Here is a 71,147-nt window from a genome sequence, read left to right as displayed (position 1 = left end):
GGAGAGGCTCTGATTGGCCCGCAGGAGTCAGACGTTTGCCCTGCTCCAACCAGCCCTGGCCAACGAGGGTCAGGTCACATCACATAACCTCAGAGATCCACCTTCAAAGGAGGGGGTGCTGAGCAGACACCCCAAACACCAGTGACGGCAGAATTGGGTGCCAGTTCTCTGAAGACCACCAGGTGGGAGAAGCGAGCACTGCAGGGGCTTCTTAGGGAGGAAGGACCCTGTGTCCCGTGGCTCCTGCCTGGTGCCTGGTGTGCTCCCCCAGCTGAAGCTCAGACGTGCCCAGAGCCGGGGCTGGGAGGAGAGCGGCTTTCTGGAGGCCAAGCCCTGCGGCAGCCCATCTCCGCCCGGGCACCCGGGCGCTGCTCACCGCCTGGCCTGTCGCAGCTCACCGGCAAGGTGTCCATGGGCTTCCGAGTCAGGCCCAGCCCGGACTCTTCCTAGGGAGGCCAGGCCGGAGCCAGGGTACAGCCCCCCCGCCGCCCCGGGCCGATCCGAGGGAGGGCTCCCAGGAGCCTCAGCTGGCCTCTCCCACCCCCACAGGTCAGTCACCTCCACCGCGAGGGCAGAGGGCACGGGTCCTGTCCCTGGTGCTGCCCGGGGCCCAGCGCAGAGTGGAACTTGGAAAACACTGACGAATGGGTGGGCAGAGACTCCCCGCCCCCTAAGCCCCTCTTTGGCCACATTAAGTCCGTTCATCTTCTTGAGGTCACGCCCAGGCCCCTGACTTCCAGTTAAATATAGACGGGGAGCAGCCCCAACCCCAATCCCATCCAGCTAGGTACCCAGTCGGCCCAGCTTCCCAGGCTGGAGGCAGGAAGGGTAGGAATGACCCCCAGGGTCCCTGAACGTTGGCCTCTCTCACTTTCCCGCCCACCCAGCCACTCCTGCTCCTTGTGACTCTCCCCAGGCTCCACTCGAAGGAAACCTGCCAACGCCAAGCTGACCGCAGGGCGCTGGCAGCCCCGGGTACCCCTCGGCATCCCCTCAGTGGGGCCTGGGGGAAAGAACATACCCGAGGGGAGGAGAGGTGTAGCTTTTGGCTCCTTCTAGATAGGAAGGGGATTGGGGGTGACTTATAGGCCAGTCCTTACCAATATGCCTTGGAGGGTGAGGTTGGCCCTTAGCCCAGACACCCGTGGGAGCCAGTGCAGATTGCGAGTGGGGGAGGCTCTGCGTCACTAGGCCCCTGGCCGCCTCAGTGGCCCGTTTCCCAGCAGGCCCCTCGGGGGGGGGGGGATGAAATACAGCCTTGTTAATAATTCCCGGTCACGGGCAGGTGCAGGAGCGTGGGACGCTCCTGTTAAGAGCGGTTCATAGGCACCTGCAGACACTCACATGGGGGTAAAACATGGTTGAAAATCAATGCATCCCCCCAACTGATGGGTTTCATGAGGCCCCGACAGCAAAAAGAAGCCACAGTTGGGCAGGCACGGGAGCCCCCATGTGAATTCGAGGTGGGGCAAGTGAGCTTGTCCTCAAAAACTAAATCGGGGTTACGTCAGGCTCAGCCCTGCATGATCGGTTACTTCCAGCGAAACCTCACAGCGCTGGGTGGAGAGGACTCAGCACACCCGGGCCCAGGTCTGGCACTTGCTGTGTGACTGTGGGCAGCTCAGTTGCCTGGGACCCCACCTTGGAGGCCTCACCTGGGGAAAAAGGTGGGAGGATGAGCTCACTGGGACATTGTCAATTCGGGCCCCGTCTCATGATCCCAGTGTTGGCTCTGGGGTCGGGGCACCCCTCTCTCAGCAGGCTGCTGAAATCACATCGAGGTGCCCGCCCTCGGGACATTGATGACGAATGAATGGCATTAGTAGGTTCTCAGAAAGGGCACTTAATGTAAATCATTCTCCCCATCCTGCGGCAGCTCTTCTACCTCTTTTGCTGCCTACCCCCTTCTCGCCTTCCAGGGAGCCTTCCGGGACCATCCAGGGAGCCTTCCAGGATCCTCCAGGGAGACTGGAAAGGCCCCTCAGGGCTCCCTGGTGCCCTGTGCATCTCTTCTGTCTGAGGGTGTATCTGCTGGTACACTTTATAGAAGAAAACCTGACCCAAACTGGCTAAAACAAAAAAGGGAACTTGCTGACTAACGTCACCCAAGAGTCCAGCAGCACTGCCTTCAGGCAAGGCTTGAACCAGGTGTACAGGCTATAAGAGGACCTGGTTTCCTCTCTCCATTCCGGCTCTGCTTTCCTAGGAAGGCTCCCCAACCCGACCGCAGGCAGCAGCTCAGGGCTTCCCACTTGGTGCTCACATCACGCTGAGACAGACCCACTTGCTCCCCACTCCCACCTTACCAACCAATACCCTAAGATCATGTCTCATTGGCCCCGAGAGCCGGAAGGGGTCAAATGTCTGTTCTTGAACCGGTCGATGTAGGGGGGTGAGGAGACAAGGGATAGGCTGATCAGCTTACGCCAATCAAGGCTCAAGCTGAGAGCTAGGAGTGTGGCGTCCATCCCACCAAGCCACAGGCTGAGAAGTCCGAGGTCCAGTGGGGTGGCGAAGCTGGGATGGAAGTCAGAGAGGCCCTGCCCTTCTCTCCGGCCTCGCTCCCTTGGGCCATAATTACCAGTGTGCTGAGCGGGTGCCGACCAGCCCTACGACTTCCCTGTTGAACCTTGCCGCTGCCTTCCTGCTCCCCTCACGGTCAAGGCCAGACTTCCTGGCAGAGGGCCTCCCAACACAGCCCACGCCTGCTTTTCTAGTTTCATCTCTTTTCTCCTCACTTAGGACTCATGATTCCAGCTCTACAGCGTTCGTCCAAATGGGCCAGGCTCTCCCTCATCCCGGCCTTAGCACATGCTGTTCCCCCTGCCCGAACACCTTTCCACCAGCACGCATATCATCGCGTTAATACAGCCTATACAGGATGGTACCTCCTCCATGAAGCCCTCCTTGACCTCACCGGGGTTGGTGCACAGACACCTCAGCTTGGATCACTATATATTTTTAACAGCTTTAGTGAGGTATAATCTTCATCATGATGGGCACTGGGGTTATTTCCAGTTTTTGGCTGCTGGGAGTAATGCTGCTATGGACATTCGTGTGCAAGTTTTCGTGTAGACGTACATTTCATTTCTCTTGGGTACCCAGGAGTGGCATTTCTGGGGCATGTGATCACTCTGCGCTTAATCTTCTGAGAAACTGCCCGGCTTTTGCAAAGCAGCCGCAGCACTGCACATCCCACCAGCCGCGCAGGAGGTCCGGGCTTACCCCCGTCCTCGCCAACACTTGTTATGACACCTTCTTTATTCTAGGCGCCCTAGTGGGGGGGCAGGAGCATCGCACTACCTCTGATTTGCATTTCCCTGATGGCTAACGGTGTGGAGCATCTTTGCAGGCGCTTGTCGGCCACCTGGGTATCTTCTCTGCAGAAATGCCTATTCAGATGCCAAGACCATTCAGTGGGGAAAGACGGTCTTTTCCAAAACTGGACACCCATGTGCAAAAGAGGGAAGTTACCCTTACCTGAGGCTATAGAGAATAATAAACTCAAAATGGATCAAAGACCTAATCTAAGAGCTAAAATGCTTAGGAAAAAAGAAAGAAAAGAAAAAAAAAACAGAGAAAAAGTTTATTGACATTGGATTTGGCACGACAAGCAGAGGCAGGCAACAAAATAAAAAATAAATTGGACTTTATCAAAATTAAAAACTGCTATGCATCGAAGGACACTACCAAGAGTGAAAAGGCAACCCACGGAGTGGGAGACAGTATTTGTAAACCGTACATCTGGTGAGGGAGCAAGAGCCAGAATATATAAAAAACTACGACCCAACAACAAAAAGCCCCGTGCAAAAAGGGGAAGGTTGCGTGCAAGAGGCCAGTTGCATAAAGACTGATCCTGTAATGTTCCATTTCTATGAGGCACCTACACTGGTCAGATTCACAGACACAGACAGGCAAGGGATTGGGGCCCAGGGCTGGAGGTGGGAGAGGATGGGGAGTTAGTGTTGAATGGGGACAGCGTTTCAATTTTGCGAGATAAGAGAGCTCCGTGTTCCTGGCTGGGGTGGCTCAGTGCACTGAGCACCAGCCTGCAAAGCAAAGGGTCTCCGGTTCAATTCCCAGTCAGGGCACATGCCTGGGTTTCGGGTCAGGTCCCCAGTTGGGGGTGTGCGAGAGGCAACCGATGGATGTTTCTCGTGCACATGAGTGTTTCTCCCCCTCACCTCCTCTCTAAACAACAAAATCTTTGTTAAAGAAAGAGCTCTCTGCACAGAGGGTCGTTGTACACCACTGTGAATACTTAACACGGCTGAGCTGTCTCCTTAAAAATGGTCAGGAGGGTCAGCTTTACGTTCTACATATTTTACCATAATTAAAACTAAACTAAAACAAAACAAAAGTGGGTCAAGGACTTGGACAGTCCTCTGAAGAAGAAACACAAATAGCCAGTAAGCACACAAAAGATGCTCAAGATCACTAATCATCAGAGAAATGGAAACCAAGATCAGTATCTACCAAATCACAGCCACAGCGTGGGTATGGGTACCACTTTTTTTACAAAGCAAAAAAATAAACAAACAAAATGACATGTTGGTAAAAACACTTGTAGGGAATGCGGAACCCTTGTGCTGCGCTGGCAGAAATGTAAAACGGTGCAGCAGCCACCGCAGGAAAGAGTAGTGGGGACGATTCTTCAAAAACTTAAACACGAGACTATCTGAACGCTCCCACAAATCCACTCCGGGGTATATACAGAAAAGAACCGGCAGCAGAAGCTTGAACAGAATCTGCACACCCGTGTTTACAGCTGCGTCACTCACAACAGCCAAAAGGGAGGAGCAACCCGAGTCCATTGATGGATGATGGATAAGCCAGATGTGGCCCATCCACACCGTGGAACGTCCCGCAGCCTTCAAAGGGGATGAAATTCTGAGACGTTACAACCTGGATTGACCTTGAAATGATTACGCTAAGTGACATGTCTGTTCATACCTTTTGCCCCTGTTATAAATGGGTATTCTTTTCATTGTGTTGCAAGACTTCTTTATGTCTTCTGGAAATGAGAACCTTATCACATATACGATTTGCAAATATTTGGGTGGTTTTTTCACTTGGTGGATGACGTCCCTTGAAGCCCGAGTTTTAAGTTTGATCAAGGGCAGCTTATCTGTTCTTTCTTTTGTGGCTTGTGTTTCGGCGTCATTCCTAAGAGACCACCGCCTAACACGAGGTCTTTAAGATTTACCCCAGTTCTCTTTTAAGAGTTTTATAGTCTGAGGTGTATGAGCCACTCTGAGGTCATTTTGGCACATGGTGTGAGGCAGGGTGACAAATTTATGTTTTGCATGTGGAGGTCCAGTTGTCCCGGAGCCACTGGTTGAAAACCAAGAGGACTCTCTGCCCATTGATTTGTTTTGGCAACCTTGCTGGAAAGTCAGCTGACTGTAATGTATGGGTTTATTTTGGGACTTCCAATTCTATTTCACCGGTATCTGTGTCTAGGCTGACGCCAGCACCACACTCTCTTGATTACTACGTCTTTGCAGTAAGTTTTGAAGCGAAGTCTGACTCCATAGCTTTGTTCCTCTTTTTCAAGATTGTTTTGGCTCTTCTGGACCCCCTGCATTTGTGTAGGAACCTCAGAATCAGCTAGTGAACTTCTGCAGAGGCCAGCCAACATGTGGGTGGGGACTGCACTGAATGTGGAGATCTATTTGGGGAGTACTGCCACCTTAACAATACTGTCTTCTGGTCCATAAGTACGGGATGATTTCCATTTATTTAGATCTTTTTTCTTTCTTTCTAAAAAGATTTTATTTATTTTTAGAGAGGGGAAGGGAGGGAGGGAAAGAAACATCCGTGTGTGGTTGCCTCTCACACACCCCCAGCTGGGGACCCAGCCCCCAACCCAGGCGTGTGTGCTGACTGCCAATGGCAGGCCAGCGGTAGTCAACCCACTGAGCCACACCAGCCAGAGCGAGATCGTTTTTCAACGTTTTAGTTTTCAGAGTATAAGTTTTGCGCTTTTTCACTTAAATTGATTCTTAAGACTTTGATGTTATTGTAAATAGAATTGTTTTAATTTCATTTTTGGATTGTTCACTGCCAAGCGTATAGAAATAGGTTGATTTTTGCATACTGATCTTACCTTCGCCTTGCTCCATTTCGTGTCCCTATGCTTGACACAGTAGGCAGGCACTTTAAAAAGGTCACTTTACTTCTGAAGCAGAAGGCTGGGAGGGAGGCAAGACGGAAGGCCGGCCACCCGCCGGCAGGGAGCAGCGACAGGACCCGTTGCAGTCCAGGTGAGCGGCTGGAACCATGGGGACGGGATGCGGGAAAGAAAAACCACTGAGGTCTGGTCTGGCTGGGATGGAGGGGGGCACCCTATCAGCGGAGCCCAGGGTGGGGGGCATCTAGACAGAAGAGCCCCCCGGAGTCAGAGGCTGCTGGTCACGGCACAGAATAAGCAAGCCCCAGGAGGTGGCCGGTGACGCTGGCCAGCGGAAGCCAGATTGCAGTGAGCTGGGGGGACTGGAAAGTGAAAACGCCGACCCGAGGGGTGTGGCCTGTCAGTGCAGGGAGGGGGCTGCCACTGGGCCTGCGGAGATTTGGGCCTTTTAATAGGAAAAACTTGAATATGCTTTACTGCTGATGGGAAGCGGCCAGATAAAATGGGGAGGGTGAGCGGGGAGGAGAGGAAGTGGAAGCAATGCTCCATTCTTCTGCACGGCTGAGCCTTCACCCCCACGGGGCACCCCGGCATCGTTCTCCCACCGTGGAGCGTGAGCCAGACTCACCACCGGGCACGGCCCCGCAAACCCCCGTGTGCTCAGAGCCACCTCCCGCCCTGGGGACGTGCACTCCAGGCTGACAGAGGGACGCCGTTCTAAGGACATAAGCCAGTGTTTCGTTTGATGAGGAGCCTCGAGCTCGGTTCCTGCGGGTGTTTTAACGATCAGATTCCTCGCTGGGATGAAGGCCCAGCATCGCCTGGCAACGTGGGCGTGAGGAGTGGTATGAAGCATGGGGAGCGGGTCCCACCGGCCCCCCAAAGTGTGGAGGCAGCTTCTCTTTGTGTGGGGGGACGGCCAGTGCTGAGGGGCTCCCGAGAATTCTCCACAACGCCTCAGTGGGCCTGCGGCTTCGCGGGGCAAAGAACCAGGCCTGACAGCAGACAGTGCAGCCGGCGAGGAAGTCGGCAGCTATCAGCCTGCTGACCTGACAGGTTCCTGGGGCGGGCAGGACACCCAGAGGCAGCTGCCACCGTGGAGGAGCCCAGTGGGTGCTGAGGGTGGGGGGCTGGGCTCAGGAGGCGGCTGGCTGCCCTCAGCAGGGCATATTTGGGTCAGATGCCCGCTCCTGACTTTGCCGGCTCCGTCGTTTCATTCCAGAAACCAAAGGCACAGGAGCGGTCCTTGAACTCACAGCCAGGGCCTTCCTACGGCCGTGAGCTCCTGCGCTTGGCCAGGATGGCTGCGTCTCTGACTGGGGAAGCTCTAGCCCCACTGTGGGGAGGAGGAAGCCAGTGCCGATCACGGGGTGCAGTTCAGGCAGGCCCCCCGCGAGCCCCTGCCGCCACGCCCTCACCCCCTGATCCATCACCACGGCCACCACCGCCAGCCCCTCCCCACGCCGCCCCGGCAGGTCAGGGGCCAGGGCGCAGTCTTGCTGAACGGCTGAGCCACGTCCAGAGGGAAGCCGGGTCCCACCGGTGAACCTCAGTGTGACCCTGGGCCAGACGGGCCAGCGGCCCCTGGGAGCTCGGTGGCACAGCACCTTCTCAGGCCTCACGGGAGGCCGCCCGGGCGCGAAGGCCAGGCCCTCCAGCCACTGCCTGGGGTCTGCTCAGGATTGAGGCGCACTGAGTTAGAGGGTCCCCTTCCCGAGCTGCTGAGGACCCTCACGCTTCAGCCCAGACAGGCACAGGCTGGGGTGAGGCATGCCCCCGACTGGGAGACCAGGCCCCTTCTGTTCTGAGCCTCGGGCAGGGCGAGCTGAGAGGGTCGGCCTAACGTAACAGACACAGTAGCCGTGCCCGAGGGCCCTTACTGTGCCGGGCTCGGGGCCAGGCCCGACTCGATCCGTGACCAGATCGGAGTGCGGAGACCTGGATTCTCCCCTGGCCCTGACACCCACCCGCTGGCTGACCTGGGTGAGTGTCTCACAGGCCTCTCTCTAGATCCCAGCACGTGCAGCTCACGGCCAGCGCTCTGGATGGACACACCACAGACAGCACGCTGTGCGTACGAGGCGAGACACACAGGACCCGATGGGCGGCCCCAGTCCGCGAGGCTCTGGAGCACACACGCCTGCGGGGCTTGTGGGAGGGGGTGGGACTGACGGGGAAGGGGCGCAAGGGGACTCACGGGGTGATGACAACGTGCCACGTCTATTACGGTGGAGGCTACAGACTGTCTGTCAGAGCTCATCCAACGGCACATTTACAAAGGGGGAACTGCACTGCTTGTTTTACCTCCACTAAAAACATTCCTAATCAAGGAAGAGCTCTGGGATCAAGCGATTTCTAAAAATGCTGAGTCTAAAACCTTGGATTTCTGAGTCTACATGGGGTATCTCACAGGGCCCTGACGACGGACTGCTGGCCAAGGGGTGCACGTCAGCCTGTCCCAGTGCAGGCTTGGCCCCAAATCTCCACTGTCACTTCCCCTCGACGGGCCCCGCACCCCACTCCCGATTCCTAAGGAATTCCATGCCCCCGCTGCAGGCAGGACGTCCGTGAACTACCAGTGACGTTCTGTGGGTTCCAAAACTCAGCCTCCGGGGCGGAAGTCACGTCTGAGTTTCCACAGCAGCTGCCACAGATCTGAGATCCACGAATTCCTCTAGTAGGTGTCACTATTGTCAGTGGGAACGGGTGGGAGGCAGTTAACTAATTTAATGAACAAAAATCACAAAGAAAAAAATTAGAAGCCGGCGGCGGTGGAGAGACGGAGCCGGAAGTCAGTGACTCCCAAGATAACAGACGTTTCCTTCACAGAATCTTTATTTTACAGTTTGCATCACAGCGAGAGAACCCATCCCAAACATCACCGTTATGTTTACATAAATGCTCTTCAATGATCATTAGTATAAAAAAATACTGCAAACTCCTTCTGCACCCCAAGCTAACCTGGAAAGCAAATTATATGTACAGACATGTTCTCCCCCAAATGTTAACTTGTCTCTGGATTAGATGTGTCTGGCTTCTTTTGTGGGCATATGACTAGTCAAATCCAATTTATGATTGTAAACGCCCCAAGGCATCAAGAACCACCTTGTGTGGACAGGACTTCTGGATCCTTCAGTTCCTAAGTATCTTAAATGCTAAAAAGCGGCCCCTCTGGCCCCGCGTCTGATTCTGCTGCCCACTACAAAACCTTAAGCCTTGCCTCAAAAAGCAGCTTAGTGCCTTGGGAGAGGGTCAGCTTCTCTGTTTCACTTTGACATTTGCTGAATGTGACCAGGACGCCCCCTTCCCAAAGGGCCTGGCTGCAGACTTCCTGCCACCAGAATCCCAACAGGTCCCCAATGCAGCGCGACCCCGTCCCTGCCCCAGCACCTCCTGTCCCTGCCCCAGGGCGCTTCCTCGGTGTCTCAGGGGCTATGCGCATCCCACGAGCCAGCAGTGAGCCATTGAAAACATACCTACGTTTCAAGCGTAATCCGCGCAGAGGGCACAGATGCATCGTCAGCCTACGAGAGGACCCGGGGGGTTTGGAGGGTGCTCAGCTCACCAATCAAGAACTACATTCCAGATGGTGACAAGCATCAGCCTCAACGCAGGTGGCTCTCTTTTAAAGACTTCCTGCCAGACACCTGAGAGGAACCGGAGTACAGAGCGGGTGTTTGAGAACATTCGCTGTGCTCCAGATGAACGCCTTTCTGATACACCAAGAGGTATCGGGTCAAAGTCTAACTTCTTTAGTGGGAAGCCACTCATTCAGGGGGTCCTAGCGGGGGAAGCAGCGGGCCACAGGCGCCCTGGCCTCTGCCTAGTCTGAACTGTTGGAAGGCCAGGGCTGGGTCAGAGAACACAAGGGGGAGACGTGGATGGAAGGGGGAGAGGTGGGCTACAATCTGCTGCCTTGGGACCTCGGCGGCTGGGCAGCACAAGGGCTCGGCTGCTCTATAGGGGGTGTGGGGCAGGGCCAACAACCCCACCAGACAGTCTGACGGCCTCCAGCCTTCCCAAACAACAAGCGTGGGGACGGGGGGGTGGCCAGGTGCCGCCCGCCATTAAAGTCAGGCTCTCTAACACTCTTCCTTGGCCTGGAAGGACTGGCTCCTGTAGTAAACCCTTCACCAAAACAAGACACACATTTTAATGCAGGAAAGAACATCATATATGGTCCCAAGCAGTGACAGGCACACTAGCACGCGCCCTCTTGGTAAAGGCCTCCGTAGCTCAGAAAACGCGTCCTCCACGGAGCTGCTGGGAGAAAGTGCTGCAGGGCCCCGAAGCCTTCAGCCGGCGTCCCCAGGACTGAGCCTCTGTGGGATCACCAGATGACGGGGGCGGGGTGGGGGGAGTGGAGGAGGAGGGGTGGAGGAGGGAGAGGAGGGCCGCTTGTGGAACGAGAGAGCAGAGATCCCGTGACGAGAGGTGGGCTTCCTGGCGTGACAGTCACATGAAGTGCACTTAGGATGAGACCGAGTGCTGCCCTGGCTACTGTACATGTCCAGGGGGGCAGGGAAACCCCGAAAACTTTACTCTAAAGTGGTTTCTTAAAAGACAAGTGAACTGACTCAGGCTATGACCTGAGAAACCACCCCTGCACCAGAGCGAGTGTCTCCTCCCAGCAGGACAGGCCACCAGCTCACAGCGTCACCTTCAGCAGTGTGAAATGCACGCACTAAAATGAACTGAAATTTTATAGCCGGGGGGGCGGGGCAAGAAGAAGGCTGATGGAGTCTTTGGCCACTGCTAAGAGTCAGGATTAAGAGATCAATGACTGTTCTTGTGGTCCAAGAAGTAACTGTCTACAAAAGACACACGCTTTATTAAAGGAAAAGAGCCTTCACTTGCTGAAACCTCACAGCCAGCAGCGCTTCCAGTCCACGGCGGAGTTCTCTACGGAAGCCTGGTATTCTGTGGGGGCAGAGTCGGCGCACAGAGTGAAGCTATAAATACCGAGGGCTCTATGATGTGCATGCGCCCGTCCTCCTGCCCAACCTGAGATGCTAGAGGAGCTTAACCACTTGAACACCGCGGCACCGGAGCCCCGGGCCGCAGGAGAGGCCATGCGCTGGCAGGGCCGCTGTGCTTGGGACCAGTCCGTCACCTAGACTCAAGAGCAGAGCTCAGCGCTGGTCCCAACTATGAAGCGATGAAGGGAGTCCCACAGAGCCGGACAGAGAGCTGACTTACTGTTGTAAAGCCCCGCACGGCCCCGGCTCCCCAGCCCCGAGCTGGGTTCTGACTGCTCCCAACAGCGGCCCGAGTTCAGGCCTCCCGCGCTGCACACCGGGGATGGTGGCTGCGCTGCCGGGCAGGCGGGCTGGGGCCGGCCCGTTTCCAAACACCGCCATCCCCTCTGCGCCTTCCTGGCTTGGGGGGCCGCACTGTGAGGGCGCAGCCACTCAGGCATCCCGTCCCATGAGAGCCCGGAGGCTCCTGGAGGCGGGCGGCCGCGGGTTTAAGGAGTGCCCATCCCAGGGAGCAGGGGCGCCGGCGGCCCAGAGCGCACGCTCGCCGCTCACCACGTTTCGCACCCCTCGCTCCCCCACACACTGGATTCCTTGCTCCCTCGTGTGCAATGAGGACACCTCAGCAGAGACCCTTTCTAGGAGGGAGGTCTCATCACACTCTGGTTCTTGCCAAGAAATCTATGGCCGGGTCCAGAACACATGCTTGCTCGAAAAACAGCGAAGTACCCCCGAGGGAAGCGCCCTGGGGGGCAGGGAGTGGGTGGTGGGGTCTGGCCACAGCCTGGGACACACTCCTGCAGCCCTGGCGTTGTTCCGACGTTGGAAAACCAAACTTTAAAAAGATTCCTGTCTTCCCTGCAACTTCCATCCCCCATCACATAGCTCCAAGTGAAAAAAGAGGGGAAAAGGGCCCTTAAATTAATACTTAGGGTGCATGTCCCTGGTCCCTAAGATGGGAAGACACGCGACCCCTCCCTGGAACCCCCGCAGAAGCGGCAGCCATGGCCAGGAAGACGCTGCGGGGACCAGGCTCTGAGCGGGGCTGGGCAGGCCACAGCGGGCCGGTCCGAGTGCTCAGAAAGCACCTTGCTTCCTCGCCCGTCGGTCTGGAGGTGAAAATGGCACAGAGAGACTGCAGGTTCCCGAGTGTGGGATACTGAATGGCACCCCCAAACCCTGTGGCTCCTGACTGACCCTTCCAAGCTGGAGGCAAGACCACCCCCCCACCCCGAGGTGGTCACTGTCCACCCAGGAGGCCGACACACCTGGGCACTGGCAGCCACCCGACCAGCCGGCCTTCTGTCTCAGGCCCGGGCGGCCAAAGGCACGTGGGAAACGAGCTGGAAGCCCTCTGTGTGCTCAGCCGCCGCGGGCCTCCTAAGCCTGCCCCACGATTCCGCTGTCTTCGCGCACGGCAGTGCTGTTCACGCCGAGTCAGTCGCTGCCCGTGCTCAGCCGCAGGCTCAGAGAGTGTGGGAGACCCTCCTGAGTCCCTGTGGGAGACCTCACCCGTCCCCGAGAGGAAAGCTGCCTCACACCCACATTTGCACGTCCACATCCCTGGGGTACAGACAGGGACAGCCCTGCCTAATCTCTGGTCGGAAACCCGCTCTGGCGACGGGACAAGCTGTATGAGGCGGCGGCGTTGCTTCCACGCTGCGTTTCTAACCCCGCTGCTCCAGAAGGAAAACGCCTCCCCATCCCCCACTCTGACCACATGAAGTCGATACAGGCCCCGGGGAGAGGGAAACGGGAGACGGCGCTGCGCTGGGACGTGCAAGGAGGCCTACAGGATGCTTTGAGCTAAAAATATATTTCTGTCCACCCTTTAAGCAACACAGAGTACCCTTCAGTCAAGACCGCCACCTGCCACCGGCGGGGCGGGGCTGTGTCCCAGGGCTGGGACCCTGGCAGGGACAGTGCAGCCCTCAGACACGAAGCCCTTTTTCGAAAAAAGACCACTGGGCTCCTAGGGCTGTTGGTTCCTGTCGCTTTCAGAATCCAGAACAAAGGTCTGAGGCCACGTTTAGGGACAGGAGACCTGGGGCAGGCTCGACAAACTAAATCAGGTTTTGAATTTGCTCTCTAAAAGAACCTAACTTCGTCCACTCTTGTCCCCCAGAGCTGCGGTTCTCTCCGCCCTGCTGCTGTGAGGCCGCGCTGTGACAGGCAGACGAGGACCTCGCCCTGCTCCCCACCCACCGACATCCTCGTCCACGTGCTACGCACTGGGGGGTGCGTGGGGGGGTCACACTGCGTATACCCTAAGAGCTCCCAATTTAAAAATATATATATATATATATATAAAAATCAAACCGAAGTCCTCCTTTTATTCTCCTCCTGGCTGTCCTCCCCCGCACCGTCCCCCCCGAAGAATCCCAGCTGCCTATGACCAGCCGCAGGACCAGTTTCCGCAAAAGAGTCAAAAATCAGGCTTCCCGGCACTTCGCTCCCAGCCGTGTGCTCTGTGGTGTCACTGTCCGGAGCGGCCGACTGCCCGTGCTCGCCAACAGCTCTATGAATGAATTAAGTGTCGTCTCTGACGGGCCAGCCTCGCAGGTGCTCCGTCACGCGCTGGCCTCCCAGTCGCCCTGGGGCTCCACCGAGCCGTTGGTCACCTTCTTGACTTTCTTCATGTTCTCCATCACCCCTGATGTCGTCACGCTGAACAAGAAAACACCGTGAGAAACGTGCCGGACAGCGAGCCGCCTTCACCCCAGCGCAGTCCTGGAGGTGGTGAAGGGCGCGGCTCTGGAACCAGACAGAACTGGGCTCGAATTCCGACTCCCTGCCGGCTGGCCGGCCATGTCACCTCGGCCACGTCACCTGAGCTCTCTGTGCTGCAGCACCGTACACACTTCCCACTTCCCAGAACCCTCACGAGGGGAAAGCGAGACTCTCCAAAGCGCCAATCAACACAGCCCACCTGTTACTATGACAGCCACCCCAATCTGTCGTGACCTCCGTGAATTTTCATGTTGGGTGTATACACTCTAGTTACGGTTATGAAACCAATACGTTACTGTAATCAACGTTCTGTAAAGAAAGCTAATCCGCTAGACATTTACAATCACCAACCACAGTGGGGCATCTCTGAGTCACGGGGCAGAACACACGTGTGGAGGAACCTTCTGGGCCCGGACTCTGACCACTAGAGACGCTTTCTGCAAATCCGGGCCCCGGTCCCTGGAGGCTGGGCCAGGCCACGCGGCTGTCAGTGAGCACTTGTCTCTGCCTCCCCAGGGCAGGGGCCTTATTCTGTCTGTCCCTGGCACTGTCTACACTTGTCCCATTGTCCTCGCAGCAGACTGGGGGCTCCCGGAAGGCAGGGCTTCTGCTCCAGCTGGCACTTCACAGCTGCCCAGGGGGCACACGGCCGGCCCAGCGCCTGCTCCGGGGAGCACCTGTCTGAGCCGGGGCAGCCACTCCTGACTTCTAGAGGACACCAGCCTCAAGCGCCAGCAGCCCGGGAGCTGGGCTGAGGCCAGGGACACAGAGCTCCGCCGGGCAGATGCACTCGCCGTGGGGTCAGCACGGGAGTCTTCGGACGGCAGAAAGGAGAGTGGAGCAGAGAGGTGCCAGGGAGGAGCAGGGAGCTCGGACAGAGAAGGAGAGAGCACACGGACCCGAGCACACCTTCCTCCTGCATCTCCACAGTGAGCCCTCTTTTCCTGGCAGAGTCCCAAATCCTGTGCCTGCACCCCAAGGGGCCTAGTGAGCACAGGCAAGGGGGGAACGGGGCTTCAGACACCTATCGCTCCCGTTGCCACACCCGCCACAATCACACGTGGCTTGGGCCTAGGTGGCCCATGGGCACAACTATTTCTTCAAACTAAAAATTGTTTCCTGGACTGGAAATGCAGAGCGGCCTGGTTAAGAGACAATGTCACGAGCCTCCGATTGTCCCGTGCCCACTGCTGGTGCCGACCCCCTCGGATGGGCCAGGGAGGAGTCCGAGGTGGCCCGCAACCCTGAGGATGGCACTCTGGAAGTGAAAACCCCAGTGACAAGTCCCTGTCCCAGATCCCACAGCAAACCTTCCTCCCCGCTCTCACTTTCCAAGACGACAGAAACAACTCAGACCATCCAGGCTGCACACAGCGTACGAGGCAGCTGCGGAGTCTGAGCAATGAAATCGCAGCCAATACTTAACACACTGAATTTTTTTTTTTTTTTATGACAAATTTTGTTACCAAAATTGGTCCAGAGAGAAGTGTTGAAAGAAAGAAGGAGAAAAAGGCAGCAAGTCAGTGTGACCTCCGCATGTGCCCTCTCCCCGCAGGCTGCCCTGCCCCCCGCCGGACTCCCTCCCGGCGACCTCGGATAGAGGAGGCAGAGGCAGGTGCAAGAGAAGAGACACTGCCCAGGACCCCCCCAGTCTGAGCCCGTGCTCCAGTGGGCAGACTGAGACATCAGAGAGCGGGTGCTTGTTCCGCGACAGGGGACAGATCAGCTCCCTTCTTCAGGAACCGCCCTCCAAGGTGGATAGCAGAGAGCTCAGAGCCTTCTTGGACACCCAGGCAAGGGCTCTGCTTGCCTCTGGTGGGGTTCTTGTGGAGGATTTAAGGGGTGCCATCCAGGAACAGCCTTCCCAGAGGAGGAGGGAGGTGGCAGCCCGGGGCAGGACGTGGCCCTGAGAAGCTGCCGTCAGCCTTTGCGCTCGCCTGCTGGTGAACGTGCCGGCAGGCTGACGGCTGGCGTCTCCATCTCAGGCCTGTCCTGCTCTGTCACGTCTTTTGAAGTCATAGAACTTTCTCAACAGTAGAGTTCTTAGGCAAAGAGAAACACCCAAACAATCTCCCTGCCAATTTAAAGGCACGACACCTCCATCAGCTCCTAAACGTCTCTGCACAGACTGACCTGGGACGGCGCTCGCCGGGAGCACCACCAACCCCGACACCACCTCCACTTGGCTGCGCCTCTCCCCAGCAGCCAGACATGCAGCCTTTCTGCCACCTCACTATCCCAGGGTGGCTCCCACGAAGCCACTGAAGACATTGTAATCAGAGTACTTGTGCCCTGTAACAGGGGTGTAAACTGAGGCAGCCCAAGCACAGTGCAGAATAACGAACACCCTCTCTAGTTCCCCCCAGGCTGGTGGTCGGTCTGTCTGCTCCCTCTCTTTTTCCCCTCTAACACCCACAGACCCTCCTGCTAACATGGTTATCACTATCACCAAATACTGTGAGAGAGAAACAAAAACCAAAACAAAATATTACCAAGGGACAATACCTTCACAACGCATCCGCACTTCCAGAAGCATGAGCTGACAGGCAGGATGTGGGGACAGGCACTCCCACATGACCGGGGAGAACGCCCCCTAGTACAGCCACTGTGGAGCCCCATTCAGCCAGTGGACGATGCCGTGACGCAGCCACGCGGCCCCGGGCTGCCTGCCCCAGAGAAACCCCGCCGCCACGTGTACGGGACAAGCTGGAGGCCCCAGCAGGGACGGACAAAGACACCAGACCTTAGGTTCCTTCCTGACACAGCTGCTCACCAGGCTGACGCTCATCTGTGCCTCTTCAACCCACGGTCACTTGCTCAGACTCTGCATCTTCCAGAAAAGGCACACCTGACAATTCCCCGCTTTCCCCTCCTCGAGCTATAAAAAGGCACCTCTTCCTCTGCCCGGGGAGGTGCTGTTTGGGGCCCAACAGCAGGAGGTGCCTTCCTTACTGTTCTCAGAGTGGAGCTGCCCCCCTTGCCTGACAGCCCAGTGGAGCCCAGCGTGGGCGGCTCCGCCTCTCAATTGGGAAAATCAAAAGGCCGCCTGGCTGGAGGCAGCGCACCTGAAACCCAGCCTCAGGCTAATCACCCAACAACAGCTGGCTGGGCCCATCACAGTCCATCAGTTAACAAGCAGAACAGCCTTGATCACTATTCACTTCTCTGAACAACGATTGCCCTTTCCCAGAAAGCAGGACCCCAGAGGCACGCACCCTGGGACTCAGAGAAGCCCAATTTAATGCTCAGATTTAGGTCAAGTCACTGTGCTGGCTGTGAAGAGCCACTTGATTATCTGATGATAAAGGACCTGTGACCCTAACTAGTGGACGTACATGCAGATCGGATGACCGCACAGCAGACACAGGATCCCAGTGGCAAGGGCCCAGTGGGAAGAGGGCTTGTCTGTCCTCGCTGGGTCTGAACAGGCCTGGTATATCCCCAGGTTCTTGCCACCAAGGTGTCGGGAGCAGTGTTCATTTCCTTCTGCCAAAGACAGAGGTCCCCCGCTGGAGCACCGAAGTGGGGTCCGGGGGCAGCTCCATTCCAACCATGCTGCTCTTAGGTAAGTAAGGGGCGAAGGAGGAGAGAAGAGAAAGGGGATTTCTTACACAGATTCCATTTCTAAGTCGTCTTCTTCCTGAGAAAGCTGTAGGTAGGGGTTATCTGAAGCCGGGCGGAACTTATACCCGGTGAGAACAAAGAACACCAGCGTGGCCGTTTCATCCAGGAGCTGCAAATGAAAAACACCCCGAGCAAAGGGATGAGCAACACTGTTTTTCCGAGCGCAGTGGAACCAAGAAGAGGAATACCCGCCCCCCGCCCCCCGCCCCCCCCCCCACCGGCCATCCCCACTCCGTGGTCACTCCTCCAACGTCAGAGCTGACCGCTAGAGCACTGTGCACAGAGGCTGTGCTGGGGCCCCGGCTAGGTGTCTCCTCCCAGAGACCTCTGAGCCGGACCCCTGCTTTAACCGGAGCCTCCACTGCTATCTCGTAAGGGTCACGATACACCCCAGCTTCCTACGGCGCCTGGTGCAGCAAGTGCGCAGTGGAAGGAAAAAAGTCTCCCACCCCACTGAAGGCTCACCCCGGCAGCCAAACCAGTTCTAGTATGCACACTGCAAAGCAGCTTTGTTCCTGCAGTTCTAATGATGGGCAAAGAAGAAGGGCGGTCTGGGGTCTAAGCTACTCTCAGCCCTATAACGGACAGATAAGACCCGTCCCATCTGGGTTTTCATTATACAGAGTCGACCTTCTCTCTGCCCGAGACTTTCCTCTTCAAAGGCTCTCCAAACTGAACACTAAAATCAATAATGCCGTTACTTCCAGATTTCTCATGCCATCCAGCAGCTTTCCTGGGCAGAGAATGTTAACTGCAGACCTGGAGAGACACCGGCCTCGCTGGCCGCTGCCAGACGAAGTGCGACGCCCGTAAGTTATGGTCGCAGCACAGCGCCCTGGCCCTGGCCGGGCCCTGGCGAGCAGCGTACCTGGTAGAGCCACTTCCACTGGAACGGCACTGCGAATTTGAGGAAAAACGCAATGATCCTGGTGAAGTATATGTAACACACAATCTACACAAAGAGGGAAGGAACAAGAAACAAAATCAACAGAAATTAACTACAAAACAGAAAACAGAATTACCTGAAGAAAATTACTTGACACTTACAGTGCCAATAACAAATCTGGCAGAGAGATAACAACTCTGCTGGTTATACTTAGGATTTCTTCTTGCTTTCAGGGTGCCCAAAGTGTCGGTGACAGCCACGCCCATGACAAGGACGAAACATCTGGCACAGCTGCCCTTGGCTCCCGAGGAGCCGCTCCCTTGCCCTATCCACATACAGAACCCACTGACTTCAATCCCCAAAGGGCAGTATTTTTATTCCCAGGCTTAGAGGGATGTTTCCCAGTAGTAGGAGCAAAATAAAGCCACACAGGGAAAATGCTGACTTTTAGTCTCTTTGGCAGATGCGGGGACATTCCAGGTCCACACAGAGAAGTACCAATGACACTAAGTACACCAACAAGGACACTGGCCATTCGAGCATGGCCGGCTCACTGGGACAATGCCCCGGTGGCCAGACTGGCAGGAAAAAATGTCAAAGTGACAGTCAATGCCAAAAGCACAGATGGAAGATGACTCAAACTGTTTTAGGAGCCAGGAAGCAAGCTCTAGAAGACCAATACCTTAAATATTCCAAGACATTATGTTCCTAATAATTTATAAGAGTCCCACCTTTGGTGCTAATGCTTGTATGAATTTTTGATTACCAGTCCTGTTTTTAGGTGTGACCCCGTTTTGTAAATTAATTAAAAAAAAAAAAAAAGGGGGCGAGTCAAAGGAGCCTCTAGGCCTACAAGAGATTAGAGAAATCACCCCTGAACTGCTGACAGTGATGCCCGAGTGCAGGAGGAGGAAGACTGGGGTCATAAATGGCTCTGTGTTTCTACAACTCTGCTTTTAAAATTACCAAGCAGGTATTGCTTTTCTGAGGATAGAAAGCCAACTTTAAAATTGAACTTTACAAGGAAGCAAACCTCACACCAAACCCCCCACATCCAAGGACACAATCTGGTTCGGGGGGAGGGGGGCCCACGCAGCCCACAGGACACCCATCGTGTGTGCCCCCGACCCCCCCACAACCCTTCAGAAGCCCGTTGGCTCCACTCCCTATTTACACATCCAGGGTTGTTTTACTCACCAAGACGTAATAGTGTCTGAAAAGCTTCAGCTTCGCTAAGTTAATAGCAGCTGCAGGGGGAAGAAAGAACACAATTAGGGCTCGTTAACTTCTCTCGTGTGAAAGCGTGTGGCCTTCAGGTGCCCTCCGGTCAAGGGGCCAGTCTAAGGCGGGAGCACCACGGGGACACACCTGCATTCCTGGAAATGCAGCCCCCAGCCCTGCCCCCACCCCCCACCCATCACCAGGAAGTCAGGGAGTTGTGGGCGCAGCAGGCCAGGTTCCAGCCCCAGCTCACAGGCAAGCCCACATATCTCCCCAGTCCTGGGTTCAGACTGGCCGAGCTCAGAGTATACTGACACCACAGAAACCAGCAGGACTCCCCTGTCCCCAAAAGCCATCGCTGAACATTTCAGCTCTGCCCCTGGCTGCCAGAGCTGCGCGCCCCACTAGGACCAGTCTCAGGTGGGTCTCTGAGTCCCATCTGGGGGACCCTCCCACTAGTTCAGGGTATAAATTCAATGAAAACAGTGCATCTTGCAAATTTAAATTTCACTTAGATTTTCACTGCCAGCGCTTTAAATACAACCTCCCTGGCTCTGTCCCACCTTCGTGACCGCTCAAGGTCAGGGCACCAGGACAGCTGACTTCCTGCCACCGCCTGCAGCCATGAAATATTGATGACTACAGAGGGCGGCCTGGCTCCCTCCCCAATGAGCAATCCTTTCATTCATCATAAACCTTCCTGCAGGAGGCAAATTAATTTTACTGAATAGCATTCAATTACTGATTCCATTTAAGAATGGGCCTATGGGTGGTGGAGGTTCAGATTTCCTCTTCCTCCTGCTGCCTCATGGTTAGTGGGGGACAAGCAAGCTTAGGTTCCAAGAGAAATTCCTTGAATCCTAAATAATCTTCAAGGTGATTATCAATGAACAGTATCGGCATGAATCTCTTTTGAGAAACCAAACACATCGGTGAGAAGATCAGAAAACCTTCCTGGCATGGACAACGGGGAGGGATATGATTGTGGGAGAGGGGGTGGGTTGGGTGGGGGAGAGAAATTGGGGGAAAAGGGGACAACTGTAATTGAAAAACCAAAATAAAAAAATTAAAAAAAAAAAAAAAAGAAAAGAAAACCTTCCTGGGAGACTCCCGGCTCCTCACACTGAGAGGCCAGCACATCCCCGTGCAGGCAGCACTGGGCACGTGTGTGCACACAACATCTGAGAACGCTCACCTGACATACATAGACCAGCAAAGGCTGTCTAATCTAGCAGTGTTTCCTATAAATGTGTGGTTTTAAAATTAAATCTTCTCTGGTTCTCGGCCAGGCCCCGGGATCAGCAGGGACCATGGCCACGTGGCCTTTGCCGCAGGGTGGCTGCTGTCGCTCAGGGAAGTCACCCAACCCAGAGCTGTACACTCACTCACTGCAATGCCAAGTGCACGCAGAGTACCTGGTGAGCACACGGCACGGACAGGCACTCCTCCTCGTCTGGGGGACGGGACAGGGTTTGCTAAGGACCAGGTATTGAAGCTGGAAGTGTGGGGTAACCAAGTGTCCAAGGACTTAAAGCCCCCTCATCTGCTGGTGTGCGCGGCTCCCGCTCCCACAGGCAGTGGCCTATGGCCTACGAAACAACCGCTCACGCCACACTCTGCCCACGCAAGCAGCCAGCCTTGGGGACCACACCCACCCCAACATGCAAAATGGTTCCTCAACAAAAACACTCAATTCTCCTCTGTGAGAAACCGAGAAATAAATAACAGCACCAACAACTAGACCATTTAAATAACAAAAATGCTTTAAAAGTCTCCTCTGAATTTTGCTCGTTCAAATAAATCCTCACTAATGAAACCCTTGCCCTTGAAGGTTCACCAGGACCCAGCAGCCTGACAGAAACAGGGGTCCCATTCTGACTCCCTGATTTCAAGGCGCCAAGGGGGCATGAGCACAGCTGCGTGGCCACGCGCAGACGGCGCTCCGCACCCAGGCCTGGGGCACAGGGCTGAGGGCAGGTTCCCAAAGGCGGTGGGGTCTGAGCCCAGGCCTGAGCAGGGCTCGGGACGGAGCCGGCGCTGAGACCAAGCTGAGAGGATGCTCGAGGGGAGCAGGTGCAAAGGCTCAGCCGCGCGGCGGGAGCGCGGAGAGGCCCGGGGAGGTCGGAAGCCGAGTCGCTGGCCTCCTGGCTGACACCATGGGCCCCAGCGAGCCCCGGGCTCCCGTGGATGCAGGCGGCCACACACGCACGACGGGGGAGTCCGCCTGTGGCACCCGGCTGAACCTCCAGGACGGGAAACCTCAGCAGCAGAACACAGCGGGCAGTGACGCAGAAGGAAGCAGCCTGGAAGCCCCAGCCCCCCCCCATTTTCTTCCAGAAAAGCTCTCCCTGGAGTTCAGAACACCGACAGCTTGCTGTCCCCCGGCCACGGCGCGGCGAGCCCCGGGGAGTAAGAGGCTCACCGAGCCTGGGCGGGCTACTTCTGACCCTACCACGGGGAACAGCAAATATGGTAAAAGAATGAGCACGGTGAGAGGGAAGTGCCTCAGGCGGGAGCCGGGAGAGCTTGGTTCCAGTCCTGCCCCGTCGCCACTCGGGCGCTGGTGCCTGGCCGGGCACCCCCTTCTCCGGCAGCGGCTCTTCCCCGGGGAGAGCTTCATTTAGCACAGCGCCCGGCCGCCCCAGTCCTGAGGGTTCCGGAAAGCCTCCCGGGGCCCGCGGAAGGAGAGCCGGGGGCGGGGCGGGGAGCGGGAACACCTGCTCAGGGGCCCCTCCGCCTCCCCCCACGCGCTCTCAGAATGACAGCCAGGACTCCGGATTTTGGCACGTGCCTTACGCTGGCGACAACGGAACTCAGTGCCCTCTGAGAGGAAGTGTAATTGAGCCTCACGCAGTCGCTCACAGAGGCGGAAAGCGCCCAGCCCTCTCAAATGCCTACCAAGCCAGTCCTCTCTCTGGCCCCACAGCAAAGAGCAAATGCATCCCACCCAGAGAAGGTCCCTGCCCTTTTCTAGACTTCCGCCGTTCCTCTAAGCCGAGGAGCAGCTAAGCAGGCTGGCCAGAGGACAGGCCATCCGTCACCCCCCCTCCCAGCACGCTTCCCTGGTGGTCCTGGCACCACGACAAAGAACGAGAGCGCTGAGCACGGGCCAGGCACCGGGCTGGGCACGGTCCACGTCCACGCTTCCCTGGGTAAGCCTCACAGCGGCCTTTCTGAGGGCGGGCGTCATCGCCTCTGCCTCGCAGGCGACGGACTCAGGCCTCAGAAGCTCAGGAAACTACCAAGGTCACACAGCTTGTAGCGGGGAAGGCAGTACCCAAACCCAGTCCAAATCCCTCCAAGGACCAAGCTCTCAACGCCCACACTTGGCGCTAAGAGAAAGGCAATTCACAGCTTTGTAATCCTCTGGCCACTCGGGGAGACGCGATTGTGGCTCCAAGTGCCCGGCAATGCCCAGGAGCTGCCAGCAATCCATCTTGAGGAGTTAATCCTAAATGACTTATGGGGCACACGGAACAGAGGCCCCCAGCAGCCACTTAGAGGGTAAAAAATTTCCACAACAATCCTTCCCCAGTGGAAGGAGAGCCTCAAGGCTTAAAAAAGCCCCAGCCTGCCCGCCCTCCTCCTTTTCCCCGGCCTTCTCCGGGCCCTGCTGCGGAGGGCCTGCCGCGGCAAACACAAGATGGAAGGAACAGGACGGCCTCGGCCTCAGCCTTGGGGGGGTCCAGTCTGCGGAAGCTCCGGCTCAAGCACGTGCCCTTCAGAGCCCTGTGCGTCTCACTGTAAGGAACACACCTTAAATACATAGTAAGAAGCACCAGAGAAAGAGGCCTAGTCTTTCTAGTTCATCCAGGCCACCCCTGAAACAAGCCCTGCCCACCCCGCAGGACGCGATGGCCGCGAACGCACTGGGGTGCCGCTGCCCCGCGCCAGGCTCCGGGCCGGCAGTGTTGCTCACTCCCCTTCTGCACCGTCGGCACAGACGTCAGCAGCGCAGCAGGCTGGCATGGTCTCATCAGAACAGCTCCGGGCAGCCGCTGGGCTGGCAAACGCCGGGGGCCGCGGCTGCTCAGAGCGAGGCCATTCTTCCCGGGGCCCGCCACCAGCCAGTCGCCGTGTGCCCCCGCGCTTCTGAGGGTCGCTCACGTGAAGGCTCAAAGTCCTCAGGACACAGCCCTCCCGTCTCCCTCTGAAACACGGGGGGAAAGACCAGCAGGTGCAGACACAGTGAATTCCATGTACAGCGCCCCGTCAGCCGGGCCCTGGAGGCAATGACCCCGGAGGAAGAGCAGCAGCCAGGGCTGCAGGCCCAGGGGCAGCGCCAGGCAGGCCACCTTGACAAGCAAGCACAGTGGCCCCGCGGCTGGCTGTGCCTGTGCAAGACTCGATTACGCTTCCTCTCAGCGGACACAGCGCAGCGGTGACTCTAAATGACAGGGCCTGACGGAGGCCAGCGCGTGGCAGAAGAGACAGACACAGCTTAGGGACGGGGGGGGGGGGGGGGGCAGCAGCATCCTTAATGTTCCCCTCAGGTTCAGTCAAAAGGACCCAGACACACAGAAGTAAACAAAACCCAAACAAACAGCCCCTGAAAGCCGCGGGCAGCCTCGGACATGGGAGGACAAATACACGCAGTGTCCCATCCCCCCAAGCCCCCCGCAATTAGTTGGCCTGGACGGCACTTACGCCGAGTCCTAAGCCCGGGCCAGGGTCAAGGCCATGCACTGAGTGAGGGGAATAATGACCCTAAGAACAGGCTCCATGCAGCGAACTGCTTCTGACTCCAGGAGGAGACACCACTGCCCACGGTCCCCACTTTGCCAGCTGCCTGCAGGACGGGCCAGACCTCGGAAGGGGCGAGCTGAGCAGCAGAGGGCCAGCGGCAGTGTCCCGGAACCAGCGCCTGTCGGCCATGGGCTCCCTCCAGCCGTGCCGTGCGGCCCGGCTTCCGTCCTGCAGCGGACTCTGCAGACACACTTGAGGCCGGGATGGGGGGTGTGCTGTCCCTGGAAGTTCTCTGCCGGGCAGGCTCCAGCCTTGGGCGCAGGCTGTCCTGACTCTGGCAGTGTCCCAAGCATAACCATTTTTCAAAGTATGGACTGAAACATGCCTTTGCAGATTAGCCTGAATGCCTTCCACGGCCTCAATCAACTCAGAGGAAGCCCGTGAATCAGGAAGACACCCCTGTTCTAACCCATCTGTCTGCCTCTCAGAGGGCCCGAGGCTGATGAAGGAGAGCCCCGGCATGCTTCTGTGACTTCCTGCTTCCAGGCTCGCTCTCTGCTGAGAGGTCCCATGCTGTCACCTGGTGGAACAAACGAGGAACTGCCTCATGTGCCCCGTGTGATGACCAAAGCACCCCTGTTCCACGGAGTTTCTCTTCACTGCAGACGCTGGGGGCCAGAGAAGGGGCCAGAGAAGGCCCCACGTCGGGCTTCGCCTGCTGTGCCCTCCAGCTGCCAGAGCCTTACTGAGCCCTCAGCTGATGACCAGCCTCTCGTGGAGCAGATGGCCACAGAGACAGCTGTCCCCGAGCCCTCTGAAAGCACGGCGGGGAAGGCAGACACGTTCAGGGGCTAGAAGGAGGGAGGTGAGGAGAACGGGAAGCGTTCATGAAGGGGAAGGATGAAGCCAAGAAGAAAAGTACAGATAAAACTGATCAACCAGAAAAAGCTGCCGTTGGGATTCCCAAACATTTTCAGCCAGGCGGTCAGAAAACAAATCTAAATATACTGAAACAATATTGAAATGTATAAAGATGAAAAAGTAAAAGCCTCATGTCAATATAATAAGAGACCTACTCATTACGTTACAAAAATAATAAAAGATCTTATAATGTGCATTGAAGAAGACAAAAAAAAGACAAGCATATCCCCAAACTACAACTATTCCCAGAAGGTGGGTTTTTCCCTTCTTCGTATTCTTCTACGTGTGGCAAGCTGCTTTATTAAAATTCTAATCTGCGTTTATTTTCTGCCATTTTCCTCTCCCCGTCCCCGCAGGCAGGAGGGCTCTCTGAGCGCCATGGCTGGGAGGAGGGCGACGGAGCCAGGCTGTGAGCAGATCCCGAGTGGGCCCTGGGAGGCAGGCTCGGGACGCGGCCGGGGGCTCCCAGCCTGCGCAGGACCCTCACACCCCAGGCTGCCCCGACCGCGCAGGAGTATCCAGGGGCCTGACAGCGAGCACCGCGGCCCAAACCAGGGGTGCTCTCCATGCTGCGCTCAGGGAACCCCGGGACCTGAGCCTCGGAGTCGGGTTTAACTCCCTTTGAAGAAAATGACGGGATGTTAATTGCACAGCAAGTGTGCCATGCGATTGGGGCCTCACTGCCCGTTTCCCGAATTTTATCCACGTTACTTTCATAACCAGGAAACAGATCAGCGACAAAACTCACGCTCAACAACAACAAACACATGATGTGCCTCAAAGAACACTGCTGCCCGCGGTGAGTGTACGAGCCCCTGGGCCGCAGGCCCCTCTGCCCCTGGAGCGCTGCCCGCCCGCCGTGGTCTGACACCCCTGGACACCAGGGCAGCCTGCAGTCGTGGACTTGACTCAAACAAGCCCAGAAACACACGGAGCATTCCTCTGGCTTCTCTTCTGACTTGGGAGGCGTGGTTGGAAAATCAAGGAGGTTCAAAAGGGTTTTAATGGCACCAACACTTAAGACTCGGAGTTTTAAAGGTTCTTTCTGGTGGCAGGCTCACTTTAAATGAACACCCACACATCTACTTCGAAAGTGTGTTAAACCAGCAGGGAGGGATGCTTTACACAGAGCCTGGTACCTCCTGTTCTCACAGAGAAGTGCTACCCGGTCCTTCTAAGACGAGAGTTTCTCTTCCTGACTCAGGCCTCAGAAGGTGAAAGTCACGCTCACAGGAGGAAAGGACAGGAGTCACTTTCTAACAAGCAGCAATCGCCCCAAGCCTCCTACACAGCAGGTCTCTGTGCTCCCCACCTGCCTCCTGACCACACAAGCCCGCTGCTCTAACAGAGCCCCCCGGCTCCCGCCCCTCCCCCGCGGGCTCCTGGAGGCACACCCTTCCTCCTCTGTGGCTGCAAGGCAGAGCAGAGCACGAGGGAACTTGCCTTTTCCATCTGTTGCGGATGCTTCTTGTAAATGCCTGATTGACCTAAAAATAAAATTTGGAGAACAAAAGGTTAGCTAACACATTTGCACTCCTCCCCATTTCCAGGGCTAGTCACTTGAGGCCTTGAATTCCTTCATTATCAACGCAAAGGGTTAAGCTGGGTGACTTCAGAGACTCTCCCGGACCTCATGACCTCTGATAATTCACACTCCTGCGTGGACCGTGCGCAGGCCTGAGAGTCAGAGGAGCCCTCTGCTGACCAGAGCAGGTCTGGCAGGGTCTGGGCACAAGGAGAAAACAAAGCAGACCACTCCTGACCTCCCTAACCTCTCACTCCTGCAGCTCCCCCTTCAGCCCCCACCCAATACTAAGACAGTGGCCTGACTGAGCCCACCTGCTCCCCGGAGAGAAGGGACCTCTGAGGCGGCCATAGGCCGACTTCTGAAGTCCGGGTCTAGGAGCTGTGAGCACGTGGCCTCATGCAAACTCCATCTTTCCTTGAGTAGGGATTTATAACTGCTGCAAAATGAAGGCCTCCAGGGAGTCTCTTTTCTGGCTGGGATGTGCTGGTAACTAATGACCATCATTACAGTTTAGGCAGGAGAGCATTAATATTACTAAAGAAGCCACAGATCCGAGTTCTCGGTGGAGTTCAAAGGCACCAAGGGGAAAACCGCCTGCAAGGACGAGCACTGCCCTGGCAGCCATGGGACAGGGGGAGAGGGCCCGACCCAGGCCGGAGTCCTAACACATACACCACTCTACCCGACAAGTCACTTCTCCTAACCCCGCCACGGTCTGCCACCAGGAGACCTGAACGCAGCAGCGCGGGAAAGCTGACACTGAGCCAACGCTGCCTGAGTCGGAATGTCTTTTTTTTTTTTTCAAGATATAATAGGAGTTTTTAATCAGGGTGCTCAAAAATGACTGATTTCAGGCTCAGCATTTAAAAATAAATGTTTTGCCCTGGCAGGTGTGGCTCAGTGGATTGCGCGCAGGCCTGCAAACCAAAGGGTCGCAGGTTCAGTTCCCAGTCAGGGCACGTGCCTGGGGCAAGTTGGAGGCATGCAAGAAGCAACCACACATGGTTATATTACATTATATTAATAATAATATAAGTAAATGTTTAAAAATAAATAAAATAAAAATAAATCTTTTTATGTAACAAAAATTAAACAGAAGGCTTTTTAAAAAAATTAAACAAACGCACTGGATACCAGGTAACGCCTGGGCGTACGAGCTCCTCGGTTCCCCATGGCGCTGCCCCCCCAGAAGGCCTGAGCGGGAAATAATAAGCAGGACGGTGGAACCTCTGGCAGTCACGACTGGAGAAACCACAACAGGTGTGTGCTCCCTACAGGGTCTGCCAAGTATCTGTCTGCGTCTGTGACAGCTCTGAGCACATGGGTTGGCATGAATACTTATATCCTTAACACGCACGTCCCTAGCAGGCTGACACGTCTCCTCAGCTGACACTTCTCTGAGTCACCGGGAGTCTCCAGACCATCTATCGCCTTTCCAGACATCGTGCGCGTCATGTCCAAATGTGGCTGCTTCATAAATCACCTCTCTAGTACTGGATTTTCTCATTTCACAGCAACTTTCAGAACGTTTACCTTAAGGAATCTTGCCATTTGGCATCTGCTTGTTACTGCTGTCATTAACAAGCGACAGGAAGTGGCCATTTGTAGCCCTATAGTGTGTGGGGGTCTCCGCAGTCACCCCGGGCCCTTCTATTTCACTGAGTGGCAGGTGTGAGAAGAGTCAGACTGTTCCCTAACGACAGGATGCTCTTTCCTTCTTTCTTCTTCTAAACATTTTCATGTGTTTATTTGAGCCAAATTAATGATATAAGCTGGGAAACACAATCTCGAATGCTGCCAGGATGCTCTTTCTACGTGAAGACAATGCTGGTCATCTCGTCACAGATGCCTGGGCAGGATGCGAGGAGGTTGTAGTTTAAAAATCTCATTCGGCCCTGGCTGGAGAGGCTCAGAGGACTAAGCACCAGCCTGAGAACCAAAGGGTCACCGGTTCAATTCCCAGTCGGGGCACATGCCTGGGTTGCGGGCCAAGTCCCCCCGGTTTAGGGCGTGTTGATACATCTCTCACACAGAGATGTTTCTCTCCCTCTCTCCTTCCCTTTCCCTCTCTCTACAAATATATTTTTAAAATCTTTTAAAAAAGAAATCGCATTCATACTCTCTTCTCTGCTGAGCTGATACATGTACCCTTGTGATGGACGGTGGAATGAGGGTTAAGAGTGAATCTAACCGGCGGGGTTGAGCACCACACCCCACTCAAAGCATGTTCTAAATAATCAGAATAAGTAAATGACCAACGAAGCCAGGATTCTCAAACAACAAACTTAAGTGCCCGGGCACTGCAATGGGGAGCACCTCACTTCTCACAGGAAGCCGGTAAATCTATTTTTTTTAAGTTTATTCCAAATGAATTAATGGCTTTCAAGTAGCCATGGGTCTAGATGATTAATAAAGGTGTGTTTTATTTTCGCTAGCCTTTTTCCCTCTATGTACTTGCACCGAACCAAGAGCCTCCTTCCCTCTGCACGAGATTTCACGGGGACATTCTCTCTCATCAACCACTCCCTTGGCACTAACACTCCTTTACAATCTATGCATCTAAAGTTTGCCGTTGCCAGGAATAAAGCAAACCCTTCTGAAGATAGCAAACATGTTTATGTGCTGGGAATTATCACTAGCTTTATGTTAACACATGTCCTCATTTTCCAACTTTGAGGAGAAAAGCCTACTTGTGGGATTTCTCCAACTCCCCACACCCCTCCACACGTGCTATTTTAGGTCAATGCTCAGTTCTCCTTTCCAGACTCCTCTCTATCATCTAAACGGTGCTAAAGGCCAGCCATGGCGCCAGACCAGCTCTGTCCAAATCCACTGGGGACCTCGATTCAGGTCAGTCTGGGACCCAGAAAGCTGTGTTTTTGACATAGATGCCCCGTGTGATTCCCAGGTTGGGAACAGCTGGCTCACACGGGCTTGACAGACAAGCCTCATGCGCGCGCAGCCCCATCCCCCTCACCCCCCAACCCCCACCCCGCCCCCGGCCCCGGGTGGGCGCTCACCACACCACTGGGAAGAGGATGGCCCCGCAGCACAGCAGGTCGACCAGAAACAGAGAGTCCTTCCACAAGCCGTACTCAGTGGTCCCCTCCTCGGTGGACTCGATGATGATGTAGGCCACGTTTGCCAGGACCTGCGGGACACAAGCAGCCGGTGAGGCCCCAGAGCATGGCAGACTCCCACAGCAGCGGCTCCAACAGGGGTGGCCGCCGGGGCCCATAGGCCCCCCACCTATGGCCGCAGCAGTACCCCCATCTCTCTCCCGCCAAGATGTGGTCTCTGAGCCCTGCTCCTGAGCGTGCGGCTGCTCTGACCAGGAGAGCAAGGAGGGAGTGACGCCACGGGGCTCCCCAGGTAGGTCAGACAAAGGACACAGCTTCTGTCTGGCTCTCGAGAAACGCCTTTGGAGTGCTGGGCCTCCTCCTAAGAAGTGTGGCTGCCCCAAAGCGGCCACGCTGGAGAGACCAGGCGGGGGGGGACGGGGAGAGAGAGGGGTACCCGGCAGACGGTGCCTGAGGAGCCACGGCTGCGCCCGCGCCCTCTGACCCAGCCCCCCAGCCCAGAGAAAGAGCAAGTGGCGGCTCCCAGACGCCCCGGCCACGGCCTCGCTGTAACCGCGCAGACAGCATGTCAGACCTACCCAGCCGAGCTTCTCCCAAATCCCGACCCCAGAAGCCAGAAGAGAAGAGCACACGGCCGCTGCCCGAGTCACGGAGCCTACGGTGGCCCGCTGCACAGCTACGGCAACAGGACATGCTCTTTGGGCGCCCCAGGCCTCAGCGGCGTCACGGCCTCGGCAGCCGCAATGTCCAGGTTCCTCGGGTCCGAGGTCTCTCCACGTGGGCACCTGGGCTGCTCAGGGACAGTGACTCTTCCCAGTGCCAGACAATGTCATCAGAGAGCAGGGCGGCAGGAACGGCCGATCCAGCGCAGGGCCGAGGAGCCGCAGCGCTCCCCTGGGACTGACTGCAGTCCAGGTCCTCTCTGCACAGCGCCCAGCTCGGTCCCTCCCGAAGTTCAGCTCCGCCCTGTGTGCTCAGCCCTGTTACCGGGCTCTCAGTGGGTCACGGGAGGCCTGCTGCTGCCTAAGCTGAGGCGGCAGCGTCTGCACAGCCGTGACACTGCCCAGCGGGAGGGACACAGCTCTGGGGCACTCCGGGCGCGACCACGGGGTGTGGGTGCCGAGACTGTAACACGCTGCCTGACTCGCTGTCTGCAGGGGTCGTTTCCCACACGGAACAAGGCACGTGAAGCGCATCGTGCTGTGACTGTGAACACCCCAAGTGCGGTCTCCCTGTCCGTCCGCAACGCCCCAGCGGCAGCGCCGCCCCCGGGCCCCCCCACCCAAAGTGCCTGCACCTGCGGCTCTGCCTGCGCAGACACGGCGGGAAACAAAGGTTCTCACAGCTTGGCTTCGGAACTGCGCCTTGTCCTCAGCTTACACTCGACACGAGAGACGCAACGCCCCGAGGTGCCGGTGAGGACAACATGCAGTCACGTTCCTGCCGCTCCGTTCTGCACAGCTTCTCACTCAGACACGGGCAGAGGCTCGCTGCGCCCGAACCTCCCCGGCCGACGAGAAGGCCTTCCCAGGCCGGGCCCTATGCTAGGGCACATGTGACTTCCTTGCGTTTCATTTTGAGAGGCCCTGTTTCCTTAGAGAGACTTGCCACGTAAGCCTGGGTGTCACCCCTCTCGAGGTACGAAAGCAGGGAGCTGGGAAGGCTGTGGCCGTCACGACATAGTTCAGGCCAGGGAGGAAGTGCACGCTGAAGGGGCGGCAACAGCTACTGCGGGGACAGGGACCCAGGGAGCCGTGCGCCACAATGGGAAGAGGACCAGGCCCATCACTCACGGGCTCTGGCCCTGGCGGCCAAACTGGCCCTGGCGGCTCAACACCAAGACCTGGACAGCTCCTCGGGGTCTCTGCTCACTGGGCAGCAGGGTCGCGGGCTTCCGGGCTCCTCTCTGCCTCTATCCCCTCTGTCCTGAAGCCCCCAGCCGCGGCCCACCTACACAGAGCCCATGGGGTGATCAGACTCTCCTGGCCCGCACCCTCCGTCTGGGGGTAACCGCCCCCCCCCACCCCCCCGCCCACTGCACGCGAAGGTGACCTGCAGCAAACACTGCCCAGGAGCGGTCCTCCCCCGGGCCTCGCCTCCTGCGTACGCTGTGCTCCCACATGAGCTCGGCGGCGGAGAGCGCCCATCGGGCAGACACCCCACGGCCGAGCGGAGCCCAGCAGCTGTGCACACCCGCCGGCCTCCGGTGAGACTGCTGTGTGGGACAGGACAGGGGTCCTCTCCCGAGGGGTCGCAACCTGGTAAGGCTGGCCGCAGCCCGGGCCTCCCCACAGGGAGGGTTTAATAAAGGCCCCGGAGGTCTGCTTAATATTCTACCGTGTGGAAAATCACTGATGTCATTCAGTTTCAAAATAATGTATGAACAAAATCTCTGTGAACGTGAGCTTCTTTGCTAAGAGGACCGCTTGGCCACAGGGCACACTGTTTCCGTGCAGGGCAGGCGTCCCCTGCCAGCCTCAAGATGACTGGGGGTCAAGCACCTCCCAGCACGATGACCGGAGGCCTCAGGCTGCCAGAACTCGGCAGCAGGACCCCAGTGGCAGCCGCTGGGGTCTCTGGGTGAGCTGACCCACTCTTCCAAACAGGCCCGGGCTGCTAAGTGCTGAGCCAGAACCAGGACAAGCGGGATGCGCGTCCCTTTACCTGGAGCGGGATGACAATCATGAAGATCTTTTTGTCTTTATCGGAAAGGATGTGCTTAATGAAAGCCCAGCCAGTGCCGATGAGCGCGATGGTGATGAACAGCAGCGCCCCTTTCAAACTGGAAAACAGAAGACGGAACACACACACGGGTCTCTCCAGACTCACCCTGCGAGTCAGGCTGGAGAGCTCATTCTGTGACCTCACGTGCTCGCAGAAGGTAGTGGGCAACTGCAGGAAGTTGATCGGAAGTGAGCGACACTGCCCTCCAGGCACACGGGACAGTCAGCTGTGCCCCTCCCTACCTGGGCGGCCAGTCCCCACAGGAGGCAGCCCCCACCCAGGGCATGTCACCAGTCCCGAGTTCTCAGGTCTGGACAGCGACCTGGATGCCACCCACCTCTGGCATGGCAGGAACCCAGACCCGCTGCTACAGGAGGGTGGGGCCCGTGAACTTGGGGCAGGGCTCCTCCTGCCGCAGCTTCCCCACCACCACCCACATGTCACGTCCCCCATGAGCACGTCACAAGTCACCCTTCATACTCACAGGTGAGTGATGTAGTACACCACGGCCCAGCCTTCGATGGGAAAGCCCTGGGAGGAGATGTAGTGGTAGTCGATCTGCAATCAAACAGCTGCATTTCAGAAAGGCCGGTGCCCGGCCACCCCCACGGTGCCATCAAACAGGAAATGACCCCGTGGTGGCGGTGGCTCATGACTCACTTGTCAGTTCACAATGAAGCACGTGAGTGCGCTAACAATGTCAGCTAGCTTGAAGAACCTGACACCGGTTTCAGTGTCCCTAACACCCGGCCCAGGTCCCTCCCCTGAGGCAGGTGATTCATCCTGGCAAATGGCTGCTCAATCTTCTCTTTCAAATTGCCAAGCTCTCAAGGCTGCTGGTTTTTCAGTATCCAACCAAGAAGTTTATCTTTCACACGCCAGCTTACATAAGTTAATCACTCAGTTAAAAAAATTATGTGGAATTAACCAGCTTAGAAAACTACGTTTTCTTTTTTTTAGATTTTATTATTTATTTTTAGAGTGAGGAAAAGGGAGGGAGAAAAAGAGGGAGAGAAACACCAGTGTGTGAGAGATACATCTTGCATATACCCCCAGCTGGGGTCCTGGCCCACAACCCAGGCCCGTGCCCTGACTGGGAATCGAACTGGCAACTTTTCAGTTTGCAGGCTGGCGCTCAATCCACTGAGCCACACCAGTCAGGGCAAAAACTGTTTTCTTTGGGGGGCAAAAAAAAAAAATCTGTAAAGTTAGAGCTACTTGAAGCCACCAACTGATTTTAATTAAAGGGGTGAGTTTCAGTAGTGCCCCTAAAATGCTTCCTGGCCGAACTCACACAGGCGATACAAAGTTCTCATGTATTTTTCATGCTGTCACAAACAGCTACCTAGAGAGTAAAGTGATTCAAGGATCCTATCATTCATTATCTATATGTTTCCAGAAAAGATCTTTAACTCCAATACAAATAAGAAGTTATTTGAGCCCTGGCCTGGTAGCTCAGTTGGTTGGAGCATCATCCCGATACCCCAAGGCTGTGGGTTCAATCCCCAGTCAGGGCACAGACAAGAATCAAGCAATGATGCATCCGTAAGTGAAACAACAAATCGAGGTTTTCCCTTCTCTCTCCCTTCCTCTCTAAAATCAGTCACTCAACAAATTTTTAAATAAATTATCCAAATAATTGTCATTCCTTGAGACAGTAGCTGGATATAATGCCACTTTCTCCGTGACGACGCTCTACGTACAGAAGGAGAGCGTGTGCCCGGAGACCTCACCAGCGGGCGCCCCGCAGGCCCACTGACGGGAGCCGGGGCCTCACGCCCACGGGCAGGCTCGTGCCAACGTGCATCAGGACGGCACAGTCGTGCTCCATCGGCACAGCCTCCCTTTCCCTCGGGGCCGTAAGCTAACACTGAGCTTCAGGTCAAACGGGAACACGAGGGAATGTTTGGGGGAAAGGGAGTGGGGGAAACACCTGAGCAGGTGGCACTCCATCTCAGGAAATGACACAGAAACAAACGAGGGTTGCAGGAAAGCTCCGGGTGCCTCCCGTCTGGGCTCCGGGAGGTTGTGATGCTCTCCGCCGTGGCAGGCCCCCACCGTCAGGGGAGGGCCCATGAAAATGGCCTTCCTCCACCCTTTGTTCCCCCGGGTCTACCCCTCTGCCCCAGCGATTTCCCAGAGCGCACAGGCACTGGACAGCACTTCGTAAGTGACGCCAGACAGTGATACATACTGCATGGAACACCAAAGAAAGAGACTTGGTGAAAGGAAGGGCCGCCATCAGCCAGTGGATTTTGAATACATCATTCCTAGAAAAACAGAAAGAACAGAGTAAAGAAATATTTAGTTCTCCCAAAGGACAGCCAAAGCTCCAGGCATCAGACTTATTTATAAGGAGGCAGTAAGTATAATCTAAGCAAACCACAGTCACAAAGCCTTTATTAGAAAGTAGAAAAAGGCCTTGAATGGAGTCCTAGCGTCACTTCCACCATCGAAGTCCATGTTGTGAAGGAACTGAGTGTTGCCCTGAGCACGATCGATTCTGGGTCCTGTCACATGCAAATCTAAACAGGCTCCCTCCCCGGAAACCACCCAGGAAAGGCCACAGAGGAGAGAGGGCGTTGGATCTACGGACACATGACACCCCCGGAGAGCAGAGATGAGCAGGCTCCGCTGAAGGGGAAACGTGAGCCCAGGACACGCAGCTGGGGGCCCGGCGGCAGGGACGGCCGTGCCACCTTCTCCCCGTCAGGGCTGGGACCTGACAAACCAACCAGGCCGGGGGGGGGGGGGGGTCACACACCCCCTCCCGCCACCACACACACTGAGGGAGCTGCCCACCTTAGGGCTGCTGGGCATTAGACCCCCTCCCCCACCTCACCGTGGCAGCTAACCTATCGGGGCACAAGACGCTCCTGGAGAAAGTGTAAAACTGCTCAAGTACACGAAGACTCGAGCAGGAGTCAGAGGCCACTCACACCCCGGACAGCGAGACAGCCTGCAAAGCCAGGGCAGGGAGCAACGTGGGACGGCGCAGCACCGGAGGACCGCACCAGCAGGACAGGTGTCACTACGTGAGATGTGGTAAGGACAACAGCTGGGCACAGTACAGTTTAGATACGTTACGACTCCAAGCAACATCCACAAGCAGCACTGAAAAGGGCGTAAAGGTCCGAAAACACACATTGCCCCATCTGAGCGGCTGGGAAGGCATGAGACGGGCCAGGAAGCAAAGGGAAACGAAGGACGGGGCCTGCAGAACAGGGAGCGGCTGCATCCTGAGCGGACGCTCGCTCGGCTTCCGGAACGACTTCCTCCCTGGCCGTTTCCTGCCCCCGTGCCCAACTACTTGCAGTCCAAAAAGGATGTGGAGGCCAGAGTAGGCTGTCACTGAAGCGGCCACGAGCAGCGCTCACACCGACTGGTGGTCTACATGCGCCCTCCCCGCTGGGGCCGGGCTGTGACAGAGGGGACACAGGCTTCCAAGCCACGATGAACTGGCTGGTGTGCTCGTTTTGCCCTGAGGACCTTCGTCTCTAAACCTCAGTGACCTCTTCTGAAAATGGGCCAGCGCCTACCTACCCCAAGGAGCTGCTGGAACATCAGCTGAGAGAACCGACCGCGAGCGCCGGACAAAAACTTGCCAGGACCCCCTGTCCACGCACTGCGTCTCTGGACCCCCCAAAAGAACGCACAGCATGCGGAGGAGCCACCCGTGCATGGCAAGCAGACCTGGGGTCCAGTCCCTGCTGACAGCCGGCTCTGGCCATCGCCCTCACCGCTTCTCTCAAGGCCTCAGTAAATCGCGTCAAAGGTCTCTTGACCCCTTCTAGTCGAAGGGGCGGTGGGCCTCTGAGACGCAGCAGCAGCCACGGAGCCAGGTCCTCGCCACAACTCAGGGCCACCCTCACACACCCCCGGCTGCGAGACCGGCAGGCAAGGGACATGAGGACGGGCGGGGGGCTCCCCGCGCGCAATTCTCATGTGCGTACATACTTCACCGGGAAGTATGACACTCGCCGTACAGACCAGGTCAGCCCCACTTAACTACAGGCTTACAGCTGCTGCCACCGCTGTGTGACGTACGTGCGCCAGTGACAATGGCTGCCGCGCCGGTGGATAAAGGGAAAGTAAACCACCACTCACCCTGACTAGTCCGGGCCTCGCACCTGCATAGCATCCTGACGTGCAAACCCTCGCCTACATGCAACCTAAGTGCTCGGGCTCCCAGAGCAAGTGAGGACACCGGTCACTGTCCCAGTTTGTAGCCGAGGAAAAGGACCAAGGGTGAAGCATGGCCCACGGGCGGGAACAGTCAGCGTTCACACCTGACATCGGGTCTCTGACTCCTAGTCCGTACTTTTCTAATAAAGGCAAAAGCAAACCTTCCTTTTAAAACAAAGAAACCCCTTTTATGTCCTAATCTGTAGGATTCTTTTTTTTCCTTATTAATGGCTGCCAGATCATCTAGCCCAAACGTGATTATGTAGGCCCTCCACAGGGACAAAAAGCTCGCTCCACCTGCTGGGTGGAGAGGCCATCACGGCAGGCAGGGGCCGGCAGCGGCTCCCCAGCTGCGCATGCCCACTGGCACCCAGGCTTGGGGGGGGGGGGGGGGGGGAGACACACATCAACGTCTGCCCCAATGCCCCAGACCAGAGGCATTTGGGATTCTTCATTATCATATAAATTTAAATCAATCCATATTCGCACACCATCAGTTATTTAGTTTATGGGCCTTACCCTACAGCAAACACGTCACACTCTCCTTTCACTGAAAACTTCTGGGGGAAGCGAGACAACTGAGCACTCACTCCGCACACACGCGGTGGGTCCCCTCGAGCCCCCAGCACAGGCAGCGAAGACCACAGAGGCGTCAGAGGAAGGGCCACAACAGGCAGACGGGCCCTGGAGAGGCGTTTCTCAGGGAGGCGGTCCCCAGGGCAAAGCGCTAGAGGCAGTAGCTCTCCCAGTCCCGCTCTGAGCTGAGGCCTTCTGCACGAAGCAGGGCCTCACGCTGTCACCCAGGCAGCGGGCCGCTGTCCTCACGCTGTCACCCAGGCAGCGGGCCGCTGTCCTCACGCTGTCACCCAGGCAGCGGGCCGCTGTCCTCACGCTGTCACCCAGGCAGCGGGCCGCTGTCCTCACACTGTCACCCAGGCAGCAGGCCGCTGTCCTCACGCTGTCACCAAGGCAGCGGGCTGCTGTCCTCACGCTGTCACCCAGGCACAGGCCGCTGTCTTCACACTGTCACCCAGGGCCGCTGTCCTCACACTGTCACCTAGGGCCACTGTCCCTCACAATGTCACTCAGGCACCGGCCACTGTCCTCACCTCCACTTAAGAACAAGGAGCCCCTGACTGGGGCCCACGTACTCACACGGAATCCTGCACTGTGGTGTCCTCACTATGGAAACACCAAGGCCATACATTTTATTTTTGCCTGTATATTATTGAAATATTTGGGTTTGTCTTTTAAACAAAGCCGTGGGAAGTGAGCAAACACCAAGGCCTGCGATGCTCCTGCCCAGTCTCCCCTTATCTCGGGGAAGAGGCCCCGCCAGGAGAGCGAGGTGGCCGGTGCCCACGCCGCCCGGTGCAGGAGCCCGCAGAGGGAAAGCGCCTGCACGTCCCAGCACACGCGAAGTGGGAGGGCCCGAGGAGGCAGTACGTTACCGTCGTTTCCGAAGGATGTGAATCCAGATGGTCCCAGAAAGGAAAAAGAAAAAGGCCATAGAAATGTACAATTTAGGGAGAGGAATTTCTCCTGCGGAGAGGTAGCTGTCAGGATTCTTCTCTATGATCTCAATCTGAAACCAACATGAAATTCATCGTTACTTTTCAGGAGCACGTCACTCCACGTTCAGCACTCTGTAACCTCAGCTGCCGGACTGGGCGGCAGACGCGAGCCCCAGCAGACAAACCCGCTCTCGGTGTGCGGGCCGCTGTGCGCATGCCCCCGACCGCTTCCCCCTCCTGTTCACGAGGCCACCACGGCGGCGCCCGCCCCCCCCCGCCCCCCGGCCACACCCGCGCTCGCCCCGTTTAAGGCCCTTACAGCCTGTTCTTCAGAGGAGCAAACGCCCCCGTTTTACACAGCTGACAAAGCTCACGGGGAACGGTCCCCACGCGGTACTCACGTCCAGGCTGAAGGAGAACTTGTCATTAGACTGCAGCTTCGACCCGAGGCACTTGTGAAAATACAGGCTGTAGAGGCCTTCTTGGTCCCGGGTGCTGACGTTAAAGGAGAACTGAAAGTGAAGGAGAGGAGCGTGAAAGGGAGCCCACGTCCTGGGATCAGGGTTTAAGTCAGAAAGAAATCACAAACACTATTACGAAAAGAAGACAACCCACTTAAAAAAATCGAATTCTCCCAGAGAGAGCTTAAACACATGTTCTCTTCGTCTGTGACTCCCTCCCCATGTCTAGTTACAGCACCTTCCAAGCGACCAGGAAAGTGGGCAGGATCCTACGGTGGGTCCCGACACAGCCACCACCCAGATTCCACGACGAGCACCAAGCCACCCTCACGTGAGCCCACATGGCTCCACCGGTGACGGGTTTCGGCAGAGACAACCTCAGATGAAACCATCTAGCTCTCGAGGCAACATATTATTTTGCTCTTTAGTTAAAAAATACTCGTGAAAAAGGAACAAGGTTCATTGGATACTTAACAAGGTAAATAACCAATATTCCCTCATTAAAATTTACACCTGTGATTTTAAACAGCAATAGATGTTACATTTTCTACATACAGACATTTCCTTATGTTTTTCATATATTTATGTGTTCAAAGGAAGTTTAATGTAAATCAAAAGACATTATACATATTAGGTCACAGAGGTGACTCCTTGGCCTATCCTAGAGAACATTTTATTACAAGACTAAAGTGTTATTTAGGGCTACATACGAGGTCTGTCCAGAAGATACCCAGCCATGTAATGTGAAAAGTAGAGACATTTATTGAAGAAGATACAAGAATCATTATACACGGGACACTGACACCTCAGTCCCCTTCAAAGTAGATACCTTGGGGCCTCACACAGTTCTCCCAGTCGCCATCAATTGCCCGTCATATTTTCCTGAATCTCATCGACAGTCTGAAATCCCTTCCCTTTCAAAGGCGATTTTAGTTTGGGGAAAATCCAGATGTCACAGGGCACCAAATCTGGGCTGTTAGGGGGACTGAGTCACCTGGGTGATTTGATGTTTCACAAAAAAACTCTGCATGAGACATGATGCACAAACAGGTGCATTGTGGTGATAACGCTGCCCATCACCAGGTGCCAGAGCTGCGGCCTTCTGAGTCATCCGAATAGTTTCCATGGAGGAATGTTCAAGCTTAACGCAAAATCTGATGCAGACTCATTGCTTTAGTCACTCTGTCATTTTTAATGCGACAGCCACGCACTACCCATGCTCACTCAACGGCATCTACTGCCCCCGTTGACTACTACAGTGAAGCCGTCATTGTTCACACATGCGCACTCCAGTTCACTCCCCTTGGCTGCCAGGTTCCATCGGTGTCACACAAACCACTCATTATGTAAACAATGGCTGGACTTTTTCCAGACAGGCCTCGTATACAGATGGTAAACTATAAAGGAGGGCAAGGACATGATTCCAACATTCTTCACGGTCAGGGTTAGTCTAGAGCTGGGAAGCTCTGTGTGAGACACCGGAGTCTGGGGGTGCTAGCACCGTTCCACCTCTCGTCAGAGGTGATGGTTATAGAGGTGACTACTTACAACTGCTTGTACTCAACACAGGTACAAACACCCTTGTGTATGCCTTACAATTTAAAAGGATGGGGGCTGGGGGAAGAGGCTTCTGAAAAGAAGATGAAAATAAAAAGGCCAAGAATACTCAGGTTGAAATTATTAATCTGTTAAACCCCGTCCCTAACGCATCCTTGCCAACGTGAGACGTGTGTTTTAGTCCACAGAAGGTCACGAGAAAAAGAAGATGTTTCTAAATATATTAGTAACTTTTAGTTCTCAAAGTAAAATTCGTACAAAGTTCCTAAGAAATACTTTTAAAAAATCAGTAGAATCATTAAGGAGATCAGAATAGATACCTGACCCTTAAAGAGAAAATAAAAACAAAAATAAAGCAAAAATGTAAATTTTAGAGCTGGAATAAGCTCTCAGCCCCTTTTCTGCTCTGGAGGTGAACGAACGCCCCTGTGCCGTGGATGGAGCAGACAGACGCAGCGAGACCGCACTGTCCCAAACGGGCGACACTGGGTGGCAGAACAGCGAGGCGTCACGTACAGACTCCCCTCCCAGGAGAGGGGAAGCCAGGCGAGGGCAAGCTGCCAGGGCACTGCCTGCCGCGTGCGTCCCGAGGACGCTAGGAGCGGGCACACGTGCCGCTTTCCCTGGGACACCGCCCTGACACAAAGCGTCGTAACTCACAATATTCTGTAATGCTTTCCTTCTGTAATTATTTTTTTAAGAACCTTTTAAAAATAACATTCAAACCACTTATTTTATTAACAGGCATTTTAAAGTGAGGGGAAAAAGAGAAAAGCGCCTTTTGCATTTTCTTAAGGAGGTAGTAGAGCAGAGTGCTTAAACACCTGGGCCTTGGAGTCAGAACAACCTGGGCTGGAACCCTCCCCTTAGGCAAGTTACTTGGCCTCTCTGAGACTCAGTGTCCTCATCTGCGAACGGGGAGCAATGCCAGCACCCGCTTCCCAGAGCTGTGGGGAGCACGAACTGAGATAGTGGCCTCATGTGAGCCTCAGCACAATGCCCGGCCCTCCCTCATCTCCGTAACCCGTGAGGGAAAGCCCCCGACGGGCCAGGGTCACGGGGACGAATTCCACTCCCATCAGCAATGAGAGAGGAAACACGGCCTGCCCACTGGTCGCCTCTAAGGGGAGAGGCTGGCGGTGACATGACAAGCAAGCGCGGCGGCGGCGCTGGGGACCAGAAGCACTGAGGGAGGAGACAGCGGGGGGGGGGGCGGGGGGGCGGGGGGGGGAAGCTCTGCTGAGAAGTGACATCTGAACAAAGACTTCAAGGACAAAGAAACGAATCCTGAGGGTCTGAGGGACGAGGGTCCCTCCCAGCGGGGCCAGTTAAAGGGGAGTTGAAGGTGTGACCTCTTCCAGGAGCAGCGCGGCAGCCCACGTGCCTGGAGCACAGCAAGCCGGGGGCAGGGGACAGACAAAGGGGCTGAGGGCAAAATGACAGTGGCCGGACCTCGTGGGCGCCTAGACCAGGGAAGGACTTGGGCTGTGACTCTGAGAAGGAGGGAAAGCCGCTGAGGACTCGGGCCAGGAGACCGCTCCACACGCCCTCAGCCAGCGCTTGGTACCGACGGCCACTACGCTCAGAGAACACATACGAGTAGACAAAATCAACGACGCTGGGAGAAGCCAGCACAGCGCGTGCAGGGACAGGGACTTCCCGGGGTGGTAAAGGCAAGGCAACCACGACAGAGTGGGCCGCGCAGGGGCACGTATTTGCCCAAACGGACTGACCTGTACCCTCAGGGCCTGCGCGTTTCTAAGGAAAGCGTACCTCAATTAATGAAAACTGGTCAGAAAAGAGGCAGTGATTTTTACAAATTGATCATGAAGGTTTCTGTGTAGTGCTTTCCAGAGCACTTTGATCCTTTAAAAACGATACGCCTAACAACCCCTGTGAAACAGGCTCCGTCCTTTTCCATATTTGGGTGACTCAAGAGCGAGGTTCAGAAGTGCAGTGAGCTGCCCAAAGGCCACCTGCCAGCACGGGGGTGCAGAGGTCCAGTCCAATGTCCTACCCCGTGCACAGGCAGTTAATAATGGTGACAGCTGGGTGGGTCGCTGAAGGCCTCCGAGTCTCAGTGAACTCATCGGAAAGCACAGGGCCGCCCTAAATGATCGCCAGTGGCCCCATCAGGTAGAGCCCTATGCTGCTGGAGCGCTGAAGGGGAGCAGTGCAGTGTCAGAGAGGCAGAGCTGTGGGGACAGCCAGGCCAAACGGGGGTGGAATCTGGGCCCTGTCACTTATATTGGACATTTGTGAAGCCATTCATTCTCAGGGGCATATGATGTGATACATGGGGAGTGATAATACCCACCTTGTAGGTTTGTTATGGAGAGAGCTACTGTATTTAAGTGACAGATACATAGCATGCCTAAATTATCCCTAAGTTCAAAATTCCTTTAAAAATTCACCCTTTACATGGCAGAGAAATTCTGCAAAGCTTTACTCAAAGAAGATACATACCTGAAATGAAACTGCTCCATCATTATTATGAACAGAAAAAGATTTCTCTTCCATCACCTGAAAAGACATTAACAACCTGTTTTAGGACACTGGCAGAAAAAGTAAGCTAAGAAAAATAAAGATGTAAAAGCTCCCCGAGCCCCGGCTGGTGTGGCTCAGTGGATGAAGTGCTGGCCTGTGAACCAAAAAGTCACCGGTTCAATTCCCAGTCAGAGCACATGCCTGGACTGCGGGCCAGGTCCCCAGTTGGGGGGGGAGGGTGAGAGGCAACCGATCAATGTGTCTCTCCTCTTTCTCCCTCCCTTCCCCTGTCTCTGAAAGTAACTAAATAAAATCTTAAAATAAAAAGAAGTTTCCTGAAAATAAAATCCACCATTCTTTTAAGATGTTTGAAATCCCCTTTCACAGAAAATGTTAATTTTTCTTGACCCATTTCCTTTCTCAGTTGTCTGGATTCCATGCCCGATTTCAAGTGATAGGCACATGGCCATGGGCACAGCAGATGGCGTGACGGAAAGAAGGGGCTGGTGACACACACAGCACCCCGATGAACGGAGAGTGACCATGCTGAGGGAAAGAGGACCCCAGAGGGCACGCACTGCATAGTCCATCTGCACAGTTTTATAAAGTAATCTAGTGACAGCTCAGTGGGTGCCTGGGGACAGAAGTGTGGGGAAGAGGCAGGAGAAACTTTTGGGGTGATGGATATGTTCTCTATCTTGATTGTGGCGGTACCTTGACCGGTGTACACATAAGTCAAAATTTATCAAGATGCCATTTTACTTTTTTGGGTTTTATTTATTTGTTTGTTCATTTTTAGAGCGAGGTGAAGTGGGGGTCGGGGAGAGGAAGCAACGAGAGAGAGAAACATCAATCAGTTGCCTCTCGTACGTGCCCCGTCCAGGGACCCCAGACGTGTGTCCTGACCAGGAATCGAACTGGCAACCTTTCCCTTTGTGGGACAACACCTAGCCAATCAAGCCACACCAGTCAGAGTTCAAAGTGCCATTTTAAAGACAGCAGAACCCCTTATTTGCAGGGGATACACTCCAAGAGCCCCAGTGGATGCCTGACACCACAGATAGTACCAAACCCTATGTGTACTGCATTCCTATGTACGATACCATGTAATTTATAATTTCGGCAGTTTCACAGACAGAAGACCCATTCTTACCACAGATCCTGGCAACCTCACTACATGACCTTTTTCTTTCCCTACTAAGCCAAGAACGTTCACCTTCCCACGTGAACGAGGCCTCTCTCTGGCACGTCCGAACCGCCAGCATCGCCCCTCTCGCACGCTGGGCCGCTGCGAGGTACAAGCAGCGTGACGTGCACACAGGCACGGCGATGCTGTGACAGTCGGTCTCACCACTGGGACGACGACTGAGCAGCCGGGGGCAGGCGGCAGCACGCACAGCCGGCCCCGTGACATCTAAGACCCTCCTCTCTCTGCTCCCAAACACGTACCTGCTACTTCAAACCGGCACCTGCCACGTTCATCTCCACTGCCAGTCTTTGTTTCTGACAGTCTTCACCCCCTTCCTTCTCTTCTTCCCCAGACAAGCCCACCACACCCCAGCCCTGCCCATGCCTCCCTCCCGAGGCTCTCCTGGGAGCTCACTTCCCTCTCTGCGCACTATCACCACAGGGCTATATAAATCAACACCCAATTTTACTCTGAAATTGTGCCAGGGTGTCAACATTATCTCCCCAAATAGAAGGCAGCTCCCTGTAGATCAGGCACGTGTATGTATGTGTGTATACCTATGTATGTGTATGCACAGAAATACATTAAAAAACGCATACTTCTACACACATATCCAGAAAGTTGAGCACAAGTGGATGGTTAATTCTTACCTTTGAGTCCACTGTGCTTCTTTTAGACTTTCCACTCTCTAGAAGCAGAAACATTGAAAAGGCATTACTGTAGGATTCAGCTCATATATACATTACATTATCATTTTATGAGACTCTAGATTATCTAATATCAAATTATTCAAACAAAAAAGGTGAAATCAAAGGCTATCTTACGGACGGCCATCTCTCGCTTCTTTTTAAAAACTTTAATGTATTTATTTTTAGAGAGATAGGAAAGGAAGGAGAAAGGGAGAGAAACATCAATGTGGGAGAGATACAACAACCAGTTGCCTCTCGCACACCCCCAACTGGAACCTGGCCCACACCCCAGGCCTGTGCCCTGACCGGGAACTGAACCGATGACCTTCAGGTTTGTAGGCCAGTATTTAATCCACTGGGCTACACCAGCCAGGGTATGGACAGCCATCTCTTTAGATCCCAAAATAATTCTTGAGCTGCAGAAGCAGCAAACCAAAATTTATTATATTATCAATGTGATCCAATAAATGATAATATTCAGTACCAACAGGGAACTCATCTCTAAACAGTCTAGCATGATATCACTGCCACAGATGCTACGTGGAGTGACTTTCCTGATTTTCTAACTATGTTTGAAAACAGATTACGGTTTAAAATAAATATGCGTGAACCCTGGCTGGTGTAGCTCAGTGGATTGAGCGTCGGCCTGCGAGCCAAGTGTTGCTGGTTCGATTCCCAGTCAGGGCACATGACTAGGTTGCACGTCAGGTCCCCAGCTGGGGGCGCATGAGAGGCAGCCACACATGGATGTTTCTCTCCCTCTCTTTCTCCTTGCCCCCCTCTCTAAAAATAAACAAATAAATTAAAAAATAAAAAATAAAAGAAAATAAATGTGTGATTTGTTTGCACACATGGAAAAATTAATTAGCAAATAATATTAGCATAATGCATACATTTTCTTTCTACAGCAAGAAGTGTGAAGATCGGTAATGCCTTCTTTCAGGGAACAGAGAGGGCAGGTGGGCCTTATTTTTACTTAAGATACTCTTCATGAGGAAAACGGGATCTCAAACTCCCTGCAGAAAGGGAGAGTTTCAGAAGAAAAAGAAGAAACAGACTATCTCCTGGCCAGGACACGGTTACTGGGCGCGAGGAACACGAACAAGGAGACAGTGCACAGACCCCAAGCCACACCCCACCACATGAATACAGCACTTTATGTCTTCCAACTTGGCTAAGGGTTGTGACAAACTAGAAAAATGTGAAACTAATACAATAAATATGAAATTATCTTTAAGGAACTCATATAAATTATTAGACAAACCTGACAGCTAATAAAAGAGGTGATAAATATAAAGTGGTTAATCCGCATATGGAGAAAAAGTACAGCCTAGTAACAACAGTGAACAGAAAAACAAGAATACCTTCTGCCTTTCCCTTTCTTACTAAAACACGCACGCACACACGCACGCGCACATAGAGAGACACACCACCAGTACTGGCCAGGGCACGGCGACATATTTTCTGACAGAGTATATAAATTCACACAACTCATTTGGAAAGGAACCAAAAATATGTATCAATATTCTCAAAACATTCAGATCCTTTGAACCAGATATTCCAATTCTGGGAATCAATCCTAAAAAAGTTCTATATATGAAAAAAGTCTAGGAACAAATTAGTCCAATGCAGCAGTATTTATAAGCACCAAAACAAAAATGTGTCTCCTTAGGGGAAAGGCTGAGCAAATTACAGTATCCATTTAACGGGATATCTGATAAGTATAAACTATCTTCAGTGAACAGGATGCTTAAAATAGTAAATCCCACTATGAATTTTAAAAATCAAATGCTCTAGACTTAAGAAACAAGCTCAGACAGAAACCCCCATTTCCACAACTTTAACACTGGGAGGAAGGGGAAATGATTGTTCTTTCTTCACCTTCTCCGTATTTTCCACATTTTTCTGTAATGATTACATATTTTAGCATAAGTAATGCTAAGATCGTGTTTGTTTTTACTCAGGAACAACAAGAACCCACACAGGCGGGCAGTGAAGCGAACGCTGGTTTCCGCCCCGCGCCCCGCGCTTACCTGGTTTTTGCTCAGTCTGGCCGCCTGCTGGAGCAGAGTTAACACCGGCCTCCTGGCTCTGGCCAAGGGCCTTCTCATCCTTGCCAAAGATGATCTTTGGTAAGTGGGTACCAGCTTCTTGTGGAGATTTTAATTTCACTCTATATTCAAATAAGACAGAAGGAAGGAAGGTGAAAGGAATGCATGTGGCCCTGTGGGCGTGACATGCTCGGCCCTGCTTCAGGCTCTGGGTTCACCATCTCATGTGGTCCTGTGATGCAGAGTCTGCCGTCCGCAGCTCACAGACGCTGAAAGGGAGGCTCAGAGATGTTAGGGACCTTTCCCCAAAGCAGTCAGCTAGTAAGCAGCTGGGCAAGGACCCAGACAGTATCTCTCTAGGGCTCCAACTCTTGGCAACCATGCAGTGCCGATGTAAATACGTCCCCACTAAGTTATCTGTGACATGTTCAACAAGCTGGCATACAAGGGGAAGGGAACAAGAGGCAAAAACAAAACAATAAACGTTGCAGTGTGGTCTCGGGGAACAACGAGGGGCAGTGGGAGCTGTCAGGGGCCCGCCTACAGCGCACTTCCTCCCTGTCCCCACTCACCAGCTCACCTTTGGGTGCCCTGCCCCACGCACATAAGCGCACGCGGGACCTAAGCTGGCACAACATAACCGGAGGGAAGCACTCCGGCCCTGCGTGGGGACAAGCCTTCCCGGCCTTCCCGTAGCTCGACAGGAGGAAGAACTCACTCTGCGGAACACCCCACACCATTTCCTGCGGCTCTGCCTTTGCAGACGCGTTCTCCTCGCTGGAAACGCTGCTCCCTTCCTCGTTCGTGGGTGGAGTCCCCTCAGGAGAAGGCGGGCTGGGCCACCAGCTGCCTGAAGCCTCCCCCACTCCACAGCTCTCCCCACCCTCACTTGGCTGAGACCCCTGGGAGGGCAGTTCTGGCCCCTCGTCTTGCTTTTAACCTCCAGCCTCAGCACAGTGTTCGGCCAACGGCAGGTCTCAGTGCTCACAGCTTAAGGACCTAACCTTACCCTAGGATTGAGCTGAAGGAACAGTAGGATTACTTACTCACTTCTGGAGATGTTCAGGATTAGAAGGGGGACAGAGACGAGCTGTTTCCTTAAAACACAGTAACTCACGTCTTCGTCCTAAGGAAGGAGGGCCCAGTTACCTGTCACCTTACTCACTCGCGCTAGGACAAGAGACAGTCTCCGCAAGCGAGGCAAGTAAGCGCTCAGCACCGGCTGCAAATGACGCCTGGAGGTCCCAGTGGCCACCGCCTCAAGGACACGGCAGGGCAGAAGCCAAGTGTCCCCACCCGGTGACCTGAGCTCCAGGGGAGGGAGTGACTGGGTCAGGCACCCAATGCTCACCAGATAAGAAGAAAATCCATCATTCTTCGTGCGGTCCAGGCTGAATCCAACCTAAGATCAAAGAGCAGAGGTCAATGCCAACACCATGACCTGGCGGCCACCTTTCTTGCTCAATGGGAAGAAAAGGCTCTTCTGGCCTGGCCTCCTCTCAGTGTTCTTAGCATTCATTTTGTAAGAAGAATCACTAATGACTAAAATTATCCAAGAATTACAACTCAAGTGTCAAAAATAAAACCACCGGCTTCCTGCTCACAAGTTTTATTTTCTCCATGCTCCAGCATTTCTTACTCAGGACGGGGCAAAGCTGGCCCCTACGACACAGAGAATGGCAGAGCCCCGACGCCGTGGGGGCGCTTACAGTGAGATCGCGGTCCGTGGCTCCCTCGGGCTCGCGCACCGACAGGCGGCTGACGTTGACCGTCATGTACCCGTCCCTGAAGAATCCGAAGGTGTTCAGATGAACCCTGTGCCTCACGTCGTCCTAGAAAGATGGTGGCGGTGGCGTTAGTAACACGGACACGCTGACCGATTCCTCAGCCCACTCACTCGCCTGAAACACCACGGCGCCTCGTGGCCTGCTGGCTGGCCAGGGTTTCCACACGCTCAGGAAAATACACAGCCGTGGCACCGTACCTCGTTCCGAAAGCTGAAGACGACTCATCAGGAAGTCAGGGGCTAGCGCCAGTTCTGACACAACGGCTGTTAACGCGTGCTGATGCGTCTGTAACGGCCCAGCCTCGGCGGTCAGCTGGAATGTGGATTCCAGGGCAGGAGGAACAATGCCTCAAGTCATCCTCGCCCCCCTTCCTGCTAGTACAAGGCCTGGCATCCGGCAGGCACTCACAAACATGCGGGGGGCGGGGGGGGGGGCTGCTCTGACAATACGCTCACGTACATAAACCTTCGCATGAGCTGGGTGTAACTGGCTCCTCCCACTGCAGGATGCTGAAGGGCACCTGCAATTACTTCTCTGCCCTATAATTCATGTTTCTAACAAAGGTTCATGTGCACCTAAAAACGTTACATATGCTGGGTTTCAGGAAACAAAGCCTTACGCAGAAGGAATGAATGCCAGGTACCAGCCAGGTGGGGGCAGGATCTTCTGGACACAGGCTAATCCTGCGGTTTGCTGACACTGAACCACATGGGCAAATAAATGCCTGTCACACCTGCTTGAAACTGTCTCAAAGGGGTGATTCCAATCCCAACTAAGTTAATACATTTTTAAAAAGATTTTATTTATTTTTAGAGAAGGGGGAAGGGAGGAAGGAAGAGGAGAGAAGCATCAGTGTGGGAGCGGAACAGCGGTCAGCTGTCTCTCGTCTGCGCCCCACTGGGGACCAAACCCGCCACCCAGGCACCTGCCTGGACCTGGGACCAAACCAGCAACCTTCTGCTTTGTGGGACGACACCCAACCCACTGAGCCACACCAGTCAGGGTTAAGTTAATAAACTTCAAGGCTGACAAAGGCTAGCTGGAACCTGAAACAGACATCACCCGTCAGGAGGGTCTATGGAAGGAGCGAGGGCTCCTATGGACAGTCATGCACCCTAGTAATTGCAAGAACCCTACAGGAAGGAGTCTATGTTTATAATAAAGCTCTATAATTCCCCTTCCCTTAACTTCCTTTTCCAGTCTATAAATGCCCCTCCACCTGGGTACGCAGGCCCAAGTGTGCACATGGCTTGCCGTGTCTGCATGCGCTGGGTGGCGCTCCTTCCTGTTTCCCGAATAAATCCTTGCTGGTGACAGATGCCCTAGCTGAGGCCCTGACCAGTGAGCTACACCCGTCAGGGCTGTACTTTCCTAAGATGACAAACTACTAGGGCCCCACCTTCTTGACTGGTGACTTCTCAGTCCATAAGCCTTCCCATATTCCTACCTTGGACGCTTTGAGCTTTGGTCTTCGGACGCCGCAGGCAAACGGACTTTGGACGGGTAACACTGTATTAGTGATATTTCTAAAACTGAGGGTCCACAAAGACAGTCCCAGTTTCACACTGAGAGCTACTCGCCTAAATCAGAACACCTTCAATCAGCCTGCAAAAGCTAACAGGTATTAAGTAGCCTCTCTGCAAGGCCCTATGCAAAGCACTTTTCTAAAACTTACATTTGGTTCTTCCTCAAATTAGCAGTCATTTTTGCCAGTGTTTTTGCCTCTTTCTCATATTTTTAAATTCCATCCTTTGTCTCTTTCAATTCTAAATACAGGTTTTTTTTTCCTTTTGTTTTTAAACAACATATTGAGGTGTTCTGGGGCCTAACTCTGTTCTTCGTCATCCCTGCTGACAGTCACAGCAGGCGGTTTCTCTGTGTGAGTGGTCATTATTCACTTTCAGAGGTGGATCTCCTGGACATTAGAGGCGGTCTAACTGCAAACACCAAAGGCCTACCTAGCAGGAAAGGCTTTGGAGCAGACCTTCGGCAGAAAAATCGTAACTCTCCCTTTCCCCCACACGCAGACAGCAAAGACATACATCTTCCCGCCACTGTATTTCCATTCAAGGCACAGAGCCCTGGGAGCAGCCCACATCCTGGGCCGAGGAGGGGCCCGGGGCTGGGGCTCCTGCTCCCCCCACCAGCTGGGCACAGACCGAGGCTCTCGGGTCCCGCTTCTGCAACGCTGCGGGGCAGCTCGGGCCTGTGTTCTTTTACCCACCGGAGTTCCAGCTCCTTCTTGCCGCTGCTTTCAGTTTCTCGGCCCTCGGGAATTTCCCTTCTGTTCCTCGGAGCCCGGCTATGCATGTAAAGCATGCTGGCCAGACTCCCACTTCCTGACGGGATGGAGAGGCTTGCAGCAAGCCGGCGCTCCCAGGCAGAAGTAGAAAAGCCAGCTAAGACAACAGAAGCCATCTGCTGGGAGGCCTTAGGGAGCTGCCGGGGGGGTGGGGGGGGACCCCCAGAAGAGCTGAAGCTCACGGCCTTTCTCAGGACTGGGGGGTGTGTGGCTTGGGCGCTACAGAAAACGATGTGAGTGACTATTTTCTCGATTCTCCCGCAGGTGTTACGAGGCTACTACCATCCTCGTTAATTCCACTACATGTGATGGATGCTGTAGGATGTGTGAAAAATCATGTAACTGGAGCCACTTAACCGTGGAGTCGGAGCTGCCGTCCCAGAGGCGCTGCCTTGCAGGTCTCGCTCCTCAAACCTCGGGATGTTAAAACCTGCAAGTCAGCCTCTGGCCCAGGCCTCAAGCAGCACTGTCCTCTAACCCGCGCCTGCATGGTGACAAGGTCATGGCCGCCCGAGTGGAGGTGTAAAACCTTCTTTAGCATTAGCATACCTGTGTGTGCTTATCTGCACCTACAGAAATGCCTCCCTTCTATTACCGAGGGAATTGTTCCCCTGCACTCTGATGAGCATCCCTCCCCTCCCGCTCCTAACTGGAACGCTCTCTGGGTCTCTGCCTGAATCAGGGTCTCTGCCTGAATCAGGGTTTCTGCCTGAATCAGGGGTTTCTGCCTGAATCAGAGGTCTCTGCCTGAATCAGGGGTTTCTGCCTGAATCAGGGGTCTCTGCCTGAATCAGGGGTTTCTGCCTGAATCAGGGGTTTCTGCCTGAATCAGGGGTTTCTGCCTGAATCAGAGGTCTCTGCCTGAATCAGGGGTCTCTGCCTGAATCAGGGGTCTCTGCCTGAATCAGGGGTTTCTGCCTGAATCAGGGGTTTCTGCCTGAATCAGGGGTTTCTGCCTGAATCAGGGGTTTCTGCCTGAATCAGGGGTCTCTGCCTGAATCAGGGGTCTCTGCCTGAATCAGTGCTTCCTGAATGGCTGCTCTCTTGGATCTCAAACAAACGCTGTTGCCTCTCACTCTGGCCTTTATTTTTAGGTTAAAAGACATTAGGGTTTAATACTTCGGCAGAATCCCAGACGAGAAGGGCCAGAGAGAGAGGAAGGAAGAGGAACAAATCCCTGCCACATGCAGCACTGGGGATCCATCCGACAGGCGTCATGCTACGCCAAACAAGCCATCTTCAAGACAAACCCGCGGGAACTAATCTGTGGTGATTATTCTTGGGAAGGACAGACTTTTCAGTCCTTGGGGGAGGAGGGCCTTAAGGAACTTCTGGAAGTGCTTGGTTGCACAAGTGTGCTTACATAGTGAAAATTATAAGAGTTGTATGCTTATAAGTATTTTATCATGTATATTATTCTTCAATAAAGTTTACATTTTAAAAGTAAGCTTATTCTGACTTATCCAGCATTTAGATGCTGTGTAGTGAAATGGAAGCCTGTAAAACAATTTTATACTCATTCAGCCCACCACAGTATGTTTCCTAGGTTTGTTGGGGACAATCTACCAATTGCAATCTCACAACAGTTTTTTCCCCCCATATAAACAGTACATTGCTTTATAGGTTTTCCTCACTTTTTTAAAAAAAGTTTTGTTTATTGATTTGAGAGAACGAAAAGAAGGGAAGGGAGAGAGAGAGGAGAGAGAGAGAGAGAGGAGAGAGAGCGAGCTCTTTGATGCTCGCATGTGCCCTGACTGGGGATCAAACCCGCAACCTCGGCCTACGGAGATGATGCCCTAACTGAGCTACTTCTCTGTGTCACCTCACTTAACAATACAACGCCACTAAAAACCCATTTCGGAGGAGTTTCTGAATGCCCGTAAGCACAGCTCTGCACTCTCACCACTCACTCCCCAGGACTGCCCTACGTGCCAGGGCCCCTCTCGCACCTGACCCTCACTCAGCTCAGAGCGGCGGCCCACGACAAGGACGAAGACAGAGTGCAGAGGTAAAGTGGCTACCGCGCCTTTGCAGACTGACGGGCTCTGCTTACCAGGGGCACACCCTTGCCTCCCCCCCCCACCCGCTTCGTCTCCCTCCCCGCCAGGCGAGCATCTCCTAAACCCTGAGGGTCCCCACGACGCTTGCGACCAGGGGAGCCGTGGGCAGCGGCATCCCATCCCAGGATGCGGAGCAAGGGAACCCTTACACACCGTGATGAAAATGTGAACTGGAACAGCCGTTACAGAAAACGGTATGAAGGTTGCTCAGAAAGTTGGAACCAGAAATCCCACTTCTGGGCATACACCCAAAGGAACTAAAATCACTACCTCAAAAAGACAGCTGCCCTCCCGTGGTCACTGCAGCATTATTCACAAGAGCCAGGACAGGAACACGACCTGAGTGGCAGTCAAGGGATGAGCGCACGCGCACACACACACACACACACACCCCCCTTACAGAGAAGGCTGTGCTACCATCTGTGACACACACACACACACACACCCCTTAAAGAAGGCTGTGCTATCATCTGTGACACACACACACACACACCCCTTAAAGAAGGCTGTGCTATCATCTGTGACACACACACACACACACCCCTTACAGAGAAGGCTGTGCTATCATCTGTGACACACACACACACACACACACCCCTTACAGAGAAGGCTGTGCTATCATCTGTGACACACACACACACACACACACCCCTTAAAGAAGGCTGTGCTGTCATCTGTGACACACACACCCCTTACAGAGAAGGCTGTGCTATCATCTGTGACACACACACACACACACCCCTTAGAGAAGGCTGTGCTATCATCTGTGACACACACACATACACACCCCTTAGAGAAGGCTGTGCTATCATCTGTGACACACACACACACACACACACACACCCCTTAAAGAAGGCTGTGCTGTCATCTGTGACACACACACACCCCTTACAGAGAAGGCTGTGCTATCATCTGTGACACACACACATACACACCCCTTAGAGAAGGCTGTGCTATCATCTGTGACACACACACACACACACACACACACACACACACACACCCCTTACAGAGAAGGCTGTGCTATCATCTGTGACGTGACAGATGAAACCCTGTATAAGACAGCACGCTCAGTGAAACAAGCTGGGCAGAGAGGTGATACCGGTGCTCACTCTATGCGGAGAGCAGCGATGTCGGGTTCTTGGGGGGCTGAGGCCAGAATGGGGGTTATCAGGGCAGCGGCGGGAGCGCGTGGTGGAGGAAGACAGACACGTTGGTCAGAGGGGACGAAGCTTTAGCCCTGGCTGGTGTGCAAACAAACATGTTTCTCTCCCCTTCTCCCTCCTTTCCCCCGTCTCTAAAAAGAAATAAAAATCTTATTTAAAACAAGGATACAATTTCATATGTGCAAGATGAATAATTTCTGAGCTCTAATGTACAGCACGGTGACTGTAGTTAACCGCATTGTACTGGACACTTAAATTTTGCTTAGAAAAATCTTAATTGTTCTCACCAAAAACAAGGGAGCGCCGTGACGTGATGGGTACGTCATCGCCTGACGTGGTAGCCACTTCACAATGTGTACGTGTATCACACTGTCACACCGTTTAGCTTAAGTACAATTTTTGTCAATGATACCTCAGTAAAGCTGGAAAAAATATTAAATGCAAAGAGCAGAATCCAAACTATATGAGGTAAGAGCTAAATTTAAAAAGAAAAATTTAAAGGCTAAATATTTACACTTATTTATTTATAACAGATTTGAAAAAAATTCACCAAAGTATGCAAAGATCAGTACCACGGGGAGGGTAACAATTCTCTGTTTATACTTCTTTTTATATTTCCTAAGTTTCTAACGAATACTTGCCGAAAACCCACCCCTTGCTGCTGTATGACCCGTTGTCAGTGCCACATGCAGGAGCCTCACCTGACCCCGTCCCAGCCCCACTTAGGTCATCACGTCACCATTTCAGACAGGGGTGGCGGTACAGAAGAGCCTGCACGTGCGTGGGTGGAAGGAGGTTCACAGCTGTCGGTATGGAAAATAATGCACTAATTAATAACTACGAGAACTTCTCCGCATGCTCACAACTGTCACCCTACTTTTGCGCACTCCTGTATCTCTCCCTACACAAATCATCGGCACACAGAACTCTTAAGACTAAAACAGATCAGCAGGGTCATACAGTCTAATTACTCATTCACTTTATTTGGTTTAATTCAATGTAAATAAATCAGTATTTACAAAATGCCACTAATGGCTGAGGCCCAAATAATGACAAATACTTGGTCCCAGAAAAGAATCCCCAACAGTCAGTCCTAACTGTCCAGGAACAAGAACACCTCTCTTCCCACCACGGGGAAGCCACAGGCCTGGGTGCTCTGGGGCGGACGCCCTGCCCACCCCAGAGAGCGGCCGCCAGCATCGGGGCTGGGCGGGTGTCGGGGAGACAGACACACCAGCACTCGCGTCTGTCCCTCCGGGTGCGAGTGGCTCTCCTAGAAGGGGCAGTGCCAGTCTCCTGATGGCAGACAAAGTAGAAGGAGCCACAGGCGCGGAGGAGCTGTCGAAGCAGCAGGAGGGTGTCGGCACCAGAACCAGAGAACCAGCAGTGGAGACTGTCACCTTCCCAGCGACCACCCTGCCCCTTCCAGCAGCGCTGGCCCCGCAGTCACCGAGGTCAGAGGTCGCCGGCACCTGTCTGACTTGCCACCATTCGTCCTTATTACAGCGCTCAGAGGCAGGTGCTAGTACGCCCACTTTAGAGACGAGGAAACAGAGGCTCAGTCATAAAAGCGGCTTATAATCACAGTGTTAGCGGGTGGTTGAGCGTCGGCCTGCGAGCTAAGTGTCACTGGTTCGATCTTCCAGTCAGGGCACATCAGAGAAGGAAAACTCTGACTCCAAAAAACCTCCGCTGCCTTGCGGCATACCTCTTCAGGGGAAAGGCTAAGGGAGTAAACCCCGACAGAAAATCCGGAGCCGGAGTCCCTAAGGCGGTTTGACGTTGTAGTCAACACCGGCAACTCCTGCGGCGCACCTGAAGCCAAGCTGTATTGACTCCGTCTTTCCCTTGGACCCTTCAGCTGCGAAGAGAGGGGGGGTCTGCTGCATGGGCAACAGCAGACCCTCCATATCACCCTGCCCAGGCTCTGTAGCTTCAGCGTCATCGCAAGATGTCGATTCAACACGGGAGGAGACAGATACCGTGTCACTCCCGAGTCGGACTGCACAGCCATTCTCGGCGGTGCAGATAGACTCTTAAGAAGCTACGCCATCGTCTCTCGAGACGGACGGCTGCCGACGACGACGAGCGGGTGGCACAGCTAGTATTCTAACGTGGGTTGGTTTTAAGCCCCAAACCTGTGGTCTTAATCACCTATATTTACTTTTACAACCAAATAAATGGTATACCTTTTGTTTGTTTAAAAAAGTTTTTATTACAGAAAATTTCAAACCATCAACTCGTGGTCAATTTTGTCCCTCTAAGCTCCTCCCCACCCCCCATCTCAAGTATTTATAGAGAAATCCCAGATATGCTATGATGTCATCTATTAATATTTCAGTGTGTATCTGGTAAGGGCTTTTTTAAAAAACATAACTGTAATAACATGCTATATTCCTAATCACAGTAAACTGATTATCAAGTTAAACAAAATTACTCATCCATGAGAAGTCAAGGTTACAGGAACATAAAATACAGGGCTGTTCCCAGGTACATATTTATAGGGTTGGTTGTAAAATCTTGTAGTTTTCCTGGCATTGCTAAGCAGACTTATATTATCTGAAATCAGTGGCCCTAACATAATTAAAATTTCCAAAGTACTAATCCAAACAAGGAAATAAGCATTAGTTTGATGATGATGATGATGAAATATGAATTAATGTAATTTGATTAGTATTCAGAGAATCTCACTCGAAAAAGCAAAGCACCAGATTATTCTGAAAGCTTTGTCCTTGTTTTCAATAAACTACTTTGTAAAATTAAAATCTTAAGACTGTCAAAATTCTAAACCAAAATTGTACCCAAATGTCTGTTTAAAATGTGGTCTCAGGTCTTAATTATGAATGCAACTTTCTTCTCAGACTCTGCCTGGCTTTTTCTCGCATGCTTTGTCAGCATTTAAGAACATTTACACACTGAGAAATCAATTCTCACTGAAATAAGTTTTCCTAAAACTCCTGGCGTACAGACAAACGTGAAGTTAAAAGACGAGCGCCTCTGCCCATGAGGCCACTGTGACCAGGTGAATCCCGATGAACTGGCAGTGACTCTAGAGTACTTCCCATAAAGAACGACGTGGTGTATCTAGTTACAAACATCACCACATCGGTAAGGACGTCCACGGTGCTACCCCGGTAGAGCTTTGAGACAAAGTTTATTAGATGATGTATCAGTTTCCCAGGGCTGCTGTGACAAACATCCAGACCGGGTGGCTTGAAGACCACAGAAGGGTTAGGCCCTCACAGTTTGGGGGCTGGAGATCCAAGGCGCGGACGTGACCCTTCCCTCTCTGAATGCTCGAGGGAAAAGTTCTCGCCTCTCTGGAGCGTTGACTTGTCACTCGCCATCCCTAGGGCTGGTTCACAGCTGCGTCCCTCTAATCCCTGCTCCTGCCTTCACGTGGCCTCCTTGCTTCTGCGTGTGTCTCCTCTGCTTGTGAGGACACTGGACGTATTGGAATTAGGGCCCATCCTAACCCAGTATGACCCAGTCTGAACTACTCACATCTGCAAGACGATGTTTCCAAATAAGGCCACATTCTGAGGTCCTACGTGGACATTAATTTTGGGGGGATACTAGTCAACCCAATACATATACCCATATACCCACCTTCTTAATCAGTTACACTGAACTGTTCCAGGGCTTAATGACCTGGTCCACACGTATCTGCTATCGTTGTTCAACTAGAGACAAAGGAAAAGAAAACCTATTGTGCAGCCCAGACAATATTTCTTGACCCTAACTTTTTTCCTATTTGTCAAAAAAAAAATAACCCACATGTTCACTATTCTGCACTGGGAACAGAGAAAAACAAAGCAAAAATCTGTAACAGTGGCAGCAGTGGAAGGGGGAGAGGAAGGGCAATAAAAGCAGAAAAAAGACAAAACAATCATTGGAATTTTCCAGGACTATTTTATTAAGAAACCCCAACAATCAAACATTTGATTATTCTAACTAATATTCTCAGAAGAAAAGTGGCATATATGCCATCAAATAGTAGTCACTAAAAAAAAGGCATGCTATATGTTTATAGATATACGCCGAAGAACAGATATTTAATAGACATTCATACTTACAAGAGAGGAAACACTAAAATGTCTGTACAAAAGGTCATTTAAAATGTATACCGAGGCCAGGAGTCTTTCGCATTCCGGTGGCCGGGTGCTCGTGCTAAAATAACCTTCACAGGGCTCCGGACTGCCCCACTGCATGGCAGCACGCGGGCAAGGGCAGAGGAAAGAAGACCCAGACCAGGCTGCACACTCACATCAGCCAGGCCCGCACTGAGTAAGAAAAGAGCAGCAGGTGCTCAAGCCCAGTCCCCGTACCTCACTCTGTTGGCTTAATATGAGAAAAAGGAGTAATTCAGCTATGCTAATGGGTCATTACACAGGACCTGCCCTTCCCATTCTGCAAAATATGCCAGTTAGATAATCACACCTCCAACTCAATCCTCCACCACGAATGTGAGTGGGAGGGTGGGAACCTGTGTGTACGATCTCAGGGTACGTATGCATCTGGCCCACATTCCCTTCCCAGCTACTTAGTCACCTTAACAGTAATAGCTCATCCTGCTCCTATTCCTGTCCTGCTATGGCCTGCTAGGTAGTGGCACCAACATCCACCGTCTTAACCTCTGCCAGCAACCTAGACGTCACCTCCTCCCTCACCCCTCCATTAGTGCCTCATTTACCCCTCCTCCTCGTTCCCTACTTTAGTCCCTAGTCTCACACCTGGAATACATGCCTATAACCTGGCTGGTCCCTTGCTTCCAGTCTTGCCCCTGACTGAGATCCCAGAGAAATCTATTTATCGAAAATGCAAATCTTAGCCCTGGCCGGGTCGCTCAGTTTGGTTAGAGCGTCATCCCAACACACCAAGGTTGCAGGTACAGCCCCCAGTCAGGGCAGAGTATACAAGAAATCAACCAAAGACCCTGGCTGGTGTGGCTCAGTGGACTGAGCGCCTGTCTGCGAACCAAGAGCTTGCTGGTTTGATTCCCAGTCGGGGCACATGCCTGGGTTGCGGGCCAGGTCCCCAGGTCAGGGTGTGCAGAGGCGACCGATGATGTATCTCTTGCGCATAGATATCTCTCTCCTTCTCTCCACCCCCCTCTTCCCTTCTCTCTAAAAAAGTGAATGTTAAAAAGGAAAAAGGAAATCAACCAATGAATGCATAAATAAGTGGAACAACAAACCGATGTTCCTCTCTCTCTCCCTGGTTGCAGATTCAATTCCTGGTCATGGCACAGACTGAGCTTGTGGGTTTGATCCCCGGCAGGAGCACACACGGGAGAGGCAACAGATCACTGTTTCTCTCTCTCTCTCTCTCTCAATCTCCCCATTCCTCTCGCTCTAAAATCAACAGACATATCCTTGGGTGAGGATTTAAAAAAAAAAAAATCAATAAATTTTTAAAATCAATTTAAAAATAAACCTTTAAAGGCAAGTCTTATTCAGTCACTCCCAGTTTAAAAAACTTCAAGGCTCCCCTTCCAACAGGGAGTCAAATGCCCCCACATGTCATTAGGGCCCACCTCTACAGGTCTCTGCTCTGCACGGCACCCTTCTCATTTACTGATTTTAGAGGGAGGGTGGAAGGGACTGAGGGAGGGGGAGGGGAGGGAAGGAGGGCGGGAAGGAGGAGGGAGGGAGTGGGGCTGGGGAGAGGAACAGACAGACCCCGATTTATTGTTCCACGTATTCATGCACTCCGTGGTGGATTCCTGTATGTGTCCTGGCTGGGGACGGAGCCCTCCACCTTGGTGCATGGGGACCATGCTCTAACCCAACCAACTGAGCACCCCGGCCAGGGCTGCTCTTCACTCTTCGCCCGCCAGTACCAAGCACAACGGACGGATTCTTGCCGCCACGCTTAGGCCGCCCCCTTTAACTGGACTATTCTGCCCTTCCTGTATGCTTCTCTTGGCTGGTTCCTTTCCTAACATGTAAACCCTTTTTCTAAGGTTCTTCCTTGTCTTATCCTCTCTTAAAGGGTCCAGGACTCCTTGCGCTCCCACAGTCCCTGGGCACATTGGCACAATATGCAGGAAGGTGAATGAACCTTCAGCCCTGGCGGGGTGGTTCAATGGGTAGGAGCACCATCTGGTGCACCAAAGGGTCGCAGGTTATTTTCCCAGCTAGAGCACAAACTCAGGTTGCAGGTTTGATCTTTGGTTGGGAGTGTATTCTGGAGGCAACGGATTAATGTTTCTGTATCTCCCTCTCTGAACAACAACAAAATCACCGCCCTGGCAGGTGCGGCTCCGTTTGTGGGCGAGTCCTCCCAGGGACAGAAAGGCTGCGGCTTCCTTCCCAGTCCGGGCACAGACCCAGGCTGCGCGTGCGGTCCTCCGGCCAGGGGGCCGCTACAAGGGGCAATCGACTGGTGTTTCCCTCTCACTGGATGTTTCTCTCCCTCTCGCCAATCAATAAGCATATTCTCAGGTGATGATTAAAAAAATATATCAATAAACATATCCTAAGGTGAGGATTTTTAAAAAGCAGTGGGGGGGGACTTCATGAACTGCTGGGAATGTAAAACGGCACAGTCACTTTTGAAAGTAGTTTGGCAGTTTCTTAGAAAGATAAATATATACAAAAGCAAAACAAACAAACCACCCAGACTCATAGATACAGACTGGTGGTTGCCTGAGGTAGGGTGCGGATTGGTGTAATGAGGGGATTCAGCACAAACTTGCAGTTACAGCCGTCCCCCTCTATATCGCGGCCTCGCTGTATCGCGGGGTTTTTTTAAATATTATATTTAATTATCGCAGATTTTTCATTATATCGCGGGATTTTGTGGTACGGTATACGTATGTTGTTAAAGTGACACAGGTTTAAGAGTGTAGAATATGTTTAAGAACATAAGTAGTGTTCATAAAAGTGTGGAAAAGGTTAATAAGGGGGGAAAAGGTTAATAAGGGACTGGGAAAGGTTTATAAGTGTGTGGGAAGGGTTTATAAAGCCTTAAAATATATATAAATACTAAAATAAATATAAGGTTCCGACTTCGCGAATTCTCACCTGCCGCGGGGGCGGGGGGTCTAGAACGTAATACCTGCGATAAGTGAGGGAATACCATACACAATAAAAAAGTCAGAGATGTAAAGTACAGCACAGGAAATAGTAACTTTGTAAGGCTACAGATGGTTAGTGTGACAACCATTTTGCAATATATACAAATGTCAAATCACGAGGTGGTACATCTAAAACTAATATAATATTGTATGTCAATTACACCTCAAAAAAGAAAGTTAAATAGAAACCCACCATATAACCCAGCAATTCTACTGCACTCCTAGGAATGACCCCCCCCCAAAATGAAAACCTATGTCCCCACAAAGACTTACATGAAAATGCAGGTAGCAGCATCGTTCATAGTGACCAGAAATGGAAACCAAGGGTCCACCAGCTGGTGAATGGCTAAGCAAAATGTAGTAATCCACACAGCGGAATAGTATTCAGCCATTAAAAGGAATGAATTACTGACCCATGGTACAACATGGATGAACCTCAAAGACATATGTAAGAGAAGCCAGACACAAAGGACCACATACTCTGTGGTTCCATTTATATGAAATATCCAGAAAGGGCAAATCTATAGACAGAAAGTAGACGAGCGGCTGTCGGCAGCCGGGTGGGGATTAACTGTAAACCAGCACAAGGGACCTCTTATGGGTGATGGAAATGTTCTATGGCTGGACTGTGGCGACCGCTGCACAGATCAGCAAACTTACCAACAATCACTGAGTTTCATACTTACAGGGCAAACTTTATGGTATGCAAACTACGCCTCAATAAAGTTATTTTCAAAAGGTAAGGAATCTAGAGAAAGATCAAGAGAGAAGGAATTTGAGATGACTGAGAAAACCGGAAGAATAACGGAATAAAAAGAGAAATGAGCCCTGGCTGGTGTGGCTCAGTAGATTGAGTGCCGGCCTGCGAACCAAGTAAAAGATCACCAGTTCCACTCCCCATCAGGGCCCATGCCTGGGTTGCGGGCCAGGTCCCCAGTTCCGGGCGTGTGAGAGGCAACTAGTGATGTTTCTTTCCCTCTCTTCCTCCCTCCCATCCCCTCTCTCTAAAAGTAAATAAAACTTTTAAAATTTTTTTTAAAAAGAAAAGAAATGAAATGACTTGTTTCTCATTTTTAAAAAAATGCAAAGCAAGAAGTGATGTGTGTAAGGATGGGGCAGAATTAGCCACTGATTAGCGGTTATTGAGGCTGGGTAACAGCTACATAGAAGTTCATTATACTATTCTGTCTCATTAGGTGTGTTTGAAATTCTCTACGATAAAAAGTTTTGTAAAAGATCAATGCATATTTCTGGTACTCAGTGACCTCTCTACATGTTATTCTTGCCAGTCTGGGTCTATAACCCGACCAAGTCTCCTATTTCTTCAGTCTCAAGCAAAACAAGACAACCTAATGTTGATGCCGGTGCAGGCTCTACTCAGAGGATTTCCATTCGCTTCAGCAAGAAGTGAGAATTTACTTTAAGAGTACTTAAGAAACATGTTACGAAGATTAAAGACATTAAGTAACTTATCACAATAGGGAGGAATCAGTCACCAGAACTGTACTATTCAATTTGTTTCTACCCCTGAGGTTAATATACTCTTTCAATCTACATATATACCAATACTGTACTGTCAATAGTTAACTAATGATACCACCTGATAGCGTCATTCTAGAAGTGTAATATACAAAGACTGCTGTATTGGAAGCCAACAGACACGATCCAGTGTGCCCTGTTAGTAGCTTCGTCTCTAATTTATAAACTCTTTGACCTCAGTTCTATTATTTAATCTAAGACTTAGGATCTTAAATTATAACTTTAAAGAATTTTAAAGATCAGGAGTTCTGAACTTGGAATCATAAGCTTGGAGGATGGAGCTTTCGGACAAGCTTCGGCAGGATTATAAAGCCCTAGAAATTTCAAGAAAAGTTTTCTCTAAGCTTTTGCGTGCACTTTTCTGGGGACGGGTTCTACAGCTTTTAGCAGATTCTCAAAAGAAGTCAAGACTCACCTCGCTCCCTGCAGTTGAGAACCATTTAATCAAGATTAATTTTTATTTACAAACCCCAAAGTACGGTGTATGGGTCTGGCCAGGCCTTCTGGCAGATTCTCTATTCTTTAAACTCTACATTCCCAAAATATAATGCCTCATGGTCTGTTAGAGTAATGTGTTTTGGTAGGACAAACTTTCTACAATCCCACAGCTTCTTAGAAGACTGCATGTTAGGAAAACCACGTACAAGGATTTGAGTCCTAACGATCTATTTTCTATTCTCCAGGTAGATTCATCTGCTGAACCATCTGGCTTAGCTTTGGATGCCTTTTCGCTGTGAGTTAGAAAACAAGGTCCAAGCGATCGTTCTAGGCCTCTCCTCTCTTCCCCAGACAGGCAATGACAAGAGCGAGGGATAAAAAGACCCGCTCGTTATAAACACGCTGTTAATGCTCGGCCATGCGTCTGAAGCGAAACTCGCAGTTTCCCCCGGAGAGCCCCGCTTAGCTCAGCCCAGAGAGCACCGTCAGCCGAACCGGAAACACGCTACGACTTCGCGGTATCGCCGCACCGCCAGGCACAAGGGGATGGCAGCGCGGAGACGGCGGACGAGGGAAGTCGGGGACAAAAGTCGGAGCTGAGAAGGGAGGAAGAGGCGCTGGCTGCCGTCAGCGAGGTCCCTGGGGAGGCCGCGGCCCCCCGAGTCCTCAGTTTCACCGCAGTTCTGCCCCTTCCAGACGGCGCGAGGACCCCCGCCATGGCCGCAGTTCGCAACAGACCCCTACCCCAGAGCGGCTGAGCCCGGGGGCAAGGGTTGGGGGCGCTCGCTCAGAGCCTCCCCGCCCCGCGACAAAGTTGCCTCCAGCCCCGAGGGGAACGGCCTCGGCCTCCGCCCCGGCCCCGCCCGAGCCTAACCGGCCTCACCTTGAGGGCCAGGTGGTGGACGCGGCCCAGGCCAGGACCCGCCAGTAGCTGCAGCAGCCCCAGGAGCGGGAGCAGCCGGAGGCCCGCGACCCGCCGAGGGCAGCTGGAGCCCGAGGGGTCAACGGGCGCCGGGGCGGCCATGTTTGTTCCAGCATCACCAGCTGCTTCCTCTCCCTATAACCACTTCCGGGTTGAAAGGGCAGCGGCGCCGGAAGGACACGGAAGCGGCGGGGGTGGGGGAGCGTGGCGGCTAACGGCGGGGTACCCGTGTCCGTTCTCTTTGAACGTGTAGCTGGGAAGGTCGCCGAGGGGCCGTTCGTTCAGCCTTCCCTGTGCGGACATTCGGTTTAGCCCATTAAGATGTGGAACCACCAGTTGGGGGACTCCGGGAGGTTGTCATGGAAACAGTACGGCCCACACCTACAACCCGCGGAGCTAGGAAAGCGACTTTGGCCCTGCGAGACCCCAGCCGTGGGAGGGACCCCGACTCTTCCAAGGATGGGGATGTCTTAAAACCGGCTACAGCGCCATGCCTGGCTGTTGTTTGAAGTGATTACACTAGAGGCGTAGACCCGGTGGAAAATACCAAGTCCCTGGCTTGTCACAGGTCCCTTGATATATATATACACTTTTTTTTTTGAGACACATCGCACTCAAATTTCAAACGAAATGGTTGAGGTAATACGATTTATTAAGCCCTTCCCAGGCACTTGGTTGGGCCTTTTACGTGCATTATTGCATTTAGTCCTTGAAACAATCGAATGAGGTAGGAGGTAGTTACTGTCCCACTTTCGTCGTCGGCAGCCGTCCGTGTCGAGAGACGATGGTGTAGCTTCTTAAGAGTCTATCTGCACCGCCGAGAATGGCTGTGCAGTCCGACTCGGGAGTGACACGGTATCTGTCTCCTCCCGTGTTGAATCGACATCTTGCGATGACGCTGGAGTGTCCTCTCCAGTGAAGCTGAAGCTACAGAGCCTGGGCAGGGTGATATGGAGGGTCTGCTGTTGCCCATGCAGCAGACCCCCCCTCTCTTCGCAGCTGAAGGGTCCAAGGGAAAGACGGAGTCAATGCAGCTTGGCTTCAGGTGCGCCGCAGGAGTTGCCGGTGTTGACTACAACGTCAAACCGCCTTAGGGACTCCGGCTCCGGATTTTCTGTCGGGGTTTACTCCCTTAGCCTTTCCCCTGAAGAGGTATGCCGCAAGGCAGCGGAGGTTTTTTGGAATCAGAGTTTTCCTTCTCTGTGTCCCACTTTACAGGTAAGCAAACTGAGACTCTGAGGAATTAAGTCACTTCTCCCCGGTTGCACTGGGAGCCACATGGCATCTTCGAACCACTATGTCATATTGCCTCGTGCTATTTCATCTGGTCACAAGAGTCAGAGTGTCAACATTTTTTCTTTGCTTCTAATCTGGAATTTATAGGGAAATTTTTTTTTAATTTATTGATTGATTTTAGAGAGGGAGGAAGAGAGTGAGAAAAAAAACATCGGTTTTGTTCCACTTATGCATTCATTGGTTAAATCTTGTATGTGCCCTGTGTTAGGGATAAAGAAGCCAGTGACTCTCAAACCAGTAGGAGATAATTAACAGATGAATCATGGAAAAGGGAGGAGGAAATGACATTCCGCAGCTCCTCACACATATCTCTGGGATCAAAAAGAGGAAGACTGTCATCACCAAACAGAGAAATGGGAAGATGGAGCTGGATAACTTTGCAAATAAGGTGGAGATAGGCCTATAACTAGATTACCCTTAGTCACACCCTGAGTTAAGTAGCTAGTCGCGTTAGATTGTGAACCCGGATTAACCAGTAATAGAGAAAGAAGAAGAGGGGAGGGGGAACTAATCACTTTACTATAAAACCAGTTTTCTTTGTCTACTTCACTCGCACATGCCTCTGGCTGAGCGTGCGCCCGACTCTGCAGACTTGTGAATAAACGCCTCGCTTTGCTGCTCAAGTCCTGTGTCCTGGTGTTTTACTGAGAGCGTTTCTCACACCTGGCCAGGGCTCAGACCCTCTGAGAAGAGCTCTGACCAACTGAACTACCGAACAACCAAGGCTATGAGATCTTTAATGGACGGGATCCAGTAGCTGGTTCCCTCCTATCACCATTTCCATTAGGAGTTATAGAAGAACATGCTTATTAAAGTTGCCAATAAACTAGCCAGATTTACTTAGTTGTTAGGGTTTTTTTTTTCAGCTTGCCACACAAGTGATGCATACTCCTTGTGGTAAGTCGTTGAAGCTAAAGAGGAGAAAATAAAAAGTGACCAGGATTTCCAATACTGGGCGACTGTCAGTGTACTAGTGTGTTTTACAACAGAATTAGATTCTTAATGGTTTAGCTGGAACTAGAGACTGAAATTAAGATGATATATTGTAATGGAGCTCAAGTGCTGCACTCTGGTTACAAAATTCGTTGGGAAAATACAGAATAGGAGTGGGGGGTGGGAGGAAAGGAGGATCCTAGATTTGTTTTGTTTTTTTTTTTTTTGGTTGTGTGCAATCTTAGTAAAAGTTATGCATCTATGAATTCTTCCCTTGAGTTAAAAAAAAAAAAAAAAGTAATGTACAAGTCCTGTCACACCCTCTGCAAGGACAAAAAAGTAGAACGAAGGTGGCTCCAGGAAGTAAGGGCAATGTGAAATAGGTGTGAAGAATATCCCTTTCTGCAGCCTCTGATCTTTGACGGCATATTACTAATATGTAATCTTACATCTTCGAATAGAATTTTCATCTGATCTTCCTACCCCATTTTACAGAGAAAGAAACTATTATTTTGTGAGTCCACATAGCAAGATAATCCTAAATATATTTATTGAGTGATTAAATTTGCCAAGTATTCTGCCAAGTACTTTATATATACATTATCTCATGTAACATCACAAAAACCTTGTCAGGTATATTTACTTTTAATCCTTTTTTATAGATAAGGGTTGGTTACATTAATTTATTCAAGGGTGGGTTACTGGTTTATCAATGGCCCAACTAGAACATTCTGGACAAGCCCACAGAGCCCAGCTCTTAATCCGTTCTACTTGGTCGTAAAAAAATTCATTTGCGTATTAGGCTGGAAGTGTCTTTAGATAACCAACAAATAGGAAAACAAAACCTAGGAACTTAAATGATTTGCTCAAGATCACGGATCTAGTGGTGTAATTTTTGGTAGGCACCTTCACAACCAGAACTGAAACTTCATCTGCTTCAGAACTGGATCTGTGCTTCTCCCACTATACTAAATATGGCTTTCTAACTCCTATAATTTTACTTTAGTCAAAAAGTTAAAAGCCCAGAATCTGAGTAATGAATGTGTTATCGAATGAATTGCTAGAGTAATTTTCAGAAAGCATTTTAAAAGTCATCGATGTGAAAGAACATACTAGGAATATAAAATAAGTGATAATTTCTTCTGGGTTATCAGGAAGAATACCAAAGACAGCTAACTGATTCTCACTTCGGCATGAAGCTAGGTGTTAAAGGGAATGGCAGTTTCTCAGTACAGTTTCATTTGTAAAAGCAGTTCACAAAGGTTTGGAATCGTGCTAAATTTTTAAAGTGAAGTACCATTTTTTAAAATCTCTTGTTGAAATTTGAATGTAATAGGCTTTTTAAAATGGGAAATGATCAGGAATAATCTTAATTTCATTTAATAATATAATAACTACCAAACATTTAAATAGTTTGTAAAATAGAAGACGTCTATCTTTTCATTTCTGGAAAACAGTTTTACAAGGGCTTAAAACTGGTTTTTATTTCTTGCTTCTCTTCACTTTGGAATTCTGACGTGACCTTTACAGGGTGACCATACCAGTGGCATCTGTCTAGAGGTATAGGAGGAAAATCTTCCTTCAGAGATTTGAGAATGATATTGTGCAAGTCATTCGTCTGGAACCGGGAAGAATAAAAAAGGGAACACTATACAAAGACTTAAAGTGTTTTTTTGAGTTTTCAAGTTCTGTGAAAACTGCTGTGTTGGCAATTATATTTAGGCGCCTGATTTCAGAGTTTCAAGAAAAGATTATTTGCATACTCATGCCACTGTAACTGGAAACAGACATGTTGAGTAACAGAACAAGTTATACCTGCTTCTTCCTGGCAACCTGTACAAAGAGGCATTAAACTCTAAGGTATTGACTGAAAAGGCCTGGAGGGGCTGGAAAAACTGATCCCCTACACCTGACTTTTCGCCTTGTTCTCTTAGTCAAGTGCGTTTATTTTTTTCTATCTCCTCTAACTTTGCAGGATCCACCAAAGGTTGTCACTAGGGGCAGAACCTGTAGTTTGGACCCAATATGATTCATAATATTTGGCGTCAGTCTAGAAATTTCCAGAGATCTTTTAAGTAATTTATGGGTTAATATTCTCCCATTGTAATAAGGTATACTTCCCACTTGTTTTCTCATCAAAAGAGTTGATATTTCAGACCCCAAACCTCTATAAAGACTGTCTAGGGGACTAGAGATCAAATTGGAGCCTGGCAGTATACTTAGAAATCAGATGTCACTATCATTCTTTGACTAGAAGCGTCATTTCTTGGGGCGTGGGGGACGCCCATGGTGTTTTCTTGTGGAGAATGTGGTCCTGACACATCTTGAATCCTGCAGGTTGGGGGAAAAGTTCAAATTTACTTCTCCCGTTCTTGGTGGAACAATGTGTCACTTGCTTAGGCATAGGACAGCTGTTTTTTCCTGATTTTGTGCACATATTTATAGAACTTCAGGGGAACTCCATTATTGGCCCAAAAATAGGTTGCAGTTTTAAAAATTCTCCATAGAGTGCCCACTTTTATCCTCCTCCAGTTTCTTCCACTTGGCTGATTTCTTGGGTCCTTAGTAAGTAGTTTGAATGCTGAACAAATGAGGGATTTTGTTTTATTTCTTAAGATCTTTTAAGGGGGAAGGAGGGAAGCAGAGAGGGAAAGAAGCATCCTTGTGCGAGAGAAACATTGATGGGTTGCCTGTTGCATGACCCCCCCACCCCCACCAACTGGGGACCTGGCCTGCAGCGCAGGCACGTGTCCTGACTGGGAGTTAAACCAGCGACCCTCTGGTTCACAGGCTGGTGCTCAATCCACTGAGCCACACCCGCCGTGGCCAAAGTGGGAATTTTAAACTGAAACTGATGTGGAAGCTAATTTTTTTTTTTTTCAATTCTGAAAATGTCAGTGAGAATGGTACCTCAGCAACAGACAACCAATTGTAGTTCAGGCAAGCTCTTTTTATGCATCCAAAGTGCTTAAAGGATTGATTTCCTTGATACAATAAGTACAAATCCTCCAGAAAACAAGAGGAAAGGAAAGAGAACCAAAGGCTTGTACCCTGTGTGCTAAGCATTTTACATGTTCTTTTTTTTCCTTTTCATTTTTGCAGTAACCTTTGAGGTAAGTAGCATTATTTCCATTTTACAGAGGACACTGAGGCTAAGAGCAGAAAAATAATTCAGAGCACTGCTGAGCTGCCCAAATCTCACTAACACCAAAGCCTGTGTTCCCCGCCAGCTGACTCATGTCAGCCTCTAACCATCTGTGAGGCCCTATGTCATGAACAAGGACACTGAGGCTCAGAGTTTACACGAGTTGCCAAAGGCCACACACCTAAATAGTAGTGGAACACTCGGACCCCAATTTAACAATGACAAAACCTACCTCCTTTAAAACAGTAAGGTAGATAAAGAAAGAGACATCTATACATCTTAAGCCCCTGAATTAGATGTTAATTAATTTCATGTGCCATTACCATTGCCAAAAACTACAACAAAAAACCTAATGGAATTGTTGGTCTCTAACGCCACAGCAACTTATCCAAGGTCTCTGTCTAGATACCTTATTTCAGGGCTAATCATGTCCAGGTAATGAGATTATTAAGCAGAAATTTATGTAGTCACACACCAAAATTATAACTTTATAAGTCAGTGCTTTGTAGATGTTACTTAAGCGTAACAGGTGTACATCACCTAAACAGACCCCTAGGTAACTCCAGCCTTTACACAGACAGGGTTTAGAATACCTGTTGTGAAAATTGATTCCTAGTATCTGGTCAAGATGGCGGTGCAGGCAGACATGGCTCACCTCTTGGCACAACCACATCAAAATTACAACTAAAATACGGGACAGTCATCAGTCAGAACCACCAGAAATGGAGTTGAATGGAAGTCTGACAACCATGGAGTTAAAGAAACCACACCCATCGAGACAGGTAGGAAGGGTGCAGACATGGCACAGACTGGTCCCACACCCAGGTGTGGTGGATAAAAATTCAGGAGGGCCCTGGCTGGTGTGGCTCAGTGAATTGAGTGCTGGCCTGTGAACTGAAGGGTGGCCGGTTCGCTGCTCAGTCAGGGCACAGGCCTGGGTTGTGGGCTGGGTCCCCAGCTGGGGGTGCGTGAGAGGGGCAACCTCTTGCACATTGATGGTTCTCTCCCTCACTTTTTCCCTCCCTTCCCCTCTCTCTAAAAATAAAATCTTTTTTAAAAAATTCATGAGGGATATCTCAGGAGCGAGGAGCCCTATCCCCACACCAGCCCCCTCAGCCCAGGGTCCCAGTCCTAAAAAGATAAGTCCCCACAACTTCTGGCTGCAAAAACCAGCAAGGATGAAGTTGGTGGAAGAAACTGCTGGAGCCCCAATTAGTTCCCCTGAAGAACCCACACACTGGCTCACCTACTCACTCACTCCCTCTGAGCTCCAGCACCAGGGTAGCACCTTGAAAGGCACCAGTAACACACAGGGAGAAATGAAGTGTCTGGCATCAAGGAGAGCAGAGGCCATTGTCTCTTCTCTAAACCCTCCCCTGACAGAGATGCAAACTGATACCATATCTGAGACTCCATCAACCTGGCTAACACTGCTTGACCCACCTTGGAGATTCCCAGAGACTCTGCCGCACCCAATTTACAGGCCCACCCAAGCTGCTTTTCCATATGAATGGCTGGTCTTGGCTCCTGCTTCACAACTTCCTAAATCCCATCAAACAGGCAACAGCTGGCCTCAGTGAGCCCCACGCCCAGCCCAGATTCACACCTTGGCTTCACCTGGGAATCTCCAAGCCCAGCACAAGTAGCAGCTATCTTGGATTGCTTTGTAGCTCAGGCAGGGTGGTCATGGGCAAAACATAGGATGGGGCTGACCTTGGTCTTCACCATATGGGAAACCCCAGAGCCCACACACCCAGTGGACAGCTACAGGCCATGTAGGAGCACCACCACCCTGCCCCTGCACAGCTGATCCTCCACAGAGGGTGGAGGTTGGTC

The 71,147-nt window shown here is 52.6% G+C and overlaps 1 protein-coding gene across 1 annotated transcript; it reads right to left on the bottom strand.

The window, feature by feature from the left end:
* Nucleotides 1-12,909: 12,909 nt before the first annotated feature.
* Nucleotides 12,910-64,068, bottom strand: GPR107 (G protein-coupled receptor 107). The gene is made up of 18 exons (XM_090274899.1): nucleotides 63,899-64,068; nucleotides 48,352-48,474; nucleotides 47,994-48,044; nucleotides 47,689-47,768; nucleotides 46,625-46,764; nucleotides 44,553-44,590; nucleotides 42,693-42,749; nucleotides 38,610-38,720; nucleotides 38,146-38,279; nucleotides 34,704-34,779; nucleotides 32,994-33,067; nucleotides 32,450-32,567; nucleotides 29,726-29,856; nucleotides 26,621-26,664; nucleotides 19,547-19,596; nucleotides 18,332-18,415; nucleotides 17,451-17,572; nucleotides 12,910-13,776 (listed from the first exon to the last, which is right to left on the bottom strand). The coding sequence occupies exons 1-18, from the start codon at nucleotides 64,037-64,039 to the stop codon at nucleotides 13,680-13,682; spliced, it is 1,671 nt and encodes a 556-aa protein (XP_090131025.1). The 5' UTR covers nucleotides 64,040-64,068; the 3' UTR covers nucleotides 12,910-13,679.
* Between the last annotated feature and the right edge of the window lie 7,079 nt (nucleotides 64,069-71,147).

Source organism: Furipterus horrens, unplaced genomic scaffold (assembly GCF_987537825.1).
Source record: "Furipterus horrens unplaced genomic scaffold, mFurHor1.1.pri manual_scaffold_4, whole genome shotgun sequence".
NCBI classification, from domain to species: Eukaryota; Metazoa; Chordata; class Mammalia; order Chiroptera; family Furipteridae; genus Furipterus; species Furipterus horrens.
The sequence above is the reverse complement of the archived record's forward strand: the minus strand, read 5'-3'. Positions and strand labels throughout refer to the sequence as shown.

Excerpts from the sequence above, each read along its gene's own strand:
- GPR107 (XM_090274899.1), bottom strand. The coding sequence starts at position 64,039 with ATGGCCGCCCCGGCGCCCGTTGACCCCTCGGGCTCCAGCTGCCCTCGG. Across the intron at positions 46,765-47,688 it reads CTGAACATCTCCAGAAGTGA|AGTGAAATTAAAATCTCCAC; the intron begins GTAAGTAATCCT and ends ATTTGAATATAG. Across the intron at positions 34,780-38,145 it reads CACATCCTTCGGAAACGACG|GAATGATGTATTCAAAATCC; the intron begins GTAACGTACTGC and ends CTGTTTTTCTAG.